Source organism: Ornithodoros turicata, unplaced genomic scaffold (genome assembly GCF_037126465.1).
Source record: "Ornithodoros turicata isolate Travis unplaced genomic scaffold, ASM3712646v1 ctg00000915.1, whole genome shotgun sequence".
Classification (NCBI taxonomy): domain Eukaryota; kingdom Metazoa; phylum Arthropoda; class Arachnida; order Ixodida; family Argasidae; genus Ornithodoros; species Ornithodoros turicata.
Window position 1 is genome coordinate 532,390 of NW_026999417.1, and position 71,699 is coordinate 604,088.

Consider the following 71,699-nt stretch of genomic DNA (forward strand, 5'->3'; position numbering starts at 1 on the left):
CAAACAGCCACAAAGCGGCGACTGGACAGCTTTATCTGTTTTTGGGAGCGCAATCTTGAAGACACACGTCAGCTCGCATAACTAAGACAACTAAACTTCCAACTCGAAATTCACACGGGCCGCCATTTTTGGGTCCGTCCATTACCATGCCTTTATAAACCAACCCATGCCCGGCCCGGCCCGGGCGGCGGAACTAAAGGGACCAAACACGGACACGTCACAGAAAGACCAGCATATGGATTTCTTGCAATCTCCTGTTCAATCGTCCGCTCTGGAGCTAGAATAATATTAAAATATTTGGGGTTAAAAGTTAAGGATAGTAGCTTCTCTAGGATATGGCACTGTGTTCTCCTTATCAGACGCGATGCTGGAAGGTTTGCTTTCGTTAAGGAAGGATAAGCTTCGCTCAAAACTGTCACTAGTCAAAGAGGGCAACCTTCTATTTAGGAAAATAGCGACAAAAGCGACAGAAGGAAAGTCACATTAAAAAAATTGCTCCTAAGGTGCTGCTGGATCTCAAATAGCTTACTTTCACGATACACGGGAGTGAGGGAACATACAATTCACAACTTCTACTGTCATTCGTCCCAAGCGCACTGGTCTTCACACCCATTATCTTCTTCTGTTGTAGGTACCAAATGCAACAGACAGGACCCGTTCAGCGTGAAGCCATGAAACGCCTGCTAGAAGCTGTGTCGTGTGTAAAAACACGTTTCGACCTTGCGCAGCGACTTGGATTTCTCGAGACTGCACAGCATACCTTGTCTACCCAGCCGTATTTACGCGACTCGCGTTCTTCTTTTACTGGTTCCCACCCGAATGTTTCGTAATAAAATATTTTGATGTTGCAACGACAAATGGCAAATATAATAGGGGTTGCCGATTATGACATGGTCGTTATAGTGTAGTTGGCCGGTGTTCATACAGCCCCACAACGTGCACGGGCACTTCATTTGAGGCCGCGCATATCCAGGAACGAAAGATGCAAATAACTGCAAATCCGCGATCTGGTCATCACCTTTTGGAGATATAGCAGGAAAAATACAAAGTAAGAGGCACACGTCCCCAAGCAGTAACATACACACAAATTTGGCTTATCTTGTTGACAACAAAAACCATTTATTGCTCAGTGGAACGCGAAAATCATGAGCTGCCACATGTGTGCATGGATACGCAAACAGCGAACCAATTTAGGATGAAGGCAGGGCTCCGACCATTTGAACCTGTAGGCAATGACTCGGAGGCGACCGGTACAAGCAGCAGCTTTACTATTATGAACCAGAAACCTCAGTGGAACAGCTGCGAGTCTGATTTCCGGTGCGATGCAGATGAGACTGCCACATGGTTCCCCCTCCTCGGAAAACGCAGGACTAGAAAATTCGTGAAACTGCGAGGAGTCGTGCCCATTGTACACGTCTAAGAGTTGAGGACACTTCGCAGTCGAGGTAGGCGGGCTTTATCCTGTCGATACTGATGTCCTCATGTGGACCGGAAATGCCACGGTAAAATGCTTGGTGTGTCGAGATATGACGGGAAAAGGGCCGTCGTAGGATTGATGAAGAGGGCGCCGCACGGCGTCATGGCGGACAAAAACGTGGGTGGCTGACGCCAAATCCGGACTGACAAGAACCTTGTGATGAGCAGGAGCACGAGGGCAGACAGGCTTGAGATCGGCGAAGTACTGTCGAAGTCTTGCGACGTATGCAGTGGGGTTGTCTGGCGCAACAGGGGGACATGGGGCGAAGAACTGCCCGGGGATGCGGAGGGAAGTGCCATAAACTAGCTCTGCAGAAGAACACTTCAAATCTAGCTTGTAGGCGGTTCTATTGCCAAGGAGGATAAGCGGCAGGCGGTCACACCAGTGAGTAGGATCTTCCCTAGCCCGCAATGCAGCTTTCAATTGGCGATGGAATCGCTCCATTATCCCGCTGGCTTGAGGATGATATGCAGTTGTTTGAATGTGTTTCGTGCCAAGGGTTGCGCAGATGTGACGGAAGAGGTGGGATGCGAACTGGCGGCTCCGATTCGTGGTGATAGTTTCAGGCAGTCCAAAATGGGCGAGCCAAACTTCGAGAAACGCACGAGCTACCGTCTCAGCAGGGGCATCAGACAGAGGGCACACTTCAGGCCAACGAGTGAAACGATCAATGCACGTGAGTATGAAGATGTTGTTGCGGGAAGGATGGAGTGGCCCGATGATGTCGATGTGGACTTGCTGGAATCTCAGTCTGGGTGGAGCAAATGGTGCCAACGGTGCGACAGTGTGGCGAGTAACCTTCGATCGTTGGCAGGGTATGCACGTCTTGCACCAGCGTCGAATGTCGACATTCATACTCGGCCATACATAACGGGATGTAATGAGACGTTGCGTGGCACGTATTCCGGGATGGTATAAGTTATGCAGCAAGCGGAATACGGTGTGTCAGTAAGCCGTGGGCACGAAAGGACGAGGTGTACCGGTGGAAACGTCGCATATGAGGAGTATGCTCGCTCCAGGTGGGATGAGGTCCTGGAGCACAAGGGATGACTTGATGGTGGTGATGTGGGGGAGCTCTTCGTCAGCGCGTTGGGCAGCGGCGAGATCCGTGGGGTCGAGATTGCTGACATTCGGTGAGCGTGACGCCAAAAGCTCGCTGAGAGTCGGACGAGACAAAGCGTCAGCAACCGCATTCGTAGCTTCCGAGACGTATTGAACGTCCGTGGTGAACTCGCTGATGAAACTGAGGTGGCGCAATTCACGGGGAGAGTGGTTCTGCGAAGCAGCATGAATGGCGTGAGTCAGGGGTCTGTGATCTGTGAAGACCGTGAAAGGGCGACCTTCAAGATAATGACGGGAATGGCGGATGGCGAGGTAGATGGCAAGTAATCCACGTCCAAAAGTTATGTAACGTGCTTCGGCAGCCGACAGGTTGCGTGAAACGAAACCCAGAGGAGTGGATGTATTCTCCGATGTGCGCTGTTGGAGAGCTGCACCAACGGCAGTACCTGAAGCATCCGTCATAAGGAACAGTTGCGCGTCCGGTATAGGATGAGCGAGGAGCGTTGCTTGTGCAATGGCTTTCTTGATGTCTGTGAAGCAGCTGTGGCGTCAGGTATCCAAGACAGAGATGGAGGTTTGATTGCGAACCGGCCAGGGGGTTGTTTAATGGCACCAACGTCTCAGCGCAATGAGGGATAAATCGCCTGTAGAAATTTACGAGGCCGAGGAATTCCCGCAACTTTCTTCGAGAAACCGACTGGGGAAAGTCTTGAATGGCTGGGGCTTTGGAAGGGAGAGTCGTGATGCTATTGCAGTCGATGATGCATCCGAGGAACTCCAGCCTCTGAACGCCTAAGCTCGCACTTGGCAGAGTTGACAACCATGCCATACTCACGTAGTCGTTGAAAGAGTTGGCGTAAGTGGTCCTCGTGTTCCTCAGGAGTTCGGCTCGCTACCAAAATGTCGTCGATGTACGCGAAACAGAAGTCGAGACCACGGACGCCAGGTCAATAAAGCGCTGAAAGGTCTGCGCAGCATTCCTTAGGCTGAACGGCATACGGGTGAATTCGAACAGGCCGAAAGGTGTGATGATGGCTGTCTTTGGAATGCTGGCTGGGTCGAACGGAATCTGATGATAGGCTTTAACCAAGTCGACCTTGGAGAAATGGTTGACTCCGTTGAGATGCACGAGATCCGTTGGATGAGGTGCAAAAGCGAGGATGTGGTGGGTTGTGGGATGGGAAAGTGGAGCTTCCGGGTTGAGGGGTTGAGTGATCTCGAGAATGTCGTTGATGACGTGCGAGAAAGGTGACGGGAGAGGGCTGACGGCACAAATACCAGTTGGTGGAATTGACGTCTTGACAGCGTTCGCCGAGAGTCCCGTAATACCATCAATGAGGCTGCGACGGAGGGAGTCAACGAGGAGATCGTAGTACCGTACGAAGTCTATCCCCAATATAGCATGGCCCACGTCCGCGATGATGGAAAACCAGGTGAATTGACGTCGCAATCCAAGGTGAACGCTGTCCATACCAAGCGATGGGGGATGAGTTGACGGCCTGAAGTTGATGAGTTGGTTTTGTGTGTTTACGATCAGCTAGAGTCGGTGGAAGAATGCTGACTTCAGTTCCGGTATCGATTAGGTATCCCACGCCTGTAGTCCAATCAGAATGAAAAACAGACGGCTGGGCTGTTTCCCGGCGGCATTGGCCGTCACTGGTCGCCGGGAGGTGGGTTTCCCGACCAGGTACAAGGAGTCTGGCAATCTCGAGCAGCAGCGCCAAATGTCTGATGGTACTAGCAGTATGGGCCAGCAGGCTGAGATCGACGAGAGGAGAGACGTCGAGGGCTTGAGTAACGCCGAGAGGTTGGACGGCGGTGAGGAAGTGGACTTGGAGAACGGGGGCGGTCATGAGCGACGACAGCGGCCATCAGCTGAGTAAGGTTGTTGATAGAAGCCTGAAGCTGATGTACGCTCGCAAAGAGTGTTGAGACACTGGCAACGACAGGGCCAGCGGGAGGGGCTACGGGCTCGATTTCCGGTGCGATGCAGATGAGGCTGCCACAAACCCTATCAATATAAGTTTTGATGTACTGAAAGCTAACAGCATTGTGCGGATAATGGGCACCGCTGGTCGGAAGGTCTTGCAACAGCCATGGGGTCGTATTGGAGTAAGGTTCTATGAGTACCCCGAGCTATGGATGACTGTGGAGGAGTTGGTCCCGAAGTCCATTATACCATTCTTCAAAAACACAATCATGTCTCCTGTACGCGGTTGTCTGTTACATAAAATTTCATATCGATTTTAAAAAATGATGCAGGGCCGTGTACAATTTCAATGTGGTGCTAAGCGTTATGCTAAGCTATTTGTAACGCAAAGTGCTTGTTTGTTAGATAAGACGATTTATTTCTCCTGTTTTTTTTTCCTTCGATCGAAACAAACAAACGATTTATTGCCTACATGTCTTATATGCTTTCACTCCAAGCGATGTGAAAGGTATTTTTCTACGACGCCTACCGAAGTCTCTTAAATCAATCTTAAATACTTTTGGGCGTATTTGTTGTTCTAACTTAATTACTTTAATTTTGATGTATTTATACTCTATCTTAATAACAATTTTGTATCAGTATGTGATGTCTTATTTTAAATACTTTTTAGGTGTCTTGTACATGTCTGCCCCTGGCTAACAGGATCTGCTCGGGATTCGCTTCTGTACAAGGTCGATCCAGATTTACACTTCCGAGTAACACCCTCCTTCACGCGACCAACGACGACTGTCTTACATAGGCTACGGCTCAATGTACCTCGCACGCCTTCTCTTCAAACTGGGAAAGCGTGACTCTCCGAACTGTAGTGAGTATGGCGTTGTAGAGGACGTAGAATACATCCGTCTCAGATGTCGGAAATACGTTGACACTAGAAGGTTTTAGAGGCGAGCCTGTCACGTGTGGACTCCCGAGCCATCGACATCACGAATCTGTTCTACGTACAACCGGGCTTATGGACATTCTATGACTTGCTGAATATGTGCTGTGTGCCCCCAGCTATTCCGACATTTTGCACTCACTTGGTTGAAACTTTTGAACAACATGTTGAAATCTATCATTTTAACTCGTTTATCTGCTTGTATTATCTGTGTGTAAGCGGCCTGAGGAGTAAGTGTTCGACTTCGCTTGTAACTCACATCCCCATTTTTTTTTTCATTTATCACATCACCATCACCATCAGATGCTCAAAAAAGTATTTAAAGGTACTATAAAGCAGTCGAGGTCGAACCTATGCAATCAGCATGACGTGAGAGTGCTAGATTCAAAGGCTCAGCACAACAAGTAATATGTGCACGAGTTTACTCCAAGTATTTTTAATTGGTAAATAAAAACACAGTCAAGAATGTCGGGGCGACGCCTGGTGGGAAGAAGTCCTCAATTTGTCAAGCAACCCTGTAAACAAGGAGACCGATAAACAGATGGCTCTCCTGTTGGGATTTGCAAATACTACCTTTTGAGAAAATGTAATTTGTGTGAAAGAACATCAACACAAGCCGAATCTTGCACTCAGTAGCTAAACGTCTATACCTGGGCCTTGTTTGAGCATCGTGGCGCTGCTGTCGTACGTCGCTCTGTTCGGCCCATGGTCGTGCACATGAGACATTTTCGCCGCCGTATTTGGCGGTGTTGGCGTTTCGTCGGTCTGCTTCGTTACAGTGTTGCCAGTAGATTTAAATTTGCATTTTTTCGGGAGCTATAACGTCTATGTGAGAAATTTTTACGGCATTTTACTCCTGAGGACGTACACAATTCAGGGCACACAAAACATGAGGTTCCACCTCGACTGCTTTACAGTACCTTTAAGTTAAAGGTCAGCTACTCGGAAAATTCATTGTGACAGATCACAACAAAAACGAACAGGCCCAAAGGTTGGTGCCAACTGAATGTACCCCCAAAATAGTTTGGAATGCCAGTCAGTATGCTCTTCACTGAGGTACACTGAGGCGCAGCTGAAGTCCTTCATGAAAGAGACTAATCCATCTGTGGAGCACGTGACACGTTGCAAAAGGTAATAACCCACGCTTCCTTTGTAGTGCACACTCTCATAGCACACACATGCGCCTGTGTATGTTGGTTGACAGCATTTCCTGTTATAGAAGGGGTGCAGTTGGGTGCAAGCTTTGCTGTTAACATTGTTGATCACATTTGTAACTTAAATGTGTAGGTGCTTCTTGCCCTGTCACACGGCATTCCCAGCGAATGACAGTCGCACCGTATGTCATTCATTTGTCTTGCATCGAGCTACACCAAGAAACAGAATCTCATTCGCAAACGATCTCACTGCCGAACATATCAAGCATCATACAGGTACATTAGTTCCCTTTTTATATTTTGTACTCGAAACTTGCGAAACATTAGATTATTTCACAAAATCGTTGCGTTTTCGACGACACTTAGTTGGCTAAGTATTACAAGCCAAGAGAAGTAAGAAGCCTATCTGAACCGCACTTGGCAACAGGGCGACTGGGAACGACGATAGTTGTCCGTAAAACAGTATTAAGCCTGCCTTCCTTCCTTCCTTCCTTCCTTCCTTCCTTCGTGTCAAACGTTACCAAGTTCGTGACAAAAAAAATGGAGTGCAATTTTCCATTCGTCTTTGATTTCTTCAGACGGTTCATCATTGTTGTTTTTGCTACCCCTCTCGGCCTCGGTGGCTCAGTCGGTAGCGTGTTCGCCTTCTGATGCCGAGATCGCGGGTTCGAACCCGGGCGAGGACCCCAGCAACTTGGTGACAGGGTACAAGTTGCTTAGACACGCCGTCTTCCGCGAGGGACGTTAAATACGGGGTGCAGTGTGGTGAGCTTTCATCGCACGTAAAAGAACCCTCAGGTGGGCAAAAGCAATCCACAGACCGCTATGGCGTTGCTCATGATCTCAGATGTCTCGCGACGTAAACCCCCAATTATTATTATTTGCTACCCCTCTACTGCGATGGTACGCAGTCGGTACGAGAGGGAAAAGCGAATGCCATTCGCATGTATTGCCATTTGGTTTCACCGTGTGACACGGAACGAATGTCATTCAGTGCGAATGTCATTCGCTGGGAATGATATTCAGTTTGCCGTGTGACAGGGGTATTATAACCCAGACAGACGGACACGGTAAATGCCACTTCCGGTAGCATTCACCGTGCATTGAAATCTGATTTTTCGTGCCCCTCTGACAGGGGTATTAGCTTGAACAGGTATAATTATGACCACTGCGTCGCCTTAGTCAGGCCCCAGGAAAAAGATACTGCACTGGTGAAGCAACACCAGGTGCAGCAAAAATGATCATAGAGCGTTCTACACCACCTCTACTGATGCGCATGGACAAGCAATGATTATGGGAAGCTGGTACTGTGGCTCACAATACTATGGCACATCATGAATATTTGGATGGTGGTGTTATTCCACATATTCATAAGCATCAAGGTCTTCATGTGCGCATGGAGACATTGGAAAGCAGCTTTGGCTCCATGAAAGTGGTTTCCCAATATTTCAAGCTTGCAGCGATTACTAGGCAATTGTCGGGCATTCCCCACTTACAGGGACTGAAACATTCGAACAATTGGAAGGGATAGTTGATGTACCTCCCCTTCTGAAAGACATCCCGTCATTGTGTGCGCAACAAGTTTCCTTGCCTCAATGCTGTTTCTCGGTCATGTATTTAAGATATCAGAGCACCACTTCTGCTTGATATGGGTATCACATATTGTATCTACACATGAGGAATCTACGTATAACGTTCCACTTTAATCAATAACAGATAAACACTCTGATTTCCCCTAAGCCATCAGATTGTTCCCAATCTCTCATTCGAACGTCCTTGCTTCTTCTTTCTCCTCTCCTTCCTCTTCCTCCTCGTCCCGGTCCATGTCCCAGTCTCTTACAACTACTTCACCGCTGAGAGATCATTCGTCCCGGAATGATACGGAAAAATATTTGCTATAGAAGCGAGTTCTGTAGTACGCCTCTGTCCGATGTACGAAATGTTCTTAAACACCCCCTTGACCTTAGCCACTTTTACGACTCGATAATGTTCCATAAATTTCGCGGGTGATCCCGGAAGTCCTTTTCTCCCTAGAACTTGGTTGTCTATTTGAATGTTCTTAATGTCCGTTTCGTGGCGCCTATGAAACCTGAGTTTCATTTGTTTCCGGTGACGTTCTTCTTCCTGAGCCGTCCTGCATTTTTCCGTGAGTGACACTCCATCTGTCCCGAGGTGCCCATCTGCTGGTAATACCAGGACCCCACCATAGGCCGCATACGTCGGACTGTATCCCAGTGCATCTGTGTATGATCGGTTATGATGTGCAACTGCTGCCTGGAGACAGCCCTTCCATCCCCCTTTAAATTCAAGGTAGACCTTTATGAACAGCTTCACATCTCGTACCATACGTTCTGCTAGACCGTTCGGTGCCGGATGATATGGGACAATATACCTCAATAAAATAGCCCACGACTTAAATTTCTTGCTTCGAAATGCTGCACCGATGTCCGACAAGACCACTTTCACACCTTGAAATATCGTGCGCTCCAGGAGAGCGATAATATTATTGACGTCCCCTTTCCCTGGCCGAGCAGCGATTATCCGAGTGCATTTATCGATAGCAACTACGAATGACTGCGTTCTTGGGACACCTTCTGCCTTCTTTTTAAGCTCAACGAAATCGACATGGACGACCTCGAAAGGAGTCGTTGAACGTTTCCCAAGTGCCATCTCGTCAAACTTTTTACGGAACTTCACCTTGTACATCTGGCACGCGTTACATGAACGAATGTATTCCCGGACATGACGCTTCATGTTAGGCCAGCAAAACCTATTCCTGATCTTGCCGTACGTTCGGCCGAACCCTTCGTGTCCGTATGTATGTGTATGTATGTGTATTCCTGGGCGATGCGATACCTCGAACTCAAATTGTTGTAGCTCGTTGATCCAACGTTGGGGCGTACGGACAGTTATTCTGTTCTTCGGTTCTGTTATTTCTAAAAGAAAGGTCAAAGCTTGGTGGTTGGTGAATAGCTTAAACCGCTTTCCTTCCAAATTGGGTCTATAGTAGCGTATCGCCTTGAGAGCATCTAAGGCTTCTTTCTCTGTTGTGGTGTGGTTCGCGGCCAGACATGTACAAGATACTCAAAAATGTATTTAAGATAAGATAATAAATACTAACGTTAGAATGTAATTAAGATAGAGTACAAAATACTTCAAAAAGTATTTGAAATACAATTAAGATACTATTTATCATTGAACGCAAAAAGTCACTGGTCAATGCGGCAAGTCGCCGCTATGCGACATGAATCACCTAAACCCCGCGCACTATTTACGCTAGCCGCCGCTGTGTGATAGGAGTCATCTAAACACAAGTCCCAAAAAGATGACAAAGAGATACCACATAATTTCACTAAGTATATGTGTCCCAGAACAAAGCAAACTTCTAGCAAGTCCCTGCTCGGCGAGGTCAGAATTCGGTGTCACCGCGTCAGGGCACACATAATAGAACCCTCACTGGCCAAGGATTAGTACACAAGATCTCTAAATGGGGACTTCCAAGAAGGGCCAATGTCCGGGTCAACTTCGAGGGACTCAGGAAATTTCAACTGAACAAGCAAGATAATGGAAAGACGAGACACAGAAAGTTTGAGAGGGACATCCAAAATATGTAATTAGAGTATTGAGTAGAAAATACCATAAAATGTATTTTAAATAGAGTACAAATACACAAAACAAAAAGTATTGGGTAGAGTACCAAAATACCGCAAATTGTATTTAAAATACAGTATTTTAAATACAATACTCCAAATACGTACAAGTCTGAGTTCACCTCAGCCTTTGTAAAGGTAGATGAATGGAACCCAACGACACGAAGCTGGCGGCTGCTTGGTTTAATTGGGTAACGGAAATATAAAACGGCGCCGCTGCCATAGTGGGAAGCGTCGGTGGTCAATTCGAAAGGCAAGCTGAAGTTTGGCAACGTAAGCACTGGATGGGAGCAGATTGTCTTAAAGGGTCAATGAAATTTGCCGAACCCCCATAATTTTTTTTTCTGGAAACGGTTCTTCCCGCCGAGAAACTAATATGCCAGAATTTTTTCCGGGCGAAATCGCTCCACTCTGTGTGAAGCACGCGCTTCAAGTGGGGGGTTACGCTAATAAATCTTTAAGAATAAATCCTTGAAGAAAAACTCTTTCAAAATACATTGTTTTACAATAAACCGCTTAAATTTCCCCGATAAGGAATCAACGGCGCAAAAATTCCCGCCCAGAAAACAATCGCTCAAGAATCCACCATCAAAATATATCGTCGTAAAATATATCGTTAAAAATAAACTGTTTAAAAATATATCGTTAACAATAAACCGTTTCAAAATATATCCTGTAGTCCAACACGACAGCGGAGTGATAAATATGTATCTCTACGCAGAGGATAGCAGTAAGACGTAGCTTACATTTGCCCTTGTTAGCACTCACCCTCTACCTAGTGATCTGTCATGGCTGCCACATTGTTTCTGTGTGTGTTGTTGCTATGTTTTCTTTTCTAGTGTAGAAGGGCTATGCATTATGTGCATGTCTCGCGTTATTTCGCTTGACAAAGCGTCGACGGGGGGTCCCCGAAATCCACCATTTCGAATAAACACTTAAAGGGACAGTCGCATTCTCCGAGGTCAATTTCGAAACTAATGCGAATTCTAATTCCTTGCCGTCCACTGAAGTGGGCTCGAAAATACCATTTCGATCCGCGGCGTACTTTTCGCGCAATCCGGTGAAAAAGAAGCCGGAATCCTTGCGCCCTCGCTCTCTAAAAGTGGGAGCAAACGTCACAGGGATAAGGCCAATCAGCGCGCGCCCTGGGCAAATGCGAGCCGCGCGCCTGTTTGGCGATCGCGAAGCGAAGGGAGAAAACATGGAGTCGGAAAACGAGAGTGATGTTTCCCTGTCTGGGGGAGGTTCTGACGAACATGTTAGCGGTAGCGGCGACGAGTTAATGCTGGATGATGACCCATACTCTACGGACCCAATGCCTCTGGAACCCGCCGACCATCCACGAGATGTGGCTGCGGCTAACCCGCGGGATGACATTTTTAGGTGACGTATCTCTTTGCATGGTTGCCGTCGGATGTGCGAAACAGTTTAGAATGTTGAAATCGGCAGGTGTCTGTGTGGAGTCTGCGACCCACAGGAGCCCGACGAGCGCCTGTGTTGCCATTCTGTTGCCAGGGTGGTAGAAATGTGCAACAGTGCCGCTGTGCAGTGCATAACACAACACCCATTACTCAGGGACATCTGCCTCCGTAGAGAGCTTCTAGTGGTGTACGCGCCTCAATGCTGCCGCTACGATCAACATTTTAGGCGACTCAATCCCCAGGACCACAGGTAAGCTTGCTGCAGTGCTCTCTCGTTTGCTATGTGATTACGACCGTAATGAATTTTTCGGTTTAAATGACTCCCCATCAAGATTCGGAAGGGTAAACTCGAGTGCTAGTCGGGTGTTGTTGGTTATGCAAATTGTCGCACCTAAAGTGGACAAGGGCTGTATACAAAAGGGCGAGTATTCTCAGCAGCTTTTTGGGCTACACAAGTTTGTCCCCCATAAGTCATAAGCATGGACGACAGCCGTGGAACGATCCAGAGAATCCTGGTCCAACAATTCCATTATGAAAAGTGAAGCAACGCAGCCGCCTCAGCTAGTCTCGACATAGCCATGCCCTGATTCGCAACACAAAACCCTGATTGAATCCAGTGGGAATTTTAAACTCTGAAGGAAAGTCTTGCAAGTCTGAAAACAGAAGCATTTGAGGTGGCAATGAAGGGGGGAAGCATGCTACTGAAGAATGTAAGAGTAACATATTTTGGGAGAAATTGGATTTTGCCGAAATTGGAGGGAAGCTGGATTGGGAGGGAGTTAACAGTTGGAATCGGGCTCATCTTGAAAGAGGCGGACATTTTTCTATGTTGTACTGTGTTGTACTCTATTGTACTATGTGGCACACCTGCCAACCTTCCACATTCAAAATGCGGGAGACCCTGGAACTAAGGAATGAATGCACAGGCTTTGAACTCCAAGGTTGGGATAGTGTCTGTTCTTCTGTTCTGGCCATAGTCTTCCCAACACTGCTGGAGATTTGGCAGGTATGCAAATGCCCACAAGATATGATGCTAAACAAAAAGAAATGTCATGTGGTGCTGTCTTTTCCAGCTGCCTGAGGTTCACGGCATACTCGTCATTCACAAGATGGGTCTGGGGATACCTTGGCCCAAGGAACAGACGACAGGTTCGTGGATGCGTTGTCCGAGCGATCAGGAGGGAGTTCCCGTCTACGTCTTATCAAGACTATCAGCGTTAGGACCATCGAAACAAGGGTGTCTTGGCAAGAGAGACAAGCTGGTGCATACTGATGGCTGGAACTGGAGACATGTAGTGGCAAGACAAAAATTTTGCTGACATAGGCACACTTCGTGTAAGTGAGCCCTTGGTCATCCCCCTTGCCTCCCATCAGAGGTTTTCGAGGATACTATAGGTGTGGTCTTTTCGTCATTGCAGTGTGGGGGATGTTTTGTCTTGTCACTCTGTATCTCGAGTTGCAGTCAACAGACTGTCTACCCGTCTGTACAGCAAAAACTACTACACGTGGCGGTATTAGCTCTGGCATCAAATCCAGACTGTACTGCACTAAGTAAGTGCCGAGGGGGGTGTAGTGACGGGAATAAAGAATGACCCTATAATTGTATCGATTTATTGTACAGTGGAGTATGACGGAGTGGGAATAACGAAATAGCTTAGGTTTATTATGTTGTGCTGTGGTTCTAAATTAATGTGGTGTGAAGTCTGGGTGGTTACGGTATGCTGCCACAGGGATGTTAGGAGGGTTCATGTTGGCAGATCCATATCTGGTGTACTAATACGCTATGCAAGTCTGTGTCCATTGTTTTCATCTTCCTGGAATCAGGGGATGACAACCCCCTTGTGAGATGCGCCGTGAAGTGGGAAGTAGGTCCCCAGCACTTGCTTCAGCCATGACCTCCACACCTGAAATATGACCTTGAGGGTTAACACTCAAAAGAATACACTGAGTGAAGAAAAAACGGGTAGGAACACTTTATTACAATTAAGATGAACAAGGCTTTCGTGCAGAGTCTGCACTTCATCAGGTTAAAGAGTAGCCGTACAACCGGACGTATATATACCAGTAGAAAGGGAGGGAGAAAGGGAAATAGACAAGCAAAAACACAACCGAAGACACTTATCTAGCTGAGGGAGTTGAAAAAAAATAAGTAAAATAAGTAGCAGACCGGACAAGACCAAAAAATATAGCCCAGGGTCATGTGTCACAGACACATAACAGGGGAAAGTTCACAGCGCGGACAGCCGAAAAACGCAAGGCGACCCTTCCGATGCTCCCTGTAACAAGGAGTTTCGAGGAAGGCTCAAGGTCGCTCCGCGGTCCCCAGCCGGTCGCGCTGCCACCCCGCCGGCGAACACATCCACCCCCAACAACCACACTTCCTGGATAACGGAAGGACGACACACTTGAAGCATAATTAAAAGTTGAACAACTGTAACGGGCCAGCGTATATGTTTAACCCGTGTGGCTGAAGGGAGCAAAACTTAGAGATCAGGTAGGATTCGCGATTTTTTCGTTTTATGTCATTTGTATATCCGGATTCAAGGAGTACAATTGATAGATGAGTATTAAAGTCATGTCCCGATGCATAAAAGTGTACAGAGACAGGGGTGGGGCGATTATTAATTATGTCAGATTTGTGGCCATAAAATCTTTCTCGCATGGAATTTGATGTTTCACCAATATATTGGACGTTGCATTTTTTGCACATAATCAAATAGCATAAATTAAATGAATTGCAATGTAAAGAGTGTCGTATCTTGAATGTGAAGGAATTAGCGTTACTAGAGATAGATGTACATGGGTTTATGAAATGACACCCAAGCAGCACAAAGGACTGGGATTCGGCTGGGAACGTAACGGGGATGATGGGTTCGAGGTGGCCGATATCGCCGTCACGAGCCCGACTGCTTCCCGACTATGTGAGGGGGAAGAATTGAGGGAGAGGGAAACTACATAAAATTATTTCCCGATAGATCCCCGTTCGTGTCCCGGTCAGAATTCTTTCCCGATAGATTCCCGTTTGCGTCCCGGCCAGGATTCTTTCCCGATGGATCCCCGTTAACGTCCCGATCTGCTGTGGTGTACTGGCTAAGTATTTCTTCCCGCTCGTCTCCCGATGTTTATGCAGATTCGGTAACACGTGATCGGATGGTACAGCTCGAGACAAAGTTTCTGAAACACGGGTTTTCTGTATTGGACTTTTCCCAGCCACCTTTGGGGAATGCTTGTTGAGCAGAATCCTTGGGGATTCTGTTCAACAAGTGTTCCCCTTAGGCCGCAGGGGAGGCGTAGAGAAGTGAAATACAAAACACCCGTGTTTCAGAAACTTTTGTCCCAAGCTGTACGAGACAGTGAAGCATCCCTTCAGGAAGGAATTTGGCTGTCTGGTATGAGGTAACTCTTTCAAACATTGGGCTGCAGTTCACTTCATGTGTTGTGTTGTGTTGTGTTGTATGACGGAAAACATGCACACGGAGCACCCTGAACAGAAGTATTAATGGAGCCTCACTGCAAAGCACGCAAGTACAAGATACTCGGGAAGAGTCGGCCACGCCCGAACGAAACGACCGAATCTCCCGAAACGAAAAACTCACGTGAAACGAAACGAAGAGAGCTTTAGCAAGTCGAACTGATCGGACGAAAACCGCTGCACCGAAACCCGCAAAGACTACGCTGGAGCTCCCTGCATTTGGGCTACCGCGACTGCCATCGCCATCATCTTTGTTTTGGTTGTCATTGCTGGGTGCAAATGGCCGGCGTGTGTGTTCTTAATGTTTCTGAGCAACAAGTTTTGCAAAGTTTGGTTCGGAGGGAGTATGGAACGCCGTTTTGTGGTCAACGTGGCCAGAGTGCCTCAAAAGTACTCCTGCCGCATTCTGGTCACTGTTATAAATGTGAATCCCTGCCACCATCAGCAGCTTTTAAGTAGATTCATGGCACATGAGGAACCTGCGATGTACACCATCGCACACAGTCAAGAAAAATGTAGCATTTAACCTTGCTTTCCTTCATTATAACAAACAAAAAAAAGAAAGAAAGAAAGAACACTAGAGAAAGGGTCGGCAAAACAGTGAGTGTTTTGTTGTTGTTGTTTTTGATTCTATTGATCTCTCACTGTCAGGTTGCACTGCCGATCTGTTCACAATCATAACTAACTAATACCTTAGCTTTGGCCAATCTCATGTTGCAATTTTGCTTCAAACACAACATTCAGGGATTCTTATGAAAACAGCAGCATTTCTGAAAGATCCTGGAACGGCCACAATCTCAAGAGGTAGTACGATTCTACCCGTCGTCATATTTCGTCCGCCAAGCCATTGCGCGGAGATGTTGGCTCCATGCCCATTTCAACACAGGCTCACCCGCGCTCGCTCGCGCGTCGTCGCTTGTCTTCCATGCCACCAGCCAGCGCTGCGCGCTGCCTGTCGCGCATGCGCTGTTCTTGTTGGCTTCGCTTTGGCTGCTGTAACGGTCGTTTCTCGTCGCCGCGTGTAGTTCGCGTAATTGCGAGCGTTCCAGCAAGTCTAAAGCGTTTTAGAGGCTTTGTATTGTTGTTCTCACCTGGTGCTGTCGTTCTTGCAACCCGTCTGATATTGCAACTGTCTGTAAGTGGAAGCGTTTCTTCTAACCGCGAGCAAACCAGTCGGTCTCGTTTGACATGTCAAAGAGTGAAGACGCTACCTTGCATGTGAAGCCAAATCGTTCTTCGCCTTCAGGATTATTGCCGTTTCAGGTGTGTAATTAATATAACTCTGAAGTAATATGTTCGACTGCGCCATGCATTCTCATCGTTCGTTTTACTCTATTTGCAGGGATCTGCGCAACGACAGGGAGATAGAACGCCAAGTGAAGTCGACTGTGTACTTTGTGCAGACGGTATGTCATATGTCTCTACACTGCTCTACATATAGGTGTCCTGCCATCGTATTTTCTGGAACGATATTTCTTGCAGGTTCAGCGTGTATGACGCAGCGGCCTTCAGCAAGAGAAACTCAAGCACCGTGTTCAAATGCAGTGGGGACTCTTGCTGGCCATGACAACGCTTAGAAGTGCTTTTTCGGAAGAAGGACAAGTTGGACCGGAAATGAGGACCTAGGTGTGCTCTTTTGCGCTGTTGTTCACCGTTCGATCATTACCAGTTTTTGTGCCCCCGTGAGTTCAACGCTTAGGTATGTTGATGATAAATGGATATGCGTTAAAAGGTACGTACTCCGGAGTGGTGAATTGTTCTGGTGAAGTGATTCGTTGCTGCTATCTCCTGTTTCGTGAGGGTTCTTGTCGGTACTCATATACCGCAGGCATGAGGGGCTTTCTTTGCAGAACATTTCAGTAAACCAAGACTGCAGCATTTTCAAGATTGCCATAACCAGCATCAATGCAGCTCTCATGTCAACATCAGCATCAAGACAGCTCTGATGTGAGCATCAGCCAGCGCAGCTCTGATGTTAACATCATCAGAGCAGCTGTGATGTTAACATCAGATCTGATGTGATTTGGGACACTGTCTTGATGCTAACATCAGCTGGTGTTAACATTAGCATCAGAGCAGCTCTGATGTTAGCATCAAGACAGTGTCCCAAATCACATCAGACCTGATGTCGCTTTTTTTTTCAATAGGGATGCTTCTCCTTGACCATGTTTTTTTTTTGCTTATTGACGTTTTTGTGAAGGAACGCTGAATATGCGCACACCATTGACTGTCAGCTCTAGTCCCGGTCAGCTGTCATTTTTTACAGTTTTCGTTGTAGTAATTGCTAGTCATTTGCACCAAAGGCGCTGGATGTGAACTATTTTCTCTTTCCTGGACTTGCATTTCTCCCAGTCGTTGGCTTTGTCATTTTTTCATAATTTAAATTTTCTCTTGGTAACTCTTGAGTTTCGTAATCCCTACGCTGTGCATTTTACCATTTTTGATAAAGCTCATTCCACGTACCGTGCACATACTATTTTGTGCTGAAGTGCAGCAATTGTTTCGTTACGTCTAATGTTACATGCCATTCATTTTTGTGTCTGGGCAGTACTGAAGCGTGAGCAGATAGGCAGACTGCCTATTACTGCATCACTTCGTTTTCTTTGAGGCACCACCACTTGGACAGGCAGACCGCCTCTTGCTGTATACTTTTTCTTTCTTTTGAGACACCGTTGACGTGCGAGTGGTTACGCAGGCAGGCTGCATATTACTGTATACCATTTCCCACCATGCAGCAATTTTACCGTTACGTCTAATATTAATGCTACAAGCCGTTCATTTCTTCCAGGGCCATTACCGAAGTGCAAGTGGTTAGGCAGACTGCCTACTACTGCATACCTTTTTTGTTTCCTTTCAGAGACCACCTCTTACTGTGTACGTTCCCCCCCCCCCCCCTTTTGAGACACCATTGAAGGGCCAGTGGTTACGCAGGCAGGCTGGATATTACGGTAGACCATTTCCACCCTTTTCTTTTCAGGCTACATTGGCAATGACAGTAGTTATGCGGACATGCTGCATATTTCTGTATACCCCTCTTTTTTTGTTTTTCATTTCAGACACAATTGGCATGCATTGGATGATGCAGGCAGACTGCTTAGTGTACACCACTCGTCGTTTAGTCTATTGAGGTGCTCCAAGTGTTGTGTCAGTCTATTTCCTCTCCGAAAATAAAATGTTGGGCTCTACACACACTGTTTACACTCAAAATTATTGTAATTATTAAAAATAAGCATATTAATGCCAAAATATGCATGGGGGGGGTAAATATGCATGGGGGGAGCCCCTGCCAGCATTATCGGGGATCCGCCGGGGACCTGCTGGGACCGAATACTTGCTGCCGATGTCGGTCCTTAATCATCCCGGTGTTGCAAACTGGAGGAAGGACCAGTATCGGCTGGTGGCATGCCCCCGACTTTGTAGGATTCTTTCCCGATGCTGGACCGGCTTCGCCCCGGTCCTTTGTGCTGCTTGGGCATGTTTGACAACGTGTTTTATTGCAAGGAGAGCAACCGGGTTGCTGTCGCACTAAGCGGGAGGATGTGAGGATGTTGCGAATACTGCGAGATCTGCGGAAAGTTACAACTGGAGCAGTTGGGAAAATAACTTTAAGTTTTTCATCGCTGTGCAATATGTTCAGATGACGTTCAAAAATGGATCTAGCGTTGTTCAATGTTTTGTTGTAGACGGTGACGAAAGCGATATCATCGCGCTGTTTTATAGGCTGATGGGAGAGCAATGTATCTCTCTGCAAAAAACTACATTTTAATCGAGCGTTCTCTATCAGTTTCGGCGGATAATTGCGTTTCTGAAAGTCAACTGACATTTCTCTAGCGCGTTCAAGAAAATCATTGTCGTTAGAGCATATGCGCTTAAGGCGTGTAAATTGGCCGTACGGTATATTCCTTTTTTGGAAATTTGGGTGATGGCTTTGGAAGTGTAGGTATTGACGTTTATCAGTTGGCTTCTTCTAGAGGTCGGTAATAAGTTTCCCAGATTGTATAGATATATTAACGTCGAGGAAATTTACCGAGGTATTAGAATGGTTACAAGAGAATTTGATTGTATCGTGAACCGAGTTAAAATGTTCAAAAAACGAGCGCAGCGAATCTTCATCGCTAGACCAAATAACAAAAATGTCATCGATGTATCTAAGAAAAACTAGAGGTTTCGTCGGAAAAGAGTCCAGTGCTTTCTGTTCGAATTGCCCCATAAAAATATTTGCATAGTTCGGGGATACACGTGATCCCATAGCTGCGCCTTGCACTTGGACAAAATGGTTGTCATTAAAAGTAAAGTTATTAAATTGGAGAACGAGTTGAAGAAGGTCAATAATGGCGGAAGTTTGGAGGATCTCAGAAGGGAAGGAAGAGAGGTAAGATTCCACGGCGCCAAGACCTTCGTCATGTGGTATATTGGTGTATAGCGATGCAACGTCCATGGTAACGAGAGTCATGTTACTAAAATCCATAAATTGGTCGTTTAACGAGTTAATTTTGACTAGGAAATCATTGGTGTCCTTGACGTATGATGGAAGAAGCAACGGAATGTGTTTTATGCAGTGGTCAACAAGAAGGGATATGTTTTCAGTCGGTGTGTTGATGCCTGAAATTATCGGTCGGCCAGGGTTGTTCTCTTTATGTACTTTGATGAGGAGGTAGAAGGAACCAGGTGTGGAGTTCTTTGGTTTGATGAAGTCTGCAATGTTGCGTGGAATCAGGTTTTTGTCAAGGAGCTCGGTAATACTTTTGTTGATAATTTTACAAAACGATGCCGTAGGGTCATGATCAAGGGGTCTGTAAAACGAAGGGTTAACCAGGTGCTTGTTAGCCTCACTAATGTAGTCTGAGGTATTCATAACAACGATGCCGCCGCCTTTGTCAGCGGGCCTAATAATGATATCATTCCGAGATTTAAGATTTTTCAATGCAATTCTTTCTGATTTTGACAAATTGCAACTTATGTTGTTACTTGAAGACGTTAGTGTGCGTTTCATGTCATTAAAGACTGCTTTGATGTAATTATCAATTTGATGGCTAGTCTTGGAAGGGTCCGGGGTCCAAATGGAAGGTTTTTTGAAAAGAGGTCGACCTATCTGTTCGTTACCGTGAAAGAATGTTCGTAGGTGCATTCTTCTGCCTAAATTTTGTAGATCGTTAAGAATATCAAACTCATCAATTGTTGGCGGGGTAGGGACGAAGCTTAATCCTTTAGAGAGTACATTGATTTCTGTTTGGTCTAAAGTGGAGCTAGACAGATTGAACACAACATCCTTAGCGTTGGCAATAGGAGCGGATGGAGATTCAGACAATACACTCGATATGTTAATATTGCTGATATTTGTTAGACTAATGTGGTCACGTTGGGCTTTCTTATGCTTAACATGTTGTAATTCAGACAATTTGTGAGATGCGAACAATTCAAGTGCTTCAATCTCGCTGGCTGTTAGGGAATGAGCAAGTTGTCGAAGCTGGTTGTCAATATCCTTAATTTTTAGGGAACTCTCTGATCGCAGAATTCTGATTAGGTCTATAGACGCACGTGTCAAAGTATCACACCATCTTCTAGAGCTACGAGGGGAATGGAAATCAAACGTAGCGAACAGTTGAAGCCTTAGACCTCTGGGAACAACTTTTTGCGCAATGCAATCTGAGTAGAAATGGAAATGTGACATAAAACGTAAGTTGTTTGATAAAAAGGCTAGGTTTATGTCACATTTCCATTTCTACTCAGATTGCATTGCGCAAAAAGTTGTTCCCAGAGGTCTAAGGCTTCAACTGTTCGCTACGTTTGATTTCCATTCCCCTCGTAGCTCTAGAAGATGGTGTGATACTTTGACACGTGCGTCTATAGACCTAATCAGAATTCTGCGATCAGAGAGTTCCCTAAAAATTAAGGATATTGACAACCAGCTTCGACAACTTGCTCATTCCCTAACAGCCAGCGAGATTGAAGCACTTGAATTGTTCGCATCTCACAAATTGTCTGAATTACAACATGTTAAGCATAAGAACGCCCAACGTGACCACATTAGTCTAACAAATATCAGCAATATTAACATATCGAGTGTATTGTCTGAATCTCCATCCGCTCCTATTGCCAACGCTAAGGATGTTGTGTTCAATCTGTCTAGCTCCACTTTAGACCAAACAGAAATCAATGTACTCTCTAAAGGATTAAGCTTCGTCCCTACCCCGCCAACAATTGATGAGTTTGATATTCTTAACGATCTACAAAATTTAGGCAGAAGAATGCACCTACGAACATTCTTTCACGGTAACGAACAGATAGGTCGACCTCTTTTCAAAAAACCTTCCATTTGGACCCCGGACCCTTCCAAGACTAGCCATCAAATTGATAATTACATCAAAGCAGTCTTTAATGACATGAAACGCACACTAACGTCTTCAAGTAACAACATAAGTTGCAATTTGTCAAAATCAGAAAGAATTGCATTGAAAAATCTTAAATCTCGGAATGATATCATTATTAGGCCCGCTGACAAAGGCGGCGGCATCGTTGTTATGAATACCTCAGACTACATTAGTGAGGCTAACAAGCACCTGGTTAACCCTTCGTTTTACAGACCCCTTGATCATGACCCTACGGCATCGTTTTGTAAAATTATCAACAAAAGTATTACCGAGCTCCTTGACAAAAACCTGATTCCACGCAACATTGCAGACTTCATCAAACCAAAGAACTCCACACCTGGTTCCTTCTACCTCCTCATCAAAGTACATAAAGAGAACAACCCTGGCCGACCGATAATTTCAGGCATCAACACACCGACTGAAAACATATCCCTTCTTGTTGACCACTGCATAAAACACATTCCGTTGCTTCTTCCATCATACGTCAAGGACACCAATGATTTCCTAGTCAAAATTAACTCGTTAAACGACCAATTTATGGATTTTAGTAACATGACTCTCGTTACCATGGACGTTGCATCGCTATACACCAATATACCACATGACGAAGGTCTTGGCGCCGTGGAATCTTACCTCTCTTCCTTCCCTTCTGAGATCCTCCAAACTTCCGCCATTATTGACCTTCTTCAACTCGTTCTCCAATTTAATAACTTTACTTTTAATGACAACCATTTTGTCCAAGTGCAAGGCGCAGCTATGGGATCACGTGTATCCCCGAACTATGCAAATATTTTTATGGGGCAATTCGAACAGAAAGCACTGGACTCTTTTCCGACGAAACCTCTAGTTTTTCTTAGATACATCGATGACATTTTTGTTATTTGGTCTAGCGATGAAGATTCGCTGCGCTCGTTTTTTGAACATTTTAACTCGGTTCACGATACAATCAAATTCTCTTGTAACCATTCTAATACCTCGGTAAATTTCCTCGACGTTAATATATCTATACAATCTGGGAAACTTATTACCGACCTCTAGAAGAAGCCAACTGATAAACGTCAATACCTACACTTCCAAAGCCATCACCCAAATTTCCAAAAAAGGAATATACCGTACGGCCAATTTACACGCCTTAAGCGCATATGCTCTAACGACAATGATTTTCTTGAACGCGCTAGAGAAATGTCAGTTGACTTTCAGAAACGCAATTATCCGCCGAAACTGATAGAGAACGCTCGATTAAAATGTAGTTTTTTGCAGAGAGATACATTGCTCTCCCATCAGCCTATAAAACAGCGCGATGATATCGCTTTCGTCACCGTCTACAACAAAACATTGAACAACGCTAGATCCATTTTTGAACGTCATCTGAACATATTGCACAGCGATGAAAAACTTGAAGATATTTTCCCAACTGCTCCAGTTGTAACTTTCCGCAGATCTCGCAGTATTCGCAACATCCTCACATCCTCCCGCTTAGTGCGACAGCAACCCGGTTGCTCTCCTTGCAATAAAACACGTTGTCAAACATGTCATTTCATAAACCCATATACATCTATCTCTAGTAACGCTAATTCCTTCACATTCAAGATACGACACTCTTTGCATTGCAATTCATTTAATTTATGCTATTTGATTATGTGCAAAAAATGCAACGTCCAATATATTGGTGAAACATCAAATTCCATGCGAGAAAGATTTTATGGCCACAAATCTGACATAATTAATAATCGCCCCACCCCTGTCTCTGTACACTTTAATGCATCGGGACATGACTTTAATACTCATCTATCAATTGTACTCCTTGAATCCGGATATACAAATGACATAAAACGAAAAAATCGCGAATCCTACCTGATCTCTAAGTTTTGCTCCCTTCAGCCACACGGGTTAAACATATACGCTGGCCCGTTACAGTTGTTCAACTTTTAATTATGCTTCAAGTGTGTCGTCCTTCCGTTATCCAGGAAGTGTGGTTGTTGGGGGTGGATGTGTTCGCCGGCGGGGTGGCAGCGCGACCGGCTGGGGACCGCGGAGCGACCTTGAGCCTTCCTCGAAACTCCTTGTTACAGGGAGCATCGGAAGGGTCGCCTTGCGTTTTTCGGCTGTCCGCGCTGTGAACTTTCCCCTGTTATGTGTCTGTGACACATGACCCTGGGCTATATTTTTTGGTCTTGTCCGGTCTGCTACTTATTTTACTTATTTTTTTTCAACTCCCTCAGCTAGATAAGTGTCTTCGGTTGTGTTTTTGCTTGTCTATTTCCCTTTCTCCCTCCCTTTATACTGGTATATATACGTCCGGTTGTACGGCTACTCTTTAACCTGATGAAGTGCAGACTCTGCACGAAAGCCTTGTTCATCTTAATTGTAATAAAGTGTTCCTACCCGTTTTTTCTTCAATCAGTGTAATCACAGTTAATTGGACTTTGGCGTTGCTTTTTACTTTGTACTATATTGTTACTCAAAAGAATACGTTGAGGGCCTAGCGGGTACAATAACAAACATAAAAATGACTATGCAAATAAATCTTCCCCTTTGCAGTCCCTATTTCACTGGCTCAGTTATTTTCCTGTCGACATTACGTTATAAACGCTGGCAACCGCATCACACAAGATTCCTTTCACAGAACTCGACAATTTTCGGGGCTCGTACATATGCATTATTTTGTGGGACGTGCAAACAGAATTGCAATATTTCGTGGCTTGACAAAACATACCAAATCCAGTTGATTCCGTTGACGTGCTTGCTGCCGTCTGAAATAGAGCCAGAAATTAGCAACAAGGCTCCAGTAGAATACTGATGCAAGTGTCTCGGACGTAGCCAAACACAGATTGCGATGTTTTCACATCCCTGAATGCTGCCATCAGGCTTACACTATGAACTGTAGAAACATCCACTAGCTGCAATAACATTAGAATAACGCTGTCATGTGGGAGTGTTACGTTACTTCTGCATAATACTGGCGACAATTTGCACAGCAACAACACACCAATCTTTTTTCTCTAGAGTACGCGTACTATTGCGTCAGGATGCTGCAATCATTGTAATAATTTGTGTACATTAGTAGCCGGTGTGACTGTGACGTTACAATCGGCGGCGAGGCACGGTGTTCGCGATGATGTTTACTGTGACAACTGATATTTTTCATCGCAGCGTAGCTGTGAGCACGCAAGATTGTCACTTACCTAGCTGTTACTGGTCCCTGCCCTTGTTCCTGATCGAATGTGGTAGGCACGGCGTCAATCTTCAGCCGCTTCTGTTTCTGCCGTAGCCCGAGTCGAACTTGCAATACATCTTCATCAAAATAGGCGTCGTCGGCGAAATGACAGGAACAGACGCGTGAAACATTCAATCCTTGGGCCACACCACAGTAGTGGCTGGCGATCGCTGCCTCCAACTTTCGTTTCGTTTCGCCATTGCGAGGTCGGTGAAATGTAAGCTCGGGATTCGCGTTATAAGTCTTTCTGCACCCGAGCACGTAGCACCGGTTTCCTGGCTGTGACATCGCACGTCAACGGCGTGAAATCCTAGGCCACACGCTGTAGTTCAAAGTACTTCAAAGCAAACGCGACAAGACAACAAGAAAAAGGGTCAGACGCACGCTCAGACACACACAGAATCTGCGGCGGGAAGGAGCGCCTCCTGATGGTTGGTTTATCCGGGTGACGTCATCCAGTGTCGGCGCCTTGCGGGGATTGCCGTGCGCGCCGGAAGCGCGAACATTTAAAAATCGTTTCTGAGTCAACCAAGTGGATTTGTGCGGAGAAAATTTGCCGGCGTACATTATGAACGACAGGGAACATGACCATAATAGTTCCGGAACACGCTTCCGGATGCGACTATCCCTTTAAGAATAAAACATTCAAGAATAATCCGCTTAAAAAATACACGGTTAAAAATAGATCTCCTAAAATAAACCGCTTACTATCCCCGCTTAGAGATCACCGTTTAATAATCCACCATTAAAAATAAACTGTTTCAAAATCCCCTCACCATCTAGCACGGAGGCGGACTGATCGCAATTTGCGCCGGGTTAGATCAGGTTATGTTAGGTTAGGTTGGTTTCGGTTAGTTTGGGATAGTTTAGGATAGTTTGGTCCTGTGAGGTTAGTTTAAGCCCCTTGCTTGCAGTTCACCTTGATTTGGGCCATACCACATGGCTCTAGCAACTGTAGGGTGGATTGGGGGGATTTTGAAACGATTTATTTTTAACGATATATTCTTAACCGTGGATTCCTTAGCGTTTTTATTTAAATGGGGATATTTCGGCGATTATTTTTGTGCGTTGATTTTTAAGCGTATATTCTGCCATACCACATGGCTCAACAACTGTAGGGTGGATTGGGGGGATTTTGAAACGATTTATTTTTAACGATATATTCTTAACCGTGGATTCCTTAAAGGGTCTCTGACCAGAAGCTGGAGAGCCTTTTCCGCAGTGGCTACCGATAGAACACACAAAAGCAACTTCATATACGAAAATTCATGCCTCAACACCTCGTAGTTTTCGTAAACTCGAATTTTGAACATCGCGGTTCACGCCGACGCTGGCACACCTAGCGTCAAACCAAGAAAACGTACGTATATATAGAAAACTCATCTGGTCATCCCACCGGGATGACGTCAATCGCCCATGCAATCAGCGCGCAGAATGCCGTCACGTGATCGAGCACTACAACAACAACTTTCAGCAAGAACCAACATTTTTACGCCGATATACTGTTGTCCCAAAGTCTGGAAATAAAAAGTATGTATATACTTCGAAATCTACGACCTGTTTTATAACTGCGATAATCCAATTAGCGACTTCCGTGGAAAGAGGAGCTACGAGGCTACGAGCTACGACGACTTTCGGGATCCAGCGCGCTATTTCACTGCGTTAGCGTAGTGTGTGTATTTCCAAGTTTTCTTTAGTTATATCTTTTGGAACAACGACCAATTTATCGAGGTACAGCCCTTACTTCATTTGACGTGCCTCGGTTGTGTCGTCAAAGCGAGATTATTCGGTGGGCATTCAGTTCCGTACGATACTGCGCGTTCAACCGCAGCGGCAGGTATGGTTGGCAGCGGATTTTGCCAATCGTATCTGAAGAATGCAGACTATGAGACTGACCCCTCAGTTTGAGTACACAGAACCTCCGCCTACAGCAGTCCGCAGTGCTTTCCTAGAATCTATCTTCCAAGACTGTTGCATCTGGACGTGGCGAGGTTAGTGTCTTCTGTATAATTTATACAGTGATTACTCTCCTTGTGAGAATTACGTTGTGGCATGCAGATGTTAGGAGACCATTTACGCAACAAAGCAAAATACGGATTAAAGAAAATTGAAAGTTTACACACTAAATCAAAAGATTACTGTACAATTCCGAGTGTTGTTGAATGCAGCTATGCCAATTGCAACATTCATGCAGTATAGCAGTATGCAGCCATGCAGTAAGCAACATTCACAGTACGTAAAATGAAGCTGTGTATTCCGCATCTAGATGTAACGTTATAATTGTCACAGCAGTGTGCACCAATGTAGTTCATGACTTCCTTGGACAAGGTGTGGAACCAAATGTTGGAAATACAGGGCAGGGATCAGGTACAAGTTTTCTTCTATTTGTTTTCCTTATAATATGCAGCATACTGCACATAGTAAAGAAGGGTTCTGTATTCTAAACCAACGCAGTTGAAATCCTTAGTTTACCCCAAGCTGTACTATTGTTGTCTAATCTGGGGAAACACCACAGAGGGCAACTACGATAAAATTCCAGTGCACAAAAAAAGAAAGAAAGAAAGCCTGGTATACGACAACCATGTCTACAGGTTGTCTACAGGTGCAACGTGCTGGACCCACGTTGCAAAGAGGCCCACCAGGGGTGCCACTACAATCCATCCATCCAGCCCCTCAGCTCCTTCAACGCGTGCAAAATACAAGCGTTCACTTGGAAATCAGACATTTACACAAAATTGCCTTGAAAATTCAGGATCTTTTAGCGCCATCCCAAACACTTGCCATTACGGTATGAAATCTATCACTGTACCACCTTACAAGGTTCCACTGCTACGGACCAACTACAGAAATCAGCAGAGGCTGTTCCTCTTCCGAACAAATTTTTTCAGCTGATTGGAAAAAAAATTCAAAACAGAGTTACACAAACTTGTTGAAGTGTTATTAGAGACAGTCCACTCTGTTATGTATTTTTTTTTTTTTTTTGTGTGTGTGTGTGTGTGTGTGTGTGTGTGTGTGTGTGTGTGTGTGTGTGTGTGTGTGTGTGTGTGTGTGTGTGTGTGTGTGTGTGTGTGTGTGTGTGTGTGTGTGTGTGTGTGTGTGTGTGTGTGTGTGTGTGTGTGTGTGTGTGTGTGTGTGTGTGTGTGTGTGTGTGTGTGTGTGTGTGTGTGTGTGTGTGTGTGTGTGTGTGTGTGTGTGTGTGTGTGTGTGTGTGTGTGTGTGTGTGTGTGTGTGTGTGTGTGTGTGTGTGTGTGTGTGTGTGTGTGTGTGTGTGTGTGTGTGTGTGTGTGTGTGTGTGTGTGTGTGTGTGTGTGTGTGTGTGTGTGTGTGTGTGTGTGTGTGTGTGTGTGTGTGTGTGTGTGTGTGTGTGTGTGTGTGTGTGTGTGTGTGTGTGTGTGTGTGTGTGTGTGTGTGTGTGTGTGTGTGTGTGTGTGTGTGTGTGTGTGTGTGTGTGTGTGTGTGTGTGTGTGTGTGTGTGTGTGTGTGTGTGTGTGTGTGTGTGTGTGTGTGTGTGTGTGTGTGTGTGTGTGTGTGTGTGTGTGTGTGTGTGGACAGCTCGGTGCAATTGTGTATTTTATTTATGTGGTTGTGATTTGCTGTATGCTCGTAGTGGTAATATCTCAGTTATCGCATTTATATGGCTTTTTTTTAACAATGTTAGGGCGATGACTTCATGGAAGTGGAAGGAACAGGAGAGGAAGACATCTGGCAATGGTCATGACAGTTGTCCGTCAGGTACGAGACCATATTCTTTTATAAATGTGGTATATAGAATGAAGTTGTTACTAACAAAAAGTTTTTTCTTCCCTTTAGAGGAATCTACAGGTGGTGAGCACGTGTAAGGAATTGACATATCTCAATACAACTTAGACCTGCCTGTTGCACATGAGATGTGTGACTCTACTTACACACACAAGCTTCTGCAGGTTCGATGCATGTATATTTTGAAACATGAAAGACAGAGTGCTAAAAATATATCTGAGGTGAAAAATTGGGCAGTTCACTGCAGTAATTCTATCGATTTATTTTCAGCATTTTGGGAAAAATATAGTGATGGCAAGATTACCTGCGTTGTACTGCCAGACCATCTGATATTGGAGTTCCATGTCCCAGTTATTATATATAATAGCTGTTTGAGGTTATTACATATTTATTATGCAAGTTTTGTGCCTGTGAGTTCCTGTAAATGTGCTCTGTGGTGATCATACTGGACAGAGAGCTATGCCTGTATAATAATAGTGACTAATGTTCTCCTGCACATAAACCTATTCCTAGGGTACATCTGCACCCTTGGAAGTCACTGGAGAGGCGTGTTCGCTTAGCTCAATTGGTAAGGGCCCTGAATCGGTAATACAGAAGATGTGGGTTCAAGTCCTACTACTGGCTAACCTTTCCAGTGACTGCCTTCTTTCATCATTCATTTCTTAGGCACTTGATGCTTTGTATGTATTTGCCTTTTCTATGTGTTCCAGTCTCAGAACATCAACTGCCATGTTCAAAAGAACTGGAATATGCCTCTGCAATCTGGAACCCATCCCAACATCTCTTAATCGACAAAGTAGAATTTGTACAGAACCGCACGGTTTGTTGCTCGTGATTATCATCCTTTTTCCAGCGTCTCAGCCATTAAAGCCAAACTCTTTCTTACTCTTTTGATTACCAGATGAAAGGTATCAGGCCTGGCATTCTTTCGTAAGTTATATTACAGTCACACTCCTCCCCTCCCCACTTACTGTCAATCCCCTCACAAGTTACTTCCAAGACTTGATGACTCGCACAAAAGTACTTGCTCCACCTACACAAACAAAAAAATTCCTCTACTCTCTGCACCAGCTGATGGTGTCAAACTGGAATGACCTTCCTGCCCACATAGCATCAGAACAAAATGTATCGTCATTTATTTCCAAGTGCTATGATCGTTTTCAGATCGAATGAATTTCTTTGTGGTGAGTGAACGAATTTTGTGTACATCATTTTGGTATTTGTCTTTTTTGGATAAAAAACCTCCCGCATTTATGTAAATCCCTTCACAAGGGTCTTTAAGTAAACAAATGAAACAAAGGACTTCGTGATACTTTCATAATTGGAGCATTTTTAATGCATATTTTAAAACAGTGGCTGCTAAAAATGTGTCAGACACCGTTACAAAGGCTGCCGTCTGTATCAGGTGAATCATGATTTTTCCCGGAAGCCCAATAATGTAGAACACTGCATCGCATATGCTATTTTGGAGCAGTCTCTGCAGACATATTATAAAGATATTATCTGAGTGCCACAATAAACTACTATATGAACCACATTTCATGTTACATCATCTTTGACTAAAACATGCCTATTTGAGTATTCGAGCAGCCCAAGATACAAAGCTTGGTTCCTCAAGGTCTACATCCTACTCAAACTGGGTGTGCACTTTGCACACAAAAGGAAGATTGAGAATGAAAAAATGGCTAGGAAGCAAGCGAACTCGGGTTTTACATCATGCATGGAAGATTGAGGTTTTCGATAGTCAACTTGTGTAGTGAGCACTTCTGGAGGACTGAGAGCAGGAACCGAGGTCACACACAGGGTAACCTGCATAACAGTCTGATTTACTTCCACATAACGATCATTAAAATACTTGAGGTGCCTAAACAATACTATTTGGGTGCTATCAGACAGTAAGAGTTCGAACAACACTTACGACATTGACTGAATGGGTGGACAAAAGGATGCGTCAGAACGGGATTGGATTTGTGTCTGTGGTGGAATTGAGAGCCCAATGTAATTCTTACCAGGCGGAGCAGGCTGATGAGATGGTGCTTTGTGTCAGGGGTCAGCACAGTGGTTTATCCAGAATCCCAAGCATGGAGGAGTGTTGAAAAAAGTTTGGGGGGAGGGGGATCATTATTATAGTTGCATCATTAGTCTACAGCTGAAATTGCAAGGGCACCCCCTGTAGCGGGTACTTCCACCTAGTATCTTGGGTATTTAAAGCATGTAGTAGTTACTATGTGAAAAGCTTTGCGTATCCTGTTCAGTGCGCAGACTGGTATAACGATTCTCTTTTTTCAAGTTTGTGCAACATCCATCTCACGAACTGTTGGTATGTAGTGTACGTATCTATTCCCTGTATGAGACACGCAAGCTTTGAACAAAGATAAAGCTAGTAGGTCGCCGAGTATTAATTCAGCTGCACTCTTTCTGAATAAGCGACGAGCAATAACGGAAAGTTCAGAAAAACTATTTTGTATTGAAACCAACCAGCATGATTGTGCATGAGACACGTACGCTTCTTACTTGTGAATATGAGCGCTAGGTTCGTGCTGCCCTCGAAGTTCGAAATATGTTACTTTAAGAGCAGCTCCTTGCAACATAAGCACTCGACTTCTTTCGGCATTATTATGCAATGAACCACTCCGGCCCCTTTACACGGCGCCGTCAAACATGAAATTTACACAAACTGTTCATGTGCTTCATCGTGATGGATGCTGAAAGCTCATCTAACAGTCTGTCGTTGGAACTTCCTCTTCATGCTGAAGTCGATTCGCGGCTCAACATTTCAAAAGCAAGGCCTCCAAACTCTGCTGCACGTAGCAGGTGCCTCTCAGCTGCTGAAAGGTAGCTGAAAAGCTGACTTGTCGACTCCGCTGTGCTTCCGCGTCCATATTGAAAAAGCACCCAGCAATACAGAAGTTGCGGAAACCGCCCGAACTTCCGGTGTGGACTTTCCACCAATAAACGTCGCGGGCGTTTGACGTCATACACATGGGAAAACCACTGCATAATAGCTAGAGTTTTGCGCTGATCGCACGAGTTGAGGGCAGAAATCGAAACCGCTTTTCGGCGCCTTGTTTGGAATAGTTGGCGGCTCCGCAGAGACGAAACGTTTCAGTTGTAACTTGGAGGCACCATGTAGGTTCGTTATCCATACAAACAAAGACATTCACCAGGTTCTGGTCAGAGACCCTTTAACGTTTTTATTTAAACGGGGATATTTCGGCGATTATTTTTGTGCGTTGATTTTTAAGCGTATATTCTGCCATACCACATGGCTCAACAACTGTAGGGTGGATTGGGGGATTTTGAAACGATTTATTTTTAACGATATATTCTTAACCGTGGATTCCTTAGCGTTTTTATTTAAACGGGGATATTTCGGCGATTATTTTTGTGCGTTGATTTTTAAGCGTATATTCTGGGAGATATATTTTTAACAGTGGGTACTTACGCGTTTATTTTTGAAAGATTTTCTGAGTTCGCTTTACAAACTCAGGTTCAAGTGAAGCCCGGTTGTTCAGCGTACGAAGTATCGAGGTGCGATGTAGGAAGTATAACCATCGTAGAAGCCCAATTAAATTCGCCGCCTTTGGGACTTCTTGTCGAAGCGGATTGTCTATATCACTCGCGGCCATACCACACGACTGTAGCAACTGTAGGGTGGATGTTTGGGGGATTCTGAAACGATTTATTTTTAACGACATATTCTTAACCGGGGATTTCTTAACGTTTTTACTTAAACGGGGATACTTCAGCGATTATTTTTGTGCGTTGATTTTCAAGCGTATGTTCAGCGAGATTGTTTCTCTTCGGCATCCCTCCTCTCCTGCGCTCATTCTCCAGTGGAGCGAGCAATTATGCGGGCTGTGCAGCTGGCCCCCGTTACGTCACCGGTGTTGCGCAATGCCAAGCAACAAGCGCAGTGGCTCCTGCCAGTCGCACCTACAAGGTTTCTGGTCGCGTCTGAGGTCTGAACCATTGCCCTTTCTCGGGGGGTTACACTAATAAACCTTTAAGAATAAATCCCTTAAGAAAAACTCTTTCAAAATATATTCCTTTACAATAAACCGCGTAAAATTCCCTGATAAGGAATCAATCGCGCAAAAATCTCCGCCCAAAAAAACAATCGCTCAAGAATCCACCACAAAAATATATCGTTGCAAAATATATCGTTACAAATAAACAGTTTAAAAATATATTGTTAAAAATAAACTGTTTCAAGACATATCGTGTAGTCCAACACGACAGCGGAGTGATAGATGTGTATCTCTACGCAGAGGATAGCAGTAAGACGTAGCTTATATTGGTGGTTTCGCCGCTGCCATATTTCTTATGCGTGTGTGTTGTTGCTATGTTTTCCTTGTGTGTGTTGTTGTTCCTTTCTAGTGTAGAAAAGCCTATGCATTATATGCATGTCCCGCGTTATTTTACTTGACAAAGAATCAACGGGAACTGTGGCAGTGCTGAGCGCTCGTTCGTTCGTGCGTGTGCTCTGAGTTCGCTTTACACTGATGTTCAAGTGAAGTACGCTTGCTTCGCGTACGAAGTATGGAAGTCCGATGTACGAAGTATACTCATGGCAGGAGACCAATTAAATTCGCCGACTGTGGGACTATTTGTGGAAGCGGATTGCCTATTTCACTCGCGGCCATACCACGTGACAGTAGCAACCGTATGGTTGCTTTTGGGGGATTCTGAAACGATTTATTTTTAACGACATATTGTTAACCGGGGTTAACTTAGCGTTTTTATTTACACGGGGATATTTGAGCCATTATTTTTGTGCTTTGATCTTTAAGCATATATTTAGGGAGATTTATTATTAACCGTGGCTATACTTACGCGTTTATTTTTGAAAGACTATTTTTAAGAGTTTCAAACGGGATACACCCTTCCACCCATCTACGTGGCTATGAGGATTTTGCTGACGAGATACGTGGGTCTCAAGTGATTCACCGCAACGTTGTATTGGTCGTATCACCGTCACCAATGGAAAGTGTCTGGTGGTTGCCTTGCTTGTCAATTATACTTACGTGTTGGCATCTGACAACAAATCAAGTGCGTTGTGAAGTGCGACTGTGACATTTGGAAGCTGATCCCGTTTGTTGCACGATTTGTTTGTACGAATTTTCGATGTAAAAGACTGGTTGTTTTACCTTGTTTCAACTCGTGTTCACCATCACCATTATTATTCAAAGCAGCTTCGTGCTTTCAAGCGATTCTGATTTACTCTGCATTTCGTGGTCTACACAAGCGACGGGCTGGCCATATTTCCTTGCGTCAAAGGACTTATTGTTTGCCTAAGAATATGTTTCACGCAAGAATTTGTGTTTTATGAGGTATTCAGTGTGGGGCAGGTCGTAAATGTGAACAGTTATTAGCATTAACAACAACCATACCTACAGAAACTCAACTGCAATGTATTCTGTAAGAGTATTTTGCAAGTTTAACACATTTATTGTTCAACCTCTGTATTGTTCAATACTCTGTAATACACTCATAATCAACTCCGAGACTGAGGAACACAAGCAAACGACACCAGCTCGCTTGCTTCATTGCCACCTTATACTATGGTGTTACATAAGCTTGAAGTCTCCAGTTGAGGTACCTTGAAAGAGGCAAAAGCCCCAGTAGTCCCGTAACATGCTCTATATTTTACAATTGAAAAAGAAAATGAAGAGAAGTAATTGGTACTTGTCATGGTCGCATCGTGGTGAAGGCGGAAGAACGTCGAGGGTGCTCGAGCTACGCGCACCTCGTGGACACCAGAAAACAACTACCTAGCTTTCAGTTGAGGCACCACGTAACGAATGAAGCAGTGGCCCCCGTTTATTAAAGGGACCGAAAAGTGAAAAATAACCCCCATATTTTTGCCCACTGTCGTGCACAACATCGTTGTTTGATAAGACACAAAAAGCATTACTTCTCAATTCAGCATATTTTTTACGTATAAATATTTTGAAGATTGCCGGAACATGGACGGTGCTGCCAGCGAACGGCGAAAAAGAGCAACTTGGGTTTCAGGTACAGGGCTCCCAGGGATTTGTCAACCCTTACCACGTGAGAGTTAATTTTGTAGAGAACAAAGCTGACGCACATTGTCTTACAGCTAAACACTATTTTAAAAATGACGCTCACTTCCATAGCTATTACGTTAATAAAGCATTCAGCTACTTCGCCGCTACGAGCTACGATCCGCCGCGCCATCTGCAAGGCCGTCTGTGTTATCGCGTTTATTGTTTACGTCGTGGGCGGTCGTATTGGTCGCGCGAAGAGAAGTGAATGACATGTTCGTGGTTGTTGTGTCAATTATTCGAGAGACCTACATATGCCTGGTGTAGTTTGGTGTTCGGGGATGCAAAAATCATGTTCGTTCACCATCGGTGGCAGGCGTTTCTACCACAAGATTCAACAGGAGAGTGCGCGAAAACGAATGTGGTTCAAAACACTCGGTTATTAGATGTAGCAGTCGTGTGGTATGGGCTGAGCTCATTTTGCTGCCGATGACTACGAAGATGCCGTAGAAGGCGAATTGCGAAGACGTCCGAAGCACAGTGATGCTGAGTACCCAGTGATTTTGCTTCACCGAGGTGACGAGTTCAACACAACGTCTTAGGTATGTACAGGCGTCACACATGTATAAATTATAATATAGCGACGACGTATTCCATTTAACTTATGTTATCCTACTTGTCCCGTACTCAACGTTGTCAACATCAACAAATTTAATTTTAGGGGCCTTCCAGTGTTGAAGTGGCGCAAGACTGCTTCGTATGTGTGATCCAGGCACTCAAGTTGACATGACAGAAATAGCTGAAAGGAGGTATGCAAAGTCCACAGACGGAAGCACTAGATTTGTTACGTGTTGCAGACTTTGTGACATTTTTTTGAGTCTTTGGACAGGTGCAGAACATTAGTATGACGTCAACAAGAGGAGAAGAAACCGATGAGAACTACTAGCGTGTTTGAAGGGTACGAGAATACTCCCTGTTGAGATGGAGTTATGACTTTATGGCTAAGGAACGCTAATTAATTTTCTAGAGATGCATTCCTCTACACTTGAATACCCAGTGCAACAGCAAACGTTCATTGTCTTTGAAGCCACAACTACTGGAATTGTTCAATGTGTGTCAGAGCTGCAGTGAGCCATGCAAGGTTACCACATCATATTGGTCCTAAATTTGCAGAGTTCCCCTATCTCGGACGCAACTGTCATTTCCCTTTATTGCTCTTCCGATCCTACCTTCTCAGAGATTAATATGGTTCACCATACACTGCATGGGCACTGCCTTTCTCTACTCATGCTTTCGGTTTCTTGTTCTGTTGAATAAATCTTCACTTGAGTTTGCAGCCATTACGCTGTCTACTGTGTTTGCCCCTCATCTATATTGATGTGCTCTAACGGTATAGCACATCAACATCAAAACAACCTACCAAACAACCTTGCCTCGTCCTACTTTTGGATGGAAACTACACCGTGTGGTAACATCCACATATATAAAGTTTTAGTCGACAGAGATTTGCTGTTTTTGTACAACCTTCATTGGACATTTCTTTTGTCTCACTTAGCATGCCTGAAGAAATGTTCTGATCTTCATCAAGATGACAGGTGATTTTTTTTCCTGCAGCATCATTTTTCCTGTAATCTTTTCACCAACAGAGAATACAAAAGTGAACAAATGGCAAAATATAACTAGCTTGTTAAATTCAAAAGGGAAAGACGAAACTGTTTATACTTCTCTTGTTTATTTTGTTGCAGGTTTTACAACTCTATCAAGTACGTCAAAACATCAGAGGGCAGGAAGTCTTGCTCTATTTCCTAAATCCCTGGACAATAAAAGGAAAGATGTAGTTTGAATTGTGAGAAAATGTTGTTTCTGCTCTTATATTATATTTCAATTAAATGTTACGATGCATTTGTAGTGTACACTGAAGCCAGTTTCAATTTGCAGGGCTGTCAAAAGTACTTTACAAAAGTACATCTCAATTACAGCAACAGAGAACTTATGCCATAAATTATTTAGCCATTTTGGAGTACCATGCACACCAATGGTGCATGGTTAACTTTGAACCCAGATCAAGGGTTAATAATAGTTGAAGTCAGCCCTCAAGTCCTTGTTTACAAATGTTAGTTGGCGACGTGATAATGAATCAGCTACAAGTACTAAGTAAGTGTTAAATCCCAATCTTGGTTCAATTATTAGTTGACATTTGGAAACGTGGTCACTAAGAAGTATACTAAAAGGTTATGAACACAGTTCAGCTGAATGACACTGATGAAAATTGTCTTACTTACTCCTCACATATACAAGTGAGACATGAGTATAACCTACAAATACATCTATGCCCACAGGTTACTTAACCCTCCAGGAACAAACTAGTAATTATAATATGCTGTGACAGCAAAGAAAAAGCAATGAGAACAACTTGCAGCAAGCAAGAAATGAAAATATGCTGACAACATTTCTACAGGTCAGCGCACTGATGGGAAAGCATCCCTAATAGCATGCATGACGCGGATCGAGATCCAGTGGAGTATTTTCTATTGTATTTTCTCGGAGCACCCCATATCCTTGTGAATGGCCGACAGGTGGTATAACGGAATTTCCTGCAGAAATAAGGGTTTTCCGTCCAGTTTGCCGTTCAAGTAGCGCGTAAAGACCACACGGCGCTGCCGTGTACGTTGCCATGCTCTTCGGTTTCTCGGATGTATGTAAAAGGCACTTGCAGTACTTCGGTGTCAAGGCACAGTATCTGGAAATATTCTTTAGTTCTGATGCAATCGTCTGTCTGCTTTTCACACGCGTTCTCTACCTCTCGGCAGGAAAAACCGTAGTATCCATCCGTAGTATCCGTCGGTTTGCATTTCACACATGAACACCTGCACGACGAAAAAACAGCCCTTGTTTCGACTTACACAAGTGCTTCTCCCTGATACATGGAAATTTCACAAAGCAGTCCATGTTCACGGCACGGTGAGCTACTGCTGAGGACGAATGTGACTCCGATTAATCTCTGGACGAGGAATCTTCTGCTGCGAAGAACACACTTTCCAGCACGCTATCGCACAAACAACAGTTCTGTGTGAGCGACAGTTCACGAATGCGGAATTCCAGCGCACTCATGTTCAAGAGGCTCGACATTCTCGACGTAGAAAGTGGTCACAAATGCACACTGCCATTTTCGTTTTCACCGGATTAGCGCCCGGAAGTGCACGTATTACGTGCGTCCTCGACAGATGGCGCGGAGTCATGCAATTGTTGACAGACTGCTCGGTTTCCTACTAGGTCCCTGGACATGCAATTATGGAAAATTCGATTACAGAAAAACTACAGCGATTTCAGCGGAGTTCTTTGATATTTGAACTTTTGAAGGCTCAAGCTTTTCGCTGAACATAAAGTTTCGATAGGTTTATATTCACGTTTCGGTACCTGTAACGTATTTAAAACACGATTCTCAGCCAGGTGACGGGGTGGCGCTAGCAGTTACAGTTAGTTACAGCTACGCAGCACAATTATATTGACATACACTTATAACAACCTTGCCCGATACACAATTATAACAGTACTATTTCAGATAAACTGCTTTTTGGTCTTCTAGCGGAAATCTGCCTTCTTCGTAAAAGAACTGTCCAATATGCCCCCGCCCAGAGAGTCCTCAGCTGCGGGCTGATGTGGGCTCACTTGTATACGTGTCAAGGGCGAGGGCACCAGGTTCAAACAGCTGAATCGGCATTTAGCTCAAATAGTACGGTAACTAAAATGCACAAGAGCTAATAACTGAAACATCTACACATGCTCGTTATATGCTACACATGCATAATGTTTATGCATATGCAAGCACAGGATGTATTCTATTGTACACTGCCACACAGCTCATCTAACAACTATATTGGCGCCAATGTTATCATCAAATAAGGGCTGAAGTCGATGCGCAGGCTTTACAGGATACCCAGAGAAGTCGAACTGCTTGAACACGGCAGTAGGTTTCTTTATTTTTGAGGTGAACTGCAGAGCACTTTCTGGAGTTGTTTTTGCATGTTACCCCGTGAAAGACTTTAGCTGCCATACACTTGTGCCGGCGTGGTTTGGGAGGAGAAGAAGAATAACGCAGTATGCAACTCCAGTTCTGGTGAATGCAAATGGATGTAACCCAACGGAGTAATGATTATAAGATAAGGAACAAAAGTCTGCATCTCTTAAAAGCAAACTAGCTGATTCAGGTGTCAACAAGAAAATGTCCTCCTCAATATCGTATTTGTGCACATGATAAAGTAAACTGAAATCGAATTTTTAAAAAAATATTGTGGCATTGAACTTGAATGGCAGGCAAGACAATGCTGCAAAGAGGAATCTGGAAGGGGGCTGCACATCATTTGTCTGCTCTGAATAGTGTGTTGCAGTGATCATGCTGCCTCACCACAGCGGTATCAGACTCCGCTGAGGAAGTTACCTGTAAACATGAAAGGAGATGAGCGAAGAGAAAAGAATGGACACATATGTTCAATATATTCCAGAAATATTTTGTTAAAGTATGGTTTCTAAGATCATGCTAAGCGAAGTCTATTTTTATCAACAGTCCACCACCTGAGTTTAGTGACTAGATTCGGTAACTTCTATTTTGTCTTTTATTTTTATTACTCTCTCACCCTTTTGTGTGCCGAAAGCGACCGTAAGGTTCCAAGTCACGCAGATGATAATTAACCCATTTACACAATCCGGAAATCTGTTATAGCATCACACGGACTCGGAGTTCTTTGTTAGGCCCAATAACGAAAAATACTGACACTTTTGCGCCGTTTAGGTGGATGTTCTTTCCCCAGTGTGGACAGGTATTGTGATGGCACTACACCTTGATTCAAACGACACTGAGCTCGGTACCCAGTATGTTGAAGAGATTCAGCGTCCCCTTTGTAATCGCAAGCATGGAAATGTTCGCAAAAACACGAGCAGTCGATGGCACGGTGTACTCCCTGGTGGTACTGCCTTCCGGTGGTCCGATTGCTTCGTGCCATCAAAAGCTGTCCGTCTCGTCACTCGGAAGCATATGAGATTTGATGCCCGGCGAATATTGACGTGAATTAGGGCAACCAACCATTCAACCTCGTCTCGGCATGTCGGCGAAAACCACAGGATGCGACTGCGAATGCGATAGACGGCGACCATCGCGCGGAAGCTGGCGTCATGGAGATTTCCACTCCCGATGAACGCATACGCGGGATCCTACGGCGCAGGCAGTCCTCCTCAGGTAACCGAGGATGCGGCTGTAGAGTATGTACCACTACGCCAATCTACAACGTTGCAAGCTCATTGGCCTAGACTGTGCGCGCGCTCCGATTGGTCGACAATGTTTTGAAATCGCATTTTCTCATTTTCTACGCGCGCATGTGCGTGCAGCCAGGCGCCCACGGCTCCCCATAGAGCCCATAGTTTGAGATAATTCAGGCAACACTGGACATACGACCAATGAAAATGCGTCGTGATGCCTAGCAGCCAACCAATCAGCAACCTCTCAGTTTGGCTCGGCTTTCGGCCGGCCCTGGCTGGCATTGACTTCTACTGGTTTTCATACCTGGCGCCCGGTATTCCAAAATAACTAAGACATTTTTGATAGGCGAAATACATGTTTATTGATGCAACGCATAAACTCAAATGCTTGACTCATATATTCACCGTGCGTACAGGACGTTTCGTTCCTTGAATAGACAGCAACCAAACCAAGTTCGAACTTGCAAAGCACACATACAGTCTACTTCTGGAGGCGAGCGAAGTCCACGAGTGCGTGCGTTTCACAGATGAGCATCATCTTCTCATTCTGGCGATGCATCGTAGGTCACACAGTCACGGGAAATACTTTTGTCGTTACGAACACTCTCTTCTTAGTCACTGTATTTGAAAATGCGACAGCGCTCGAAAGTGTTCCTCAGGCGTCAGCTCACCAAGCATTCCAGTTCCGACCCGGCAAGAATGTCCGTAGGTTGACACTTTATCGGAGATCAGTACATGGCCAGAGTCACTATAGCTCACGAACAAACCCGCGCGTACACTTCCTCTTTGGTCGTTGTGGTCAACCGACATCGGCGAGCCGCGGAGACGCAGCGACCTTGCTTGGAGCTGCCCGCCTGGCCGACTGCCGAGACTGCCCGCGAAAAGTGAGCTGTCTGATATTTCGAAACTTTATCAACCAATCCCGGAGCGCGCATCCTCCTTTGGCCAATGGGCATCCGTCATGATGCCTGACGATGTAATACCACGTGACTGTGACGTGTTTTATTTTTCTACTGCCGCAAATGCGGGGAGCTGTGGAGGCCTGGTGCAGCGTCCCGGCGGCCGTTTCAGCGGTTTCAGCATAGTTTCGAAATAGCTCGCATCGGCCGGCACGGCGTTTGTCGTCTTGTGTTCCATGTTTTGTCAATCGGCAGAACAGTTCTTGATTCTACGCGTGTTGTGCTGTTCCTGGACACGACTATTATCCCACGTACAGTCTATCAACTCCGGAACTGGAATGCTTCGTGGGTTGGAGAGTGAAGAACGCGTTCGGGCGCCGTTGGATTTTGAGGGCTGATAACAAAGACAGGATGACGATTACGTGCCACACAAGTGCCTTCCGCTCTGAAAGCAACGAAAGAAGATGCTCATCATAAAATTGGCCGGAACGGCGTCCTCTTGTGTTCCGTGTTTCAGTGATGTCAATCGGCAGAACAGTTTGTAGAAGTGTTCGCTGGTTTATTCATGCGTCGATGTGTTTAACGTGTGTTGTGCTGTTCCTGGACACGACTATTATCCCACGAACATTCTATCAACTCCGAAACTGGAATGCTTCATGAGTTGGAGCGGTTGGAGCGGTTCATGAGTTGGAGCCAAGTCAACCTTGGCTGCTCGTCGGCGGAGCTGGTCTGCGGGACCCCTCTTCGCCTGCCCGCCGACGTCTTTTCGCCCCATCCGCCCCTGCACGGACCAGTCTGCTTTCGTCGCCCGCCCCAGACAAGCTTTCGCTACGCTTCAGTTCACTCAGAGCCGAGCCGTAGCATCTCCAGCTCCCTTCGTGCCATCTGAGTTGTGGTCAACATCCCACGTTTTTCTCCGGACAACAGAGGGCACCACCCAAACAAACACCTCAGAGTGCACGTCTGTGGCACCACCTTCGCCTCGCGCTCGAGCCTCCGTATTCCGGGCCTTGCAAGGTTCTGCGCCGTTCAACAAAACCTTTGTCATCGACGTCGGCGGCCGGCCGGAATGTGTCTGCATCGACAGGCTGAAGCCTGCCTTCACTGACAGCGCTCCTCGCGTTTCTTCCCTCTCCGGACTCTGCTTTCCAGCGTGTTCTACACCCGTGGAGGTCAAGCACGTCACCTCGACCGACCACGAACCCCATGCGCCCTGCCGTACGGAGCGGTGCTAACGTTTCCGTCCCGTCGGTACTCTGAGCGGAGGCAGCTGTGGTGACTGCCGATGACGAAGACGGTCATCTGGCGCCGCCCACGCAGCGCGCCTGAGCGCGCGAATGTGCCGAATAGAATCATTCGTTCGTTATCGGGGTTGCTGGTTGGACTCGTCTCTCTTTACCCCTAGCTGGGATAACTTCCCACAAAGGTACCCCTGGAGCTGACCTTTAAGTTACTGAGTACCAGACAAAAAAGTTACTGAATAGAGTATTAAATACTCAACCGTGTAAGGCATTTGAGTAGAGTACTAAATACACAAGTACCTACTACTTTCAAGATACTATTGTAGGCGCCCGAGGTGGAAGAAGAGAAAACTGTTGCAGGAGCCCGAGTAGAATAAAAGATGCCTTACAATCAAGGTGCCTTACAACTGTGAAGTTACAATGTGTGAAATTTACTGTGAAACTAATAAACAAGTCAAATTTGGCGACGAAGCAACATCTCGGAATTGACGACGCTTGGTGGCGACTCGTAATCAGTCTCATTGAAATGTAGACTGCATATTCGGAGTTGAGTGCGAGGCTGAACATTCTCACGTTGAATCAGGGTAAGCCACCTACCTCTTGCTGGCTCATTCGCCGGAACCTGATGCATGCGGGGGTGTGATTGCTGCGCCGATTGCGTATTTTTGCGCCGCACCCAAGGTCCTGCTACATTCTGCTACGAAATGCCGAAATGTTGAACTCTCTGCGCCACTGTGTGCCCATTTCGATTGTTTTCCTCATTTTGAACAACAAGTGCCAAAAAAGAAGTCTTGCTTTCTATTGGCGTATTTATGACGGCCGGCTACCACAACTGCCTTAATCGACTCTCTAGCCAGTTCAAGCCACGCTAAGACATCTAACTGGTCCAATCGAAGTCGAGCACTCTCCCGCCGTGCATTGCGTTCACATCAGGTTCTGCTTGCGATCTACGGGCGTGTTCAAACACATTGCGGAACGCACATATGGCGTATACAAGGTGTCCCAGAAAGCGTGTCATTGAATTATCATAAAAAAAACTACGCCACCTAGAATCATGCGGTCAACGGCATTTGGTCTTACTTGGTTTTTGCCAACTCCTGATGTGAATGTCATGTATCGTAAGTTTAATTATGTAAATATTAGCGAACTCAACATAGAAATTTGCCAAGTAAATGTCACTTTTTTATCCCATCAATATGAAGAGCGTGCCCAATTCACTCAAGTTAATGATAATTGACAGTAATATTCACGAGCTATCCCATCGGGAAAATAGCCGAACATCATGCTTTTCGTAGCACGGGACCATAAATCGCGACGAATGTTTGAGCGCAATCGCTCTCAGACCGACGAAAGGAGGTTCCAAACCCAGCGCACAGAGTGATAGTAGAAAAAGTGACAGTTCCTGAAATTGGGAGGGGGAAGTGGGATTCCAGCGAAAGTCGGACGCGATAAGCCGTACGTGTGTTATGTCTTTCTGCGATGCAGGTGTGGGTTGGGTTTCCAACCTCCTTTCCTCGGACTGACAAGGATTGCGCTGAAAAATTTGTCGCGCGCTAGCTCCGTAGAGCATGATGTTCGGCTACAGGGTGGTCCACCAACCATGATACAAATTCATAGTAAAAAGCGTAGGCCCCGGAGAGATATGCGGTCAAGGGATTTTTTTCTGCCAATAACTTTTGCCACAAATTGGTAACATTTTGATTTCATTTCAATTACGGAAAGTTATTTTCTTGAATTCAACTCTGAAATTTCGCAAAGCAACCTAACGTTTCCTTTGTGGAAATGGGTTCCCCGTGATCATTTTACTCACTATAGCACATAATCCTACTCGCACTCTTAAAAATGAACTTCACCGCATAGCACGCTGCTAGCCAACCATCATCTCGAATGATATCGTTATCTGCCCTGATTTGTTGAAAACGGGTGGCGTACGCCTTTTCTGTGACACTTATGCTGTTCATAATTGTCACAAAAAAGGCGTACGCCCCCCGTTTTCAACAAATCAGGGCAGATAACGATATCATTCGAGATGATGGTTGGCTAGCAGCGTGCTATGCGGTGAAGTTCATTTTTAAGAGTGCGTAATGGAATGGCAATTGCCGAAATAAATTAGCCGAAAATCCGTGGAAATGAGCCCTTGGCTCCGCCTCGTTTTTGACGGCTCGTAGTTTGAGCGCAAAGTTGCGAAGAAAGGAGGTTACATTGACACGCCACACGAGGGGGGAAAGGGTTACAAGCCTTGCCCACAGAACAAACACAGGCGGTGAGTGCTAGAATCAGAGCCATCTTATCAAAAATGAGGTCACGCGACGGCTTCTAACATTTTCCCCCCTGTGTGGCAATTGCCATTGCATTACGAGTGGGATTATGTGCTATACTGTGTAAAATGACCACGGGGAGCCGATTTCCGCAAAGAAAACGTTAGGTTGCTGTGACGAGACGAAAGAAGAAGATGCTGGACTGTCTCGTGGTTGGGGGCAAAGGAAAGGAGAATAAAGTTAGATGTCAACTGGCACAGACGTGTAATCGTTCCCTGGTCCAAGAATTGACCCGTGACAGTCTACAACGTCAGAACTTGGCGCCCGAACGGGGACCAGGGAAGGCAGCGCTAACGACGACGTTTAGGCCAGGTGAATGTGGGGACGAAGATAGTTAAGGTCAACGATTCTTGCACCTCTTCAGATTGAGCCACGTAGGCCTCGCCGGAACGTTCCATCAGCCATGACAGAAGACATGGAAGCGTTCCTTCACTTGAATGATGAAGGCAAAGCTACAGCGTACAAGAACGCATTGGACAACGTCTCTCGCTTGACAATTCAAGTTGAGGAACTCTATCAACGTTTGACTTCGTTGGAACAGTCACACGGCAGATAGCCTAGGCAACAGTCTGGGTCTTCCATTCAAGCTCAAGATGATGCGAACGGAGAAACAACAACTTTATTTTCGACCTTGGAGAGTGGGGAGTTTCATCGCCACAGGCGATACTCTACCCCATTGCTGGATGGAATGGAGGGAATAAAATAACGAGCCCCTTCACAATAACGATCGAAGTCCGATGGTGTCCAGAAATGTCAGAAGAGCTTTGAGCGCAGAGCGTTGCTGGGCTGGATTGGGCCAGGGACCAAGCAATTTCGATAGGGAGAAAGGGCGAGAGTCCAGCTGACGAAGAGACTTGGAGAGGGTGTTTCGGGAAGGTTCGTAGTGAGGGCAATGAAGAAGAATGTGCTCCAGATCCTCAAGAGCACCACAGTGGCAGCAGGTGGGAGAGTCAACTTGTCTCAAGCGGTAACGCCACTGAGCTGTAAAGGCCACATCGAGGCGCATTCGGTGGATTAATGCAGCATCTTGACGAGAGGTGTTTCGTGGCATGCGGAAAGCGAGCGTGGGATCAACTCTGTTCAACATAGAGGGGGAAGAATGTCGGTTGTCCGTTGGCGGGAAGCCAGGGGTGTCACTAGGCGGCGCAGAATTGAATGGCGGTCCCCTCTCAGCAGAACAATACGGGTCCGTTTCCGATACGAGAGTGCTGCTTCTGCGGCGCTGTCGGCCTGCTCGTTCCCCACGACACCACAATGGGCTGGAACCCACTGGAGAACTAGCCTGTGGCCTGCGGCGTAGATAGTGTGGTAAGCCATTAACACGTCTGTGACTAGGGGTGCGGATGGGCCTCGTATGCCGGAATTTTCAATTGCTTGAAGTGCAGATTTGGAGTCTGTAAAGACTGCCCATTCCCGGGGTGGAAAATCAGCGATGTGTTGTAGAAAGAAAAGGATGGCATAGAGTTCCGCAGCTGTGGAGGAGGTTGGATGTGGAAGGCGTCTTCCGTGCACGACGCCTTCGGATGGAATGACGAAAGCTGAGGCGGACTTGTTGTTTCGGGATGCGCCATCAGTATATGCTGCCGTAAACGTAGAAAACTTCTCGTCTACCAGAGCATGAAAATGGGCTCGGAGGACTTGAGGGGGGACCTGATCTCTTCTTTCCAGAAGGTTTGGGAGGCGTACAAAAGTGGGCGGTACCGGTAGAGACCAGGGGGCTTCCGGCGGTATAGTGTCCTTAGTTATGAAGCCAGTGAGAGTCTGGCGTGTCCTCTGCGCTACTCGATAGAAGTCGCTTTCAGGGCGGTATCGAATTTTCCTGAGTAGCGGGTGGCGGGGAATGTGAGCACGCAAACGGAGGTAGTGCCGAGCCGTTTCCCGTTCACGGAGAACTTCAATCGGGAGCTCACCAGCTTCAGCCAGTACTTGCCGTGTTTCAGCCATTCTTGGAACTCCGAGGCATCGACGAAGACTTCGAGCAAACAGGGACCGAAGGGTATTTAATGAAGTTGTTGATATCCTGTGCAGAATAGGAAGGCTGTAAAGCACAGTTGCCCTCACCAATGCCGTGTGAACCGCGAGCAGGGAACGCTGATCACAGCCCCATCCTGAGCCAGAAAGATGTTGAATTGCGGGGAGCCATCGCTGCACTTTAGTTTCAAGGTGTTTAATGTGCCGAGCCCAGCGCAAGTCCGAGTCGATTACCACGCCAAGGAAGCGGTGAAAGCGTACCGGTTCAAGCTTCTGTAAACCAAGGCAAAGAGGGAAATGGGCCATAGCTTTACGCGTGAAAGGGAGCTCGACACACTTTTCGGGTGAAAGGTCCATCCCGAGGTGCGTGAGGTACGTATGGATACGTACGTAATGTTTAAAGCGAGCTGCAGGCGGCGCTGGAGAGCCGAGCGTGATTTTCCTACTGTCCAAAGGGCGACGTTATCTGCATACACGGAGAACGGCACTTTGCGAGGAATTACTGATTGTAGACCGGCCATCACCACGTTAAAGAGTGTCGGGCTGAGAATGCTTCCTTGGGGGACTCCTTCAGGAACAGGATGCTGAGGGCTTTGGCCTTGGGACGTACGGACAGCGACAGTTCGGTCTGTAAGGAAGTCTTGGAGCCAGATGAAGAGCCGACCGGATACTCCAAACGAGCGCAAGGCGTGCAGTACACAAATGTGCGAGACGGTATCATATGCGCGCTTGATGTCGAGGAAGACCGATCGGGCGGTCCGTCGATGGGCTCGAGCATGTTGAACTGTAGAGACTAGGTCGAGAACTGGATCCATGGAGCTTCGGTGGCGACGAAATGCAGCCATTTCGTGAGGGAACGCACGTTGTTTTTCAAGCCACCAGTCGAGGCGATGCAAAACCATTCTCTCCATCAGTTCCCCCTTACAGCTTGTCAGGCTCACCGGGCGAAAGGAGGATGGGGCATTTGGGGGCTTGCCTGGTTTCAGGATGGGAACAACCAATGCCTCCTTCCATGTATGTGGTAAAGATCCTTGTTGCCAAGACGTATTATAGACATGAAGGAGAGCTTGGAGTGACCGCCCGTCAAGGTTTCGTAGGGCGGCATAGGTGATTTTATCGGGCCCAGGGGACGAGGCGGCGTTCACAAGCTTTAACGCTGCTCGATTAGTGTGAAGTCGCGCTCCATAACTTCCAGGGGACGGGGTGCGAACGGAGAGAACATCATTCAAGCAACGGAAACTCTTATTTCTTCACTCCTGGCTCCTTTGATCGGGAGAATTGACCACCTAGAGCAGCAAGTATCCCGTGAAAGCACCCTCTGCGGCACCGATGAGGATTCGCAACCAAAGAGGAAACCTGCCCGAAAACAGAAAAGGAAGGCAAAGGCGACCGACCAGATGAAGTTGCAGAACGAGGGTGCGGTTAAGGATCAGCGTCTAACGACAGCAGCAGTTAGCGCTGCGCCGGCACTGACCAAAGATATCGTCGGCTGGTTCCATCAAGTGGATTTTTTGATGAGGATTTACCAAATCCCTGATGAAACAGCTGTTTCCCTGCTTATTTCAAAGCTCCCCGCAACGAATTTTGCGTGGATGCGCTACGATCTTTTGAGTGAGAAGGTCCAGACTTGGGATGACATGAAGCGCCTTTTCCGTCGTCGACATCACTTGGACAGCCCAATCGAAAATCGGCAGAAGATGTTCGTACGCTGTCAGAAGCTTGGTGAATCCTGCACGGAGTACGCAGTTGAGAAGCTTCAGCTCTTAGAGGACTGCTCATTTGACGGCACAGAGGAAGAAAAATGCACCATAATTCTTTCCTCACTGGCAAGTCAACCCAAGCGCCATTACTTCGACAAGACCTTCAAGTCGCTGGACAAGATGTCATCTTTCCTGAAGCATGACCGGAATTTCGCCTCCTCGGAGAAGTCTAAAGAGAAGGTTCTGCGAGTGGAGACTCAAGACAAGGGTAGGACGATTCATCAAGACGAAGCACGCAAGCCTACGCACACTGCGAAAGGGAACGAAAGTCCGAAAGCATCGAAAGGACCACAAGCCTCTAAGGCGAGGACTTTCGTCAGATCTGATACCGCACGTCTGGACCGGTCACAAAAGAAAGATGTAGAAAGGTTATGCCTGAACTGCAAGAAGATGGGTCATTTTGTCACCTGGTGTTCCGAGCCCTTGTCTCAAGAGTACCTGGAGTGGCAGCGCCTGTTCTCACAAGCAGCAAGTGGTACTGTAGCGGGAAACGACCACGTGATGCCTCTACCACCTGCAGGGAGGTATCGGAAGTCCAGCGAATAACGTGCTCCAAATCTGCGGGTCTGAAACGTGTCCCCGTACGACTGGGTGGATACAGCTTTCCAGCTCTTCTGGACTCTGGATCGTCTCGCTGTTTGATCAGCAACAGGGTTCTACGGAGGCTACCCCTGGACATGTCACCAACCACAGCTCACCTGGTAGCGGCCAATGAACAACCCTTGCGCGTTCTCGGTGAAACGAAGTGTGAAGTCGAAGTCGACGGTGAAAATTTCACGCTGGCCTTCATTGTGGTTTCGAGGCTGGAAGACGACATTCTACTCGGAGACGACTTTCTGCGCTTGTCCAATGCAGTTATCAACTGGGCCACGAACTCTTTCGGGGTTTTCGGCGAGCCGACCCTGAAGTTCTACTCAGTTTCGCAGCAGATCGTGCCCGCCACTCACGAGAAAGTACATTCGGGTACGCGCCGACTTTCCCCCAGCGACTGGTGATCTCTACGAAATCAGCGGAACCGGAGCAGCCCTTCATCGTCAACTACTAAGTGTACAGCACGGTATCACAGAGAAAGATACGTTCCAGGTACTGATGATGAACACGTCTTTGCGTCCAGCAGTACTGATGGAAGACACAACTGTTGGCGTGTCTGAGAAGGTGACCGCTCTGGAAGAGGTTCCCCTTACTGAAGAAGACATGCAGGTCGTGCATAAAATTGCATGCCCTCCACTGGGTGAAGAGAGAGAAGACCCTTCGATTGTCCGCTCGCGCACAAACGAAGTTGACATAAGTGGCATCATGTTCAACATCGGCATATCGCTGTCGCCGCAGGCGGAAGAAACCGTGAGGGCCTTACTCTTTCCTAACCAAGGAAACTTTGCCAAGCATTCTGTGGACTTGGGGTGCTGCGATCGGCATCACCACTCCATTAACACTGGGAACTCTGCTCCTATTTCCAAAAGACCACGACGGTTGTCGCCGGCACAGCGGGATCTGACCATGGCTATGGTAACAGACCTTATGAAGGCAAAGATCATTAAGTCATCCCGTAGCCCATGGGCGTCACCCTTGGTATTGGTGAAGAAAAATGACTGCTCCACAAGAATGTGTGTGGATTATAGGGTTTTGAACTCTGTGACAGAGAACGACATCTATCCCCTCCCATGCATTGACGATGCCCTTGCAGCTCTTAGTGGAAGCGAGTACTTTTCCACGCTCGATCTTCTCTCGGGATTCCACCAAATCAAGATGAATTCAGAAGACACCGCGAAGACTACTTTCATTACGCAGTGGGGCCCCTACGAATACCTCAGAATGCCATTCGGGTTAAAAGGAGCTCCTGAGACATGCCAGCGCGTTGTTGACAATATCATCGCCCGCATCAAGTATAAGAGCGCCTTCGTATACATGGATGACTGCGTGGTATACAGCAAAACCTTTGAAGACCATGTGTCCGACCTGCAAGAGGTTTTCACACGGTTCGCTGAAACCAACCTGAAGTTCAAACCCAAGAAGTGCTTCTTCTGCGGTGCCGTTACTTACCTAGGCCATATCGTTAGCGACCAAGGTATATCCCCTGATCCGGAGAAGATGGCAGCAGTCTCAAAGTTCCCGACTCCGCGAAACCTGACCGAGCTTCAGTCGTTCTTAGGACTGACTTCATACTTTCAAAGTTCATCCCCAATCACAGTATGATAGCTGCACCTCTCCGCAAGTTAATAAAAAAGTGTCATGTCGCAGGGTAAAAGACCAGGGGGCTTAATCACTTCCATCGTTCGCGAGCCAACGAGGGGCGGAGCTCTCGTTAACACGAACACGTGACACGTTTCACGTGACGCGTGACGCGCTTTTTTCGTTAACGGGACAAAGGCGTAATCTCTTGCTCGCGCAACGACCGACGGTGTCGTCTGCCTAACGAATGTGTTCACGTGCTCACAGGCTTCATTGCCTACATGGCTCATGATCTAACGAGGCGCGAGGCACTCGGGACCTCGAGCACGTGGTGTATGACGCGCTTTTTTCGTTAAAGTGACAGGGGCGCAATCTCTCGGTCCAGTTACGATCAAATTAGATCGTTTGCCTAACGAGTGGGTCTACCCACTCGTTAGAATGTGAAACATCTTCATTTGGAGATTTGCAGAAACGGAATTTCTGCTGAAACGAACATGTATTGCTCCACGACTGTGTACAAAATGACATGTTCCCCCTTTCATCGTATTTACACCAGTGGTTACATGAGGGCTGTCAGATATTCTCGAGAAGATGCAGATGAAGACGAGAAAGAAGACGAAGAAGTGACAACGACAAGCCATAGACAAACCATAGACAAACCATGCGAGCAATCCAAACAAAATTAAACAACCTCATTGGTCAACAAGATTACAGCCTCGTTGGCAGCTGTAGTTGGTTCAGGGCGGTGACATCACAACACGTAACGGCTCGTTACGAGCACGATAGCCTCAACGAAGAAGCTAAACGAGGAGCAGGGATTGTGCCACAGCAGGGCGTCGATAAGTTTCTTCGTTTCGTTATTCGTAACGACACGCTGACGTTGAAGCTGTCCAAGAAAGATGGCGGAGTGATTCTTCGCTTGGGCGATCACACAAGCAGCGAACTGTGCCCCATGGACGTGATGGCGTCAGGATGCCTTTCAACTGGACGAGACAGATTCTGTAAAGTTCTTCCGTCCGCCAAGAAAAGCTCTCCGCACCGTTTGTGAGGACTTGTGACCGTGTACTTCAATCCGTCTTGATAGCTACGGGTGTTGTGATGAACAACAAAGGCGAAATGGATGCATATAGTAGTGTTCGAATTGTTCTCTTTAATAGTACATTGCGGACATAGTGTTGATGTAGCAATGAAAGGAAGAGCAAAGGATTCTGTGGATTTTCTGAGGTCGATTGTCTTGAATAGTTTCATAACATTCTCTTGCTTCGCGCTGCTAACATGGAATTAAAACAGTTCACTGACGTTCTGTTCAAGCTCACTAGAAAACTGTTGCACTGGGAATTTATTTTATTTTAGGCGTCAGGATGCCTTTCAACTGGACCAGATAAATTTTGTAAAGTTTTTCCGTCCGGGAAGAAATGCTGTTCGCACTGTTTATGAAGCCTGACTGTAAGGTTGCGCGTTGTACTTCCATGCTTGAAGAAAAAGTTACATAAAGCTAATGAAATAAGTGTACACGTTGAGGAGAACGGGCGGCCTCCTCCTCTTTCTTCTTTTGATACTTCTGATACCACTACGTCTTTCCTTTCTGGTCTCGGACTCCCACGTGAACTAGAACTCAGCACACACTAGTTCTCGTATCATACTTAAGACAATTCTCACCCGACACCATCGTCAGGGTATGAAAATGATTTACATTTTTTTTATTTACAGCGTGTAGCTCGACGATTATCCTTACAGTGATGTACATGTTTGTTAATTATTTTCACACGACTAGCGAGCCATATATTGAGACGGGAAGAAAAAGAAGATGACGAACGAGCCTGGGAACGAACATTGGAACGCAATGAGCATGTATGAGAGCACGAGAATGCGAGCTATCGGAACAAATGAAACAGTCCTATTGGTCAGCGAAGATGCAGCCTCGCTGCCAGCCTGCTCTTCGCTCAATGCTATGACATCACAACACGTGAGCACTCGCAACGTGCAAAATAACCACAAAGAAGAAGCTTCACGAGGAGCAGAGATTGCGACCACGCAAAGCATCGATAAAGTCGCTCGTTTCGTTAGCCTGAACGACTCGTTCAGCTGTCTCGTGCCGTTAAGTTGAACGTGTGAAACGATTAAGCCCCCAGGCCGTACTTGCAGCAAACGCTTTATTGCTGGCACAATGAACAGTGCCCAAGGCGTGGGGTGCCACACAAAATGACAGTCTGGCGCACCGAACTGTGCGCGCCTTTTAACAGAACCAGGCAAGTAGGAGGAGGAGGAGGAAAGCAGATAGCGCGCGACGTAACATCGATAAGATACCGGCATGCGTGCGCGGGAACATACATGACACTTCCCTCCCTCCTAATACAAAACTAATGAGCTTGATAACGCTCGGGAGGACGTCTGTCTCGGACAGGGTATCTTCTTTCTTGAGCAGTCGGCTGTGGAACTCCAATGCTGTCCTGAATGGGTTCCGGAGTGCCGGGTCGCTGCACGGCTCCACGGGCCCGGTCACTTGTTGGGAGTACCTCAGAGGAGCTGGGAATATCCGACTGTTCGAAGTCCGTAGGTGCTGCAAGCCAGGGACCTGAATCGTTGTCGCACTTTGCCTCTTGGGTAGTGGTTCTGCTTGCGCATAGCCTGAGTTGGTCTTGATGACGACGCCACACAATTGAGGTGCCCTGGACTGGTGAAACTCGTACCCTGTAAGACACTGGGCCGGTGTTACATAAAATTATTCCTGGCAAACACTTCTTCCCTCTTCTGAAATTTCGCACCATTGCGCGATCCCCTTGTTTCAAAAGTCGTGGAATAGATGTTCTGCGTGCACTCTGTACAAACTGCGAATGTCTCACCCGACATTCAATTGATGGCTTCAGAAGATCGAGCCGAGTTCTCAACTGACGTTTGAAAAGTAGCATAGCTGGCGTTTCATGCGTTGTAGCGTGAATAGTTGTTCGGTAGCGAAACAAGAAGCGGTCTAGCAGCAGATTTAATGGTGTAGAAGGGTTACCTTTTCGCAGTGCAGTCTTGAGTGACTGCACGAACCTTTCCGCTAGTCCGTTGCTGCTCGTATGGTAAGGTGTAGTTGTGACATGACGGATGCCCATCTTTTTCAAGAAGTCTTTAAATTCTTGAGACACAAATTGTGGTCCGTTGTCTGTCACAAAACTTTCTGGAATTCCAAACCTGGAGAAAAGTTCGTGTAACTTTTCTATGGTGTGTTTTGTCGTCGTTTTTCCCATGATGAAGACCTCCGGCCATTTTGAATGGGCGTCCATGACTATTAAAAACATGTGACCCTTGAAGGGGCCCGCAAAATCCGCATGTAGTCTATGCCATGGAGCTGTAGGCCACGACCACGGGTGCAAGGGCGACTTCGGCGGCGCAGGCTGTACCTGTTGACAATCCAAGCATGTTTTTACACATTCTTCAATGTCCCTTTCGAGTGACGGCCACCACACGTAACTTCTAGCAAACACTTTGGTGCGGACCATGACCAGAATTCAGGGACACCTCCTCTGATTCAGGTTCTGCCTGATAGCAGAAGAACGTGTAAGAAAGCCAACTTGAAAGAAAAGTATGCGGCGAGGAGGAATGAAGATGGAAAGAGACGTGGGCAGACGAGGAAGGGAATTTGTACATCAGATATCGCGCGCGGCGCCCGGCTATCAGCAGCAATTGCCCAGCGCAGAATGAAAACGTGATGAATCAGCTCTGATAAGCTTTGCCAAACTTTTCTTCGCTGTGCTGCTGCTCAGAATTGTGGGCTACTGCTCGTAGCGTGCGGAACGGGGTGATTGCCACTTCTAAGGCTAGCCCTGGTCCATTTTTTGTTCTCTCTGTGGGGAATGGGGATGCCTTCGACGATGACCAATGTCCTAGAGCGACTTCTGAGAGAAATGTGCCGGCGTATGTGTGACAGTGTCTGAGGAAAACCCCAGAAATTATCCTACATTATGCTGAAAAGAAATTATGCTCTATAAGCTAAGAAAGCGAATTCAGTAACTGCACCTCACTTTGGTACTTGCACCTTGTTACTCCATGATCACTGTATCGTACGCTTCAGTTTGTTCTTGGCCTTATCATGAGGACATGTCATTGTTTAATTCCAAATTTTGCGTCATACTCTCTTCCCGGCACCATCAAGAATGCTTGTCGGTTATCAACTCCCTCCTTTAGAGAAATAAGAATAAGAAAATAAACAAGTGGAAGACTGCTTATTTTCAGAACATCTAGAGCTGAAAGCAGAGTCACGTTCGGCACAAAAAAGTGATTGGAAAACCCACAGTTCCTAAATAATGTCGGGCATGCACGCTTACGTCACATATATGGAGGCCTGCAACCTGCTTCGAGCTTTCTTCTCGTTCGTTCTTTCATTTACTTCATGGCAGCATCCACAATAGTAACAGCAGGCCTTTTCTATATCCTGGAGGTGTTGCTCAAATACGCGCTCGAATTAAAGACAAGAGGAAGAGAGATGCCCAAGCAGCACAATGTACTCGAGTGCAATAGTTGCGGATGGCATGTGTCTTATCAATGTAATTAGTGCGGCCGTTAATTATTTTGTAATGAATCTTCATAATTCCTGAAAACAAGCTGAGCGCGCAATTCCAAATTTGGAGAGCACAACCCTGAGAAGTCTAGTCAGCAGGAATCGAAACAGTAACACTACTCTGTGCCCTTAAAAAATGAGCGAAAATGCACTATCGTCGAGAGTTGCGCGAGTTCGGGCAGCCGCTCTTTCCTATCACCCTCACTATCACCGTTTGACGATACTGACATCACGCTGTTCCTCAAAACATGGGCCCCCCCGCTTCCTAGCGTCCTCGTTGTTTTTCTCTTGTTCAAATCTGATACAACGTAGACATTTATTGAGCAACGGAATGGGTGATTGTGTTTTTGTTATCTGCGAGGTTTTTACAGTAATGCATTTGTAGTTTTATTGCGTGACGTTTATCACATCACATCACGAACTGTGTTGTGCAGATCAAACGAGATAACGACGTAAAGAAAATCAAGTACGGCACGTTTTATGATAATGTAGACTGAGAAACAACATCGCTATTTCCCTCACTCCAGCGACAAAGTGGGCTGTTCCATGATTTCAGGAACAACCTGTTGTCAGTTGAGAATGGTGACACCGAGACAGGGAGAGGAGAAATTGCCGCAAAACCCGCATAGTGTTCAATTATTTTGTATGTTCGCACATTTTTTTACTAGAGCGCAAAAAGGCTCTGTGATTTCGGTTCCTGCATGGTAGGCCCCTCAGGGTTATGCTCTACATCTTTGCAATTACGCAGTCAACGTATTTTCACTAATTATAATGATTAATCGGGAACGTTAGTTAACGGCTGCGCTATTTGTTTATACGCCACCACCTTTGAATTGGTCGAGTCCGGAATAGATATATTGAACGACTTTTGCGAAAAAGAAAGTCATTCGCGGATTTCATCAAATTCATTCAGTCTTACTTCACGTACCCTGTATGCAGGGTATCCCAACTAAAGGTGACCATATTTTTTTTAAATATATCTATCACTTTTTCCAAGATGAAATCAATTGCAATATAGCATATGCTGAAGGGCACTCCCTAGGAGGGCATTAGCAGACTCCTAAGGCAATGTCTTAATTCTTTCGATACGTAACTTTTTAATTAGAAAAGCTACGAAGTTGTTCCAATGAGAAAATCTGATCTCTTCGGTCACCAGATACCAAAGCCGTTTCCAGAACAAAAGTCTGTTCAATATGTCGTATGAAAAAAATTCGTGAACACTTTTTTTTTCTTTATTTTGTTCATTGTGCATCTTGGAAAAAGCGTCTTTCGTTGACCCCCGAGGCGAGAGAGTGAAAGAGCACAGTGCCGACTCTTGCGTGGAACTTGCGGAAAGAAAACAAAAACAAATGTATCGGGTGACTCTATGGGAGCTGCCCTTATCTTGAGCTGCATTTTCCGTATTTTTTTAAAATGTTTTTCATGGACGCAAGAGGCGATAGTGTGCTCTTTTATTCTCTCGTGTTGGGGGCGAAGGAAAGACACGGCTCTAGAGATGTGTAATAAATAAAATAAAGAAAGAAATGGTGTTCCTTCACGATTTTCCTTTTTTTTTTTTTCTGCGAACGATCTATCGAACGAATTTTTGTTCTGAAAACGGCTTTGGTATTTGGTGACCGAAGAGGTCAGATGTTCTCATTGGAACAACTTCGTAACATTCATAATTAAAAGGTTAATTATTCAAACTTAATTAAGACAATGCCTTAGGAGTCTCCTAATGCCTACCTAGAGAGCGTCCTTCAGCATATGATATATTGCAATTGATTTCATCTCGGAAAAAGTGATAAATATACTTTTAAAAAATATGGTCACATTTAGCGGGAACAACATGTATATGACAATAAACACGCATGGCATTTTTAACATAATCATTATTTTGCTATAAGAACGAGTTAACCCGTAAGGAGGTTACGGCCTTGCACAATGCTGCATGAGAACGAAAAATTTGGCGAGCTAGAGAATAAAGGAAGTTTAAGCCACATGTCCGGAATTTATGTTAAATGATTGAAATGCATCTACACTGCGAAAAGCATGTGTAGCATTTCGTCACTTTAATTCCAATTACCATTAGAGCGCGTCAAAGCTGACCCGCATAATTGGTTCCGTCGTCATATTGACCTCGAATGAAAATTTGGTGAGTTGTGTCTTTACAGGGAACAAAGGACGTTTAAGCCACAAGTTCGATATACATTACATTAAAACATCTACATTACAAAAAAAACAAAAAAAAAATTTGCTTGTAACTTTGGGCATCCTATTAAGTTTCACCATTAGAGCGCGTCCAAGTTGGCTTTCACCAGGACTCCGTCATCACATCGATCTCGATGAATGAAAATTTGATGAGTTCCGCCGTGACAGGGAACAAAGGACGTTTAAGCCACATGTTTGAAATTGATGGTAAATGATTGACAAGCATATACACTACAATAAACACGCGTGGCACTTTGTGCATTTCAATTAGTTTCGCCATTAAGCGCGTTAAAGTGTACCCGCACGACGATTCCGTGTCAGGTCGACCTCTATCAACGGAAATTTGATGAGTTCCGCCTTGACAGAGAACAAAGGGCGTTTAAGCCACATGTTTGAAATTGATGGTAAATGATGGACAAGCATCTACATTACAACAAACACGCGTGGCACTTTGTGCATTTCAGTTAGTTTCCCCATTATAGCGCGTTAAAGTGTACCCGCGTGACGATTCCGTGTCAGGTCGACCTCTATCAATGAAAATTTGATGAGTTCCGCCTTGATAGGGAACAAAGGACGTTTAAGCCACATGTTTGAAATTGATGGTAAATGATGGACAAGCATCTACACTACAACAAACACGCGTGGCACTCTGTGCATTTCAATTAGTTTCGCCATTAGAGAGCGTTAAAGTGTACCCGCACGACGATTCCGTGTCAGGTCGACCTCTATCCATGAAAATTTGATGAGTTCCACCTTGACAGGTACAAGGACAGGGACAAAGACGTTTAAGCTACAGCTCTTTTCCCTGAGATGTTTGCATTCGTTACAGGTCCGAAATTTATGGTAAATGAATGTATCAACGCTACAACAAACACGCGTGGTAATTCGTTCATCTTAAATACCCTTACCATTAAAGCGCGTCAAAGTTGATCCACATAGTTGATTCCTTTGTCACATCGACCTGGAGTTTACAGTCAAGGAAGGGCGTTGATGCCACAAGTCCGAAATTTATTTTAAATGATTGACAATAATCTACATTACAACAAACGCGCGTGGTATTGTGCAAAACGGGGATTCCTGTAGCGGTGAAGTAAGTGGTAGTGCAAGGGGAATTCATCTGCTATTCACATATTAACTGCACAGGCGATCGCACAGCATTAGGGCAACTAAATCAAACTGAACGCCATGCAGTGTGGCATAGGTCCAGTACGGCATTATTAAGCCAAAACTCGGACGCTCTCGCCCTGCCGTTACTCCCATACCTACCTCTCTTTAACTACCTCCACAAAAAAAAAAAGGAAGAAAAAGAAAAAAAAACGAGCACACCGCGGATCGAACCACGGCCACCGAAAGCAGTGCCCAATATCTTTACCACTGAGCCAACGCTGTCCGTATGTGCGGCCTGTAGGTATGAAGGTACAGACGTTTCGCAAGCCACACCGAGCTTGTCAATACTTCTTTTGTCGTGGGAACAAAATTGTAGCGTCCCACAACAGCGCACAAAGTTGCAAAGTGTACAAGACAAATTCAACTTTCATGTCCTACATGCGCATTTTCTGGAGAACCCACTGTTTTAGCTAAGTACAACAAAAATAGCACACCAGTGCATTCTGCCATGAAGCCAACACGGCGCAAATAAGTCTTCCAGGAACAAAACTGCGACGCTCTTGCGCTTCCATTCCACTAGTACACCATCGATGGGCCTCTCACAGCAACACCCATGTGTGGGCTTTTCTTTCTAAAGCTCAGCGTCAACAGATATTCTAACAAAACCAGGTGGAATGCATTGCTTCAATGGAGGGCAGCGAGTACGACGGTCAAGCCAACTTTAAGAAACCGTGTCCCGGATTTCTGGGAATGTATGCCAGGGTGTCCATCGTGCAACTCAGACAGCACCGTTTTTTGAAATTTTCCTGGTACAACGACGCGCATTCCGTACAATAAGCAACCTTGGTGGACTGTTAATTCCAACTTTCTGTCAAAGTATGGCTTCAGTTCAGGGTCCTTCAGTGATGAAGGCCAACCTCTCATGACCATCTCTCGCACACGACACAATGTAGGATCAAGTCCAGTCTCTCTTGCAATATCCGAGCTTCTCAACGGCATTGTATCAAGCCGTAACGTGTAAAACATCTCAACATCTGCAGTCTCGTTGCATTCATACGTCAAGGGCATCCTAGAGAGACAGTCTGCTTCTACATTTTTACTGGCTTCTTTGTAGAGCAGAGTGTATCTATAAGCGGCTAAAGTGACCGCCCAACGTTGCAGACGGGCAGCGGCAACCGTAGGAATCCCCGTCTTAGGCCCGAATATTGTTTGCAGAGGTTTGTGATCAGTTATCAATGTAAATGACCTTCCATAGAGGTAGTAATGGAATTTACCAACTCCAAACACGAGAGCAAGTGCTTCGCGCTCCAGCTGCGAGTAACCCTGCTCAGCCTTGGTTAATGTTCGGGACGCGTATGCGATGGGCCGGGTAGTACCATCAGGAAACTTATGACTAAGCACAGCACCTACCCCATACGGAGACGCATCGCCGGCCAGTTGCAGCGGTAAGTAGGAGCTGTAGTGGGCCAAAACTGGAGCTGTCGTGATGACTTCCTTGATCTTGTTGAAGGAATGTTCGCACTCCGGTGACCAGAGCCAAGTCGCCTTATTGCACAACAGCCTGTTCAAAGGAAACGCAATAGTCGAAAGTTGAGGCACAAATTTTCCATAATAATTTACGAGCCCTAACAACGAGCGTAATTGTTGCTTGTTAACAGGTCTGGGCGCTTCCACAATCGCTTTAACCTTTTCAGGTGACGTATGAATTCCAGAGGCACTGATTACATGCCCTAGATATTCGAGACTGTCTTCGAAGAAATAACACTTGTTTCGTTTTACGCGAATACCACGCTCCACCAACCTCTTCAAGACTGCATCCAAGTTGGCCAGGTGTTCTTCCGGTGTCGACCCCGTAATCAGTAGGTCGTCCAAGTAACAGCACACCTTCGGTAATCCTTTCAGGACGTTCTCCATTATACGCTGGAATATCCCTGGGGCTGATGCGATTCCAAAAAGAAGACGATTAACTTCAAACAATCCCTTATGAGTATTAAGGGTCAAATACTTCTTAGATTCGTCACACATTTCAATTTGTTGGTACGCTCTGCTCAAATCTATCTTCGAGAATTTCTGGCCACCAGCCAGGCTTGACAGTAATTCCTCGATTTTTTGCAGAGGGTAATGATCGATGTCGAGCATTGGGTTGACAGTTGTTTTGTAATCGCCGCAGATACGCAGCGATCCATCTTTCTTGATTACCGGTACTATTGGCGTTGCAAACTCGCTCACCGGTACTGGGTTAATAATTCCCAAGTCTTGCAACTTCAACAACTCCTGTTCTACCGCTGGCTGTAGCGCAATTGGTACACTGCGGGCTTTCATGAACTTTGGGCGATTACCGTCCTTGAGAAAAAGTTGTGCTTTCTCACCTTTCACCGTCCCCAGCTCATCCTTGAAAATGGCACCGTACTTGTCTAGCAGGAGGTTCAATTTCCTTTTGACATCTTTCGCGGTATCCTCGGGCACACTGACACGACAGAAGTTGCACAGCGATGGCCAGTCCAGACGTATGCAGCGTAACCACTGACGGCCCAAAAGTGGTGGTCCAGGCTGGTGAACGACGTACAAGGGCAACGACGCAGCTTGGTTGTTGTACTGCACTTGTACTTGTACCACTCCTAGCGGCGCAACTTCTTCACCTGTATAGGTCCTTAGCTTCAAATCTGTTTTCTGAAACTGGCCATATCCAAATGTGGCTTTGAAATCATGAGCAGAAATAACGGAGACGGCTGCTCCAGTGTCTAACTCCATGGTGAGTGGAATCCCGTTAATAGTCATTGTTACACCAATGGGATCGCTTTTTCCATCTTGAATTCCTTTTATTGGAATAGATAGTGTCCGAACTGTGTCATACCTTTTTTGAATAGGTTTTCTGCCCTGATATCTCTTCCGCGCCCTGGACTTGCAAGCTCTGCGAATGTGGCCTTTCTTGTTGCACTGATAGCAAGTGGCATTGATGAAAGGACACGATAACGAGACATGCTTTGCTGAGGCGCCCCAAGCAGCACGATGAACTGAAACTCGAGTGCAATAGGGGTGGACGGGTAGGTGGAAGGCCTTGAACAGGATCGTGAAACTAAAGAATATTGATAAGATACAAACCGTCAACCTCTACTGCACTCGACTTTCAGTACATTGTGCTGCTTGGGGCACCTAGAACATTCCGCAGATAAGCCGCTACGTGTTTTTTCCGCCTGTATCTTGAACAGGTCACCAGGACTTTCGTACTTTGCATGGGTCGCCGTGGCATTCTTGGAGGCGTTTTCCAGTGCCAAGGCCTTGTCGACGGCTTTTTGAAAAGAAAGCTTTTTATCTTCAGTGCAGAGTACACGTTGTATTTCAACTCGTTGAAGGCCGCACACGAATCTATCACGTAGGGACTCGTCCAAGAACAATCCAAAGTCACACGTTTCTGCCAATTTGCGTAGTGACGCAACGAATTCCGTGATGCTTTCATTGTCTCGTTGAGTCCTCCGGTGAAATTTTGCTCGTTCGCCGATGACTGAAGGTTCGGGAGTAAAATGTGCCCTTAGTAATTTAAGCACTGCATCAGAGGTCTTCGACGTTGGCTTGTCTGGACTACACAGGGACTTCAGCAGCCCATACGTCTTAGCACCGACGATACTAACGAGCGCGTAAACTTTATCAGCGTCTTCAATGTGGTTGACCTGTATGTACGCTAGCAAACGTTCCTCGTATGCTGGCCAATCACTTGTTGATTCATCAAAGGGTTCCAATTGACCTACTTGCATATTTCGTGCCATTGCTGCTGCTGTGCTCGGGCGTGTATCCGTTTTAGCTTCCATGCGTGGTTCTTCTGAGCTCGTCGCCAAAATATGTCATGTCGCACGGTAAAAGACCAGGCCGTACTTGCAGCAAACGCTTTATTGCTGGCACAATGAACAGTGCCCCCGGCGTGGGGTGCCACACAAAATGACAGTCTGGCGCACCGAACTGTGCGCGCCTTTTAACAGAACCAGGCAAGTAGGAGGAGGAGGAGGAGGAGGAAAGCAGATAGCGCGCGACGTAACATCGATAAGATACCGGCATGCGTGCGCGGGAACATACATGACAGTCGCATCAAGTATAAGAGCGCCTCAAGTATAAGAGCGCCTTCGTATACATGGATGACTGCGTGGTATACAGCAAAACCTTTGAAGACCATGTGTCCGACCTGCAAGAGGTTTTCACCCGGTTCGCTGAAACCAACCTGAAGTTCAAACCCAAGAAGTGCTTCTTCTGCGGTGCCGTTACTTACCTAGGCCATATCGTTAGCGACCAAGGTATATCCCCTGATCCGGAGAAGATGGCAGCAGTCTCAAAGTTCCCGACTCCGCGAAACCTGACCGAGCTTCAGTCGTTCTTAGGACTGACTTCATACTTTCAAAAGTTCATCCCCAATCACAGTATGATAGCTGCACCTCTCCGCAAGTTAATAAAAAAGGATGTGTCATTTCAGTAGAATCAGGAGCAAGAGGAAGCATTTCAAGCTTTAAAGGCAGCCTTATGTTAACCTCCTGTGCTGAAGCATTTCTCTGACGATGAAAAATATGGCGTTCAAGTACACACGGATGCCTGCACGGACGACTTGGTTTTGGAGCAATCCTAGTACAAGAAATTACTTTTGGGGACAATCGTCCAGTCGTGTACCTCAGTCGCTCTCTCCAGCCGGCGGAGGAGAATTACACATCCACTGAGTTGGAAGCCCTAGCAGTCAAGTAGGCACTGGAACAGCTGCGACCGTACCTAATGGGGAGGAAATTTCAGGTCGTGACAGACCACCATGCGTTGTGTTGGGTATTACGTTACAAAGAAGGCAATCAAAGATTGTTGCGCTGGTCCTTGATTCTCCAGGAGTTCGACTTCGAAGTGGTCTTCAAGTCTGGAGTGTCACACACAGGTCCGGACTGCCTTTCGAGGGTTTCACCGCCACAGAGTGATCCAGTTGAAACTGTACTAGCAGGTTAAAAAGCGATAAAAACCGGGCTGTTTGGTGGTACATCCTAAAAGCGATAAAACCCCGGTGCAGGGGACACAAAGAGACAACACAGACGAAGCACTGACTGACAACTTTAATGGCAGGGACACATCTTAAATATACCAACTGCACACCTGACCCCTAGTGGCAGCCAAGGCCGTCATGCTGTAATCAGAAAATTATCACAAAGTTATCAAAAAGCTATCACGCAAACAAGGCACCAAGTAAACGCCCCCCCCCCCCCCCCCGGAACAGAATTCGCGTTAGTTATCAATGAATTGCTGGATTGTATCCGTTACCAACACGGAAGGCACGCTAATGCAACTATTTCCAGCCTGTTTTATCAACAAGGCTTCCTTATAAAGAAGAACACCTAACTTATCACTTTTAAACAACACTTTTGTGTTTTTGAACAGCGGCTCGCACCCGGAACAGGTTCTTAAGTGGTCCGCCAGCTTACCATACCCCTTTCCTCTCGAAGCTCTATGTTCCATCAGACGTACGTTAACACAACGTTTAGTTTGACCAATATACTGGCACCCACAAGACAAGGGAATTGAATAAACAACACCAACACTGCAAGTCACAAAAGGATCTACGTGTTTTACATGACAACCCCCAGTTTTTGTCCGGTTAACCCTAGCCATCAAAGACCTGAGCCAATAACCCCTTTTGAAAACTACATCAACACCATGCCTACAGGCTACCTTTTTTAGGCGATGGGAGGCCTGATGAACATACGGGATCAGGCCTCCTAAAAAAGGTAGCCTGTAGGCATGGTGTTGATGTAGTTTTCGAAAGGGGTTATTGGCTCAGGTCTTTGATGGCTAAGGTTAACCGGACAAAAACTGGGGGTTGTCATGTAAAACACGTAGATCCTTTTGTGACTTGCAGTGTTGGTGTTGTTTATTCAATTCCCTTGTCTTGTGGGTGCCAGTATATTGGTCAAACTAAACGTTGTGTTAACGTACGTCTGATGGAACATAGAGCTTCGAGAGGAAAGGGGTATGGTAAGCTGGCGGAACACTTAAGAACCTGTTCCGGGTGCGAGCCGCTGTTCAAAAACACAAAAGTGTTGTTTAAAAGTGATAAGTTAGGTGTTCTTCTTTATAAGGAAGCCTTGTTGATAAAACAGGCTGGAGATAGTTGCATTAGCGTGCCTTCCGTGTTGGTAACGGATACAATCCAGCAATTCATTGATAACTAACGCGAATTCTGTTCCGGGGGGGGGGGGGCGTTTACTTGGTGCCTTGTTTGCGTGATAGCTTTTTGATAACTTTGTGATAATTTTCTGATTACAGCATGACGGCCTTGGCTGCCACTAGGGGTCGGGTGTGCAGTTGGTATATTTAAGATGTGTCCCCGCCATTAAAGTTGTTTGTCAGTCAGTGCTTCGTCTGTGTTGTCTCTTTGTGTCCCCTGCACCGGGGTTTTATCGCTTTTAGACTGTACTAGCAGTCTCCTGCCAGACTCTTCAGGTGGACCGGTCAATATATCTGCAGAGCAGCAAAACGACGGATTTCGCAAGCAAATTACGGATATTCTGGAGATGAGATCGGGAACCAAAAAGCAGCAAAAGAGGATAGGAAATCGCTTCGTTATCTTCGACGGGGTACTGTACAAGAAGGAGTGCAAGGTCACGCAACAACGTTTCCTTCTGTGCCTGCCCGAAACGCAACAGCTCAGGGTTCTCGAGGAGTACCACGCACGAAAGTTTGGTGGCCACATGGGTATACGCAGAACATTCGAAAGAATTCACGAACGGTACTTTTGGCCGAATATGTACCGCCACGTCAAACGCTATGTCAAGGGATGTGACCCCTGTCAGCGGATGAAGTCCGCGAGAGCTCCCTATGGGTTGTTACAGCCGGTGCAAGCTGAAGCAACGTTTCACACGGTGGGTATCGACATCATCGGACCGTTCCCTTCTTCACGGAGATACAAGTATGTGATCGTAGCTATCGACTACCTCACAAAGTACGTCGAGGCTAAGCCTGTTACCAACATAGAAGCCTCAACGATTCAGGCTTTCATTGAGTCCAGGCTCATCCTCAAGCACGGGTGTCCTTCGTCCATTATCACGGACCGCGGCACACAGATGATGGCGAAGTCGTCGGAGAAGTACCTCGAGCACGGAGGCATCCACCACTCCGCAACTACAGCATATCATCCTGCTGCGAATGGACTTGTGGAAAGAGCCAACACTTTTGACAGCTACCGGGGAAAAGTGGCCGGACGTACTTCCTTACGTGATCTTCTGCTACAATACCGGCTATCAGGACACCACCAGGTACTCTCCGTTTTACTTGGTGTACGGGCGGGATGCCGTTCTGCCTCTCGACGTAGTGTACAACCGAAGACAGTTGGCCGAACTGTATGATGCGTCTAATTTTGCTGCGCAGGTTCGCGAAAACCTTGCAAAAGCGCGTCAGCTTGCAGGGAGCACATAAAACTAGCGCAAGAAAAACAGAAGCGCCTTTTCGACAAACGTCGGATCGACATATCTTTTGAGAAAGATCAACTCGTGCTACTCAAGACACCGCCAGTTGGTGTGACGAAGTGTCTACGATGGTCCACACAGGATTGTGTCGAAGCTTTCGCCTGTGAACTACGAAAGAGAGTTCGGCAGCAACGGCGGGCGAGAGATTGTGCACGTGGATAAGCTGAAGCCTTACATTCAGCCTTTAGCTCAGCTACCGTAATTCTGTGCTTCAACTGGGTGTAGGGACTGCAGTTTGAGAGTTCTGAGCAGAACTTACTGGGACAGTTTTTAATCATTATCGTCATTCGAACATGTATAGTAATGTAAATATGTTGAATATGTTGAGATATTTTGACATCGGGTCGATGTCATTCAAGCCCCCGCCATGTGTGACGAGACGAAAGAAGAAGATGCTGGACTGTCTCGTGGTTGGGGGCAAAGGAGAGGAGAATAAAGTCAACTGGCACAGACGTGTAATCGCTTCCTGGTCCAAGAATTGACCCGTGACGGTCTACAACGCCACAGTTGCCTTGGAAATTTTCGGAGTTCCATTCAAGAAATTAACTTTCCGTCAATTGAAATGAAATAAAAATGTTACAAATATGTGGCAAAAGTTATTGGCAGACAAAAATCACTTGACCGCATGTCTCTCCGGGGCCTACATTTTTTACTATGAACGTTACGTTTCTATCATGGTTGGTGGACCACCCTGTATGCAATTGCACAGGGACTCAGTGCTTTTGATCCATCAGCTGAGGCATCGGTTACAAAAGTCCCTGAACTCTTTTTTAAAAACTCTGCAGTTGAGAGCGAACACAGAAGGTCATGTGCCTCCCAGAAAGTGTTTTGCTGAGACATCTTAGTTCCCGATGGCTAACTCTCGGAACTGCTGTGGAGCGAATTATTGAACAATTTGAAGCGCTCAAAACTGTTGTGACATCCCCAAGCATTGTATCTCGCATGTGTGGATCGTTGCAGAAGCGTCTGGAAGAAGCAATATCTAACAAGGCTTTTAGCGCAAATCTACTTTGTGAAAAATGTGTCTGAAATTTTCACAGATTTCCTGACATTGTTTCAAGGATCTGAACCACTAATCCACATGCTTTATGAGGAGAGAGTATGCAGTCGTTTTTTTTAAGAAGTGACACCTATTATTCTCTGTCTGGCAAAGCACTAAATTTTCTGGAGCTTGAGTGCCGAGGACTAAGCCTAGGAGATAACAAAAAGGCGTAGTGCAACACATTGCTAGTGACCTTATTACAGAAACTACACTTTATTGTTCTTTTAAGCAGAGTTTTTATATTGTATGTCATTTTAACAATGCGTTAATTTATAACCGTTTCGTAAAACATTAGTCGCAATGCACTAATGTCGGTTTATCGTGCTGCTCCAACGAGGCATTTTCTCGGCTACGATTTTTGCTCCGAAATGGCGAAGTCCAATTACACCCCTGCATGCGAAAGCCGCGCGTCCTTTTTGTTTTCATTTGAGCAGCCTTGAACTCCACACGGCACCACTGCAGGCCTCGTCAATGAAGCACACACTTGTGTAACACACGTGAACGGACAATTATACTCTCGATGCTCCATCTCGACCAAATGGAACATAAACGATAGACGCATCAAGCCGCACAGAGCCTCATTGAACACCGCCACGTACGAAACGCCGATGCAGACGTACGTACGGTACGTGCTCTCCACTCGTACACGCACTCAATTGTGATAAAAAAAACACCGTAGCGTGCCATCGGTAAACAGATACCATTTTCAAAACGTTTATTTTCCTCTTTGATATCCTAGAATCAATAGCAGCGAACAAGTATAGCACGTCGCTCTGTCGAGAGCAAACGACGCAGCGAATGAGGCGCATCGCCGGTGCGACGTCACAGGACTGGAGGAGTTCCCTGGAGATGGAGTCTGGAAACCTCCTGTAGCGGCATTGTTTTTACAATTAAATCGCCGTGTACTGGGACCTCTTTGACCCGAAATATTTTTCGTGTATCCTTTCATGGACCATTTCACGAAATACGAGCGGTTTTTAGACAGCTTGAATACCCTCTCCATGCTCCTTTGAAGGGGTCTGATTCTGCTCCAGTCTTAAAGGAGCATGGAAGTGACCTTTAACATGACTCGAAATCCTGCTTCATTTGTGAAGCTGTCCACAAGGAGTCACCATACAAAATATTTCCGATCTGCGGCGTATTGTCACTGCGCAATAAAATTTACAAAAGACAGTCGAAGAACTGCAGTCGCGGGCGAGAGACACGAGCCCCGCGTGAGGTAGAAGCTGCTCGGTGCCTTTTTCTTTGTTTTGTTCATCTCGGCTCGCGCGCCGCTTATGCATGTTTCAGCTGTGCCGTTGGACGTCACTGGTCACGTGCCGAAGCCCATGATACGTCAGGCCGTCTTCGGCTTCGCTTCGGCGCTCTTCGGATGTGGAGAGCGTTCTTTAAACGTGTGCGGAACAGAGCCTTGCGCGTGCTATCTGGGTTACCTGCGCTCATCGTTCTTTCGCAGCAGCTCATTTTATTTCCATAACTTAAAAACCCGAGACTAGGGGACATTAAGTTATGGATCTATACCACCAGCTCGCTTGCTACCTCTCTATCCTCTCGTTATCATTTTATTTGTTGTAGTAGACGTTGCAGCGGAAAACTAAAAATATTTTAGGGTCACTTCCATGCTCCTTTAAGGAATATTGAAACGTTATATCTTGTCATTATGACTTTGGCGCAAGCGATTACGAGTCCATCGGTCCATTTTAAAGGGGTCTACCGTTGCGTGTTCGACATTTTGCGGCCACCTCTGCTACAATCTCAGTGAATTTTAAAATGTTATATCTTGTGATTATGACATTGGTGCCTGCGATTACGAGTGCGTCGGTCCGTTTTAAAGGGGCCCGCCGCTAGGTTTTCGAAATTTTGCTGCCGCGTCTGCTACAATCTCAGTGAATTTTAAAATGTGATTTCTTGTGATTATGACATTGGTGCCTCGATTACGAGTGCGTCGGTCCATTTTAAAGGGACCTGACGCTAGCTTTTCCAAATTTTTTGCCCACCTCTGCTACAAACTGAGTGAACTTTAAAATGTTATATCGTGTGATTATGACATTGGTGCCTGCGATTACGAGTGCGTCGGTCCATTTTAAAGGGACCTGCCGCTAGCTTTTCCAAATTTTTTGCCCACCTCTGCTACAAACTGAGTGAACTTTAAAATGTTATATCGTGTGATTATGACATTGGTGCCTGCGATTACGAGTGCGTCGGTCCATTTTAAAGGGACCTGACGCTAGCTTTTCCAAATTTTTTGCCCACCTCTGCTACAATATGAGCGAACTTTATAATGGTATATCTTGTGATTATGACATTGGTGCATGCGATTACGAGTGCGTCAGTCCATTTTAAAGGGACCTGCCGCTAGCTTTTCGAAATTTTGTGCCCATTTCTGCTACAATCTGAGTGAACTTTAAAATGTTATTTGTTGTGATTATGACATTGGTGCCTGCGATTACGAGTGCGTCGGTCCATTTGAAAGGGACCTGCCGCTAGCTTTTCGAAATTTTGTGGCCACCTCTGCTACTATCTCAGTAAATTTTAAAATGTTATATCTTGTGATTATGACATTGGTGCCTCGATTACGAGTGCGTCGGTCCATTTTAAAGGGACCTGCCGCTAGCTTTTCGAAATTTTGTGCCCACCTCTACTACAATCTGAGTGAACTTTAAAATGTTATACTTGTGATTATGACATTGGTGCATGTGATTACGAGTGCGTCAGTCCATTTTAAAGGGACCTGCCGCTAGCTTTTCGAAATTATGTGCCCACCTCTGCTACTATCTCAGTGAATTTTAAAATGTTATATCTTGTGATTATGACATTGGTGCCTCGATTACGAGTGCGTCGGTCCATTTTAAAGGGACCTGCCGCTACCTTTTCGAATTTTGTGGCCACCTCTGCTACAATCTCAGTGAACTTTAAAATGTTATACCTTGTGATTATGACATTGGTTCCTCGATTACGAGTGCGTCTGCCCATTTTAAAGGGACCTTGCCGCTAGCTTTTCGAAATTTTGTGGACACCTCTGCTACAATCTCAGCGAACTCTAAAATGTTATACCTTGTGATTATGACATTGGTGCCAGTGATTACGAGTGCGTCGGTCCATTTTAAAGGGACCTGCCGCTAGCTTTTCGAAAGTTTGCTGCCGCGTCTGCTACAATCTCGGTGAATTTTAAGATGTTGTATCTCGCGACTATGACATTCGTGCCAGCGCTTACGAGTGCGTCGGCCCATTTTAAATCCGCCTGCCGCTAGCTTTTCGAAATTTTCGGGCGGCCTCTGCTACAATCTCAGTGAATTTTAAAATGTTATGTCTTGTGATTATGACATTGATGCCCGCGATTACGAGTGCGTTAGTCCATTTTAAAGGGACCTGCCGCTAGCGTTTCGAAATTTTGTGCCCACCTCTGCTCCAATATGAGTGAACTTTAAAATGTTATATGTTGTGATTATGACATTGGTGCCTGCGATTACGAGTGCGTCGGTCCATTTTAAAGGAACCTGCCGCTAGCTTTTCGAATTTTGTGGCCACCTCTGTTACAATCTCAGTGAACTTTAAAATGTTATACCTTGTGATTATGACATTGGTGCGTCGATTACGAGTGCGTCGGTTCATTTTAAAGGGACCTGCCGCTAGCTTTTCGGATTTTGTGGCCACCTCTGCTACAATCTCAGTGAATTTTAAAATGTTATATCTTCTGATTATGACATTGGTGCATGCGATTACGAGTGCATCGGCCTATGTTAAAGGGGCCTACCGCTAGGTTTTCGAAATTTTACTGCCGCGTCTGCTACAATCTCAGTGAATTTTAAGGTGTTGTATCTTGCGATTATGACATTCGTGCCAGCGCTTACGAGTGCGTCGGTCCATTTTAAAGGGGCCTGCCGCTACGTTTTCGAAATTTTGCTGCCGCGTCTGCTCCAATATGAGTGAACTTTAAAATGTTATATTTTGTCATTATGACTTTGGCGCAAGCGATTACGAGTCCATCGGTCCATTTTAAAGGGGTCTACCGTTGCGTGTTCGACATTTTGCGGCCACCTCTGCTACAATCTCAGTGAATTTTAAAATGTTATATCTTGTGATTATGACATTGGTGCCTCGATTACGAGTGTGTCGGTCCATTTTAAAGGGACCTGACGCTAGCTTTTCCAAATTTTTGCCCACCTCTGTTACAATCTGAGTGAACTTTAAAATGTTATTTGTTGTGATTATGACATTGGTTCCTGCGATTACGAGTGCGTCGGTCCATTTGAAAGGGACCTGCCGCTAGCTTTTCGAAATTTTGTGGCCACCTCTGCTACAATCTGAGTGAACTTTAAAATGTTATTTGTTGTGATTATGACATTGGTTCCTGCGATTACGAGTGCGTCGGTCCATTTGAAAGGGACCTGCCGCTAGCTTTTCGAAATTTTGTGGCCACCTCTGCTACAATCTGAATGAACTTTAAAATGTTATACTTGTGATTATGACATTGGTGCATGCGATTACGACTGCGTCAGTCCATTTTAAAGGGACCTGCCGTTAGGTTTTCTAAATTTTGTGCCCACCTCTGCTACAATCTCAGTGAATTTTAAAATGTTATATCTTGTGATTATGACATTGGTGCCTGGGATTACGAGTGCGTAGGTCCATTTTAAAGGGACCTGACGCTAGCTTTTCGAAATTTTGTGCCCACCTCTGCTACAATCTGAGTGAACTTTAAAATGTTATTTGTTGTGATTATGACATTGGTTCCTGCGATTACGAGTGCGTCGGTCCATTTGAAAGGGACCTGCCGCTAGCTTTTCGAAATTTTGTGGCCACCTCTGCTACAATCTGAGTGAACTTTAAAATGTTATACTTGTGATTATGACATTGGTGCATGCGATTACGACTGCGTCAGTCCATTTTAAAGGGACCTGCCGTTAGGTTTTCTAAATTTTGTGCCCACCTCTGCTACAATCTCAGTGAATTTTAAAATGTTATATCTTGTGATTATGACATTGGTGCCTGGGATTACGAGTGCGTAGGTCCATTTTAAAGGGACCTGACGCTAGCTTTTCGAAATTTTGTGCCCACCTCTGCTACAATCTGAGTGAACTTTAAAATGTTATTTGTTGTGATTATGACATTGGTTCCTGCGATTACGAGTGCGTCGGTCCATTTGAAAGGGACCTGCCGCTAGCTTTTCGAAATTTTGTGGCCACCTCTGCTACAATCTGAGTGAACTTTAAAATGTTATACTTGTGATTATGACATTGGTGCATGCGATTACGACTGCGTCAGTCCAT

General features: G+C 45.9%; 4 protein-coding genes and 2 long non-coding RNA genes across 10 annotated transcripts in view; 3 read left to right on the forward strand and 3 right to left on the reverse strand.

Annotated features, from left to right (window-relative positions):
- The window catches only part of LOC135375679 (spatacsin-like), a 504,414-nt gene extending 503,556 nt beyond the window's left edge, over positions 1–858 (forward strand). For all 3 annotated transcript variants that reach the window (XM_064608337.1, XM_064608338.1, XM_064608339.1), the window contains one exon: positions 632–858. In XM_064608337.1, coding sequence (XP_064464407.1) covers positions 632–830 — 199 coding nt within the window. In that variant the 3' untranslated portion in view covers positions 831–858. The remainder of the gene's footprint in view (positions 1–631) is intronic.
- A 2,573-nt stretch (positions 859–3,431) lies between these two features.
- Positions 3,432–4,010, reverse strand: LOC135375676 (uncharacterized). The gene has a single exon (XM_064608335.1). It carries the CDS (start codon positions 4,008–4,010, stop codon positions 3,432–3,434), a length of 579 nt encoding a protein of 192 aa, XP_064464405.1.
- Positions 4,011–13,506: 9,496 nt separating this feature from the next.
- On the reverse strand, positions 13,507–24,693 carry LOC135375674 (uncharacterized). The gene is made up of 3 exons (XR_010417332.1): positions 24,660–24,693; positions 24,191–24,227; positions 13,507–13,535 (listed from the first exon to the last, which is right to left on the reverse strand). It is a non-coding gene; the product is annotated as an uncharacterized LOC135375674 (long non-coding RNA).
- LOC135375682 (uncharacterized) lies at positions 15,210–18,290 on the forward strand. Its single transcript, XR_010417338.1, has 5 exons — positions 15,210–16,366; positions 16,446–16,509; positions 16,586–17,050; positions 17,961–18,051; positions 18,160–18,290. It is a non-coding gene; the product is annotated as an uncharacterized LOC135375682 (long non-coding RNA).
- A 27,600-nt stretch (positions 24,694–52,293) lies between the features above and the next one.
- LOC135375671 (uncharacterized protein K02A2.6-like) lies at positions 52,294–59,939 on the reverse strand. 3 transcript variants are annotated; one of them, XM_064608334.1, is made up of 3 exons: positions 59,711–59,939; positions 59,320–59,470; positions 52,294–53,455 (listed from the first exon to the last, which is right to left on the reverse strand). In XM_064608334.1, the coding sequence occupies exons 1-3, from the start codon at positions 59,932–59,934 to the stop codon at positions 52,430–52,432; spliced, it is 1,401 nt and encodes a 466-aa protein (XP_064464404.1). In that variant the 5' UTR covers positions 59,935–59,939; the 3' UTR covers positions 52,294–52,429. The 3 variants fall into 3 exon arrangements, with proteins under 3 accessions (XP_064464404.1, XP_064464403.1, XP_064464402.1); XM_064608333.1 differs by having other exon boundaries at positions 52,294–52,760; positions 53,071–53,455; positions 59,320–59,939; XM_064608332.1 differs by having other exon boundaries at positions 59,320–59,939.
- Positions 59,940–62,032: 2,093 nt separating this feature from the next.
- LOC135375677 (uncharacterized protein K02A2.6-like) lies at positions 62,033–65,432 on the forward strand (the record flags this gene model as incomplete). Its single annotated transcript, XM_064608336.1, has 3 exons — positions 62,033–62,315; positions 64,333–65,124; positions 65,290–65,432. Coding segments are annotated over exons 1-3 (1,218 nt in total), but the record flags the coding sequence as incomplete, so codon positions are not given.
- Positions 65,433–71,699: the final 6,267 nt, after the last annotated feature.

Excerpts from the sequence above, each read along its gene's own strand:
- LOC135375676 (XM_064608335.1), bottom strand. The coding sequence starts at position 4,010 with ATGGACAGCGTTCACCTTGGATTGCGACGTCAATTCACCTGGTTTTCC.
- LOC135375671 (XM_064608332.1), bottom strand. The coding sequence starts at position 59,934 with ATGTGTGACGAATCTAAGAAGTATTTGACCCTTAATACTCATAAGGGA. Across the intron at positions 53,456-59,319 it reads GCGATGCGTCTCCGTATGGG|GTACAGCCTGCGCCGCCGAA; the intron begins GTAGGTGCTGTG and ends GATTGTCAACAG.